The sequence below is a fragment of the Phoenix dactylifera genome, chromosome 1 (assembly GCF_009389715.1).
Source record: "Phoenix dactylifera cultivar Barhee BC4 chromosome 1, palm_55x_up_171113_PBpolish2nd_filt_p, whole genome shotgun sequence".
Taxonomy (NCBI): Eukaryota; Viridiplantae; Streptophyta; class Magnoliopsida; order Arecales; family Arecaceae; genus Phoenix; species Phoenix dactylifera.
This window is the reverse complement of record NC_052392.1, coordinates 6,403,097-6,474,771: the sequence shown is the minus strand read 5'-3', so window position 1 is coordinate 6,474,771 and position 71,675 is coordinate 6,403,097. Positions and strand designations below refer to the sequence as shown.

The 71,675-nt window shown below is 37.4% G+C and overlaps 5 protein-coding genes and 1 long non-coding RNA gene across 13 annotated transcripts in view; 4 read left to right on the top strand and 2 right to left on the bottom strand.

The window, feature by feature from the left end:
• LOC103724025 (DNA (cytosine-5)-methyltransferase DRM2-like) overlaps positions 1-3,691 on the bottom strand; it is a 16,634-nt gene extending 12,943 nt beyond the window's left edge. Inside the window, exons 1-6 of one of the 2 annotated variants that reach the window (XM_039124997.1) lie at positions 3,440-3,691; positions 3,189-3,347; positions 2,902-3,054; positions 2,313-2,409; positions 2,177-2,223; positions 1,908-2,021 (exon numbers count right to left, since the gene is read on the bottom strand). In XM_039124997.1, coding sequence (XP_038980925.1) covers positions 1,908-2,021; positions 2,177-2,223; positions 2,313-2,409; positions 2,902-3,054; positions 3,189-3,191 — 414 coding nt within the window. In that variant the 5' untranslated portion in view covers positions 3,192-3,347; positions 3,440-3,691. The remainder of the gene's footprint in view (positions 1-1,907; positions 2,022-2,176; positions 2,224-2,312; positions 2,410-2,901; positions 3,055-3,188; positions 3,348-3,439) is intronic. The other variant, XM_039125000.1, reaches the window with a different exon arrangement.
• Positions 3,692-9,850: 6,159 nt separating this feature from the next.
• On the top strand, positions 9,851-15,877 carry LOC103724022 (pentatricopeptide repeat-containing protein At5g12100, mitochondrial-like). 3 transcript variants are annotated; one of them, XM_039124994.1, is made up of 2 exons: positions 9,851-12,508; positions 15,521-15,877. In XM_039124994.1, the coding sequence occupies exon 1, from the start codon at positions 9,944-9,946 to the stop codon at positions 12,092-12,094; it is 2,151 nt and encodes a 716-aa protein (XP_038980922.1). In that variant the 5' UTR covers positions 9,851-9,943; the 3' UTR covers positions 12,095-12,508; positions 15,521-15,877. The 3 variants fall into 3 exon arrangements, with proteins under 3 accessions (XP_038980922.1, XP_008813367.1, XP_026656129.1); XM_008815145.4 differs by having other exon boundaries at positions 15,351-15,877; XM_026800328.2 differs by having other exon boundaries at positions 14,799-15,877.
• Positions 15,878-20,057: 4,180 nt separating this feature from the next.
• On the top strand, positions 20,058-22,687 carry LOC103699462 (pentatricopeptide repeat-containing protein At5g12100, mitochondrial-like). Its single transcript, XM_008781479.4, has one exon. It carries the CDS (start codon positions 20,066-20,068, stop codon positions 22,238-22,240), a length of 2,175 nt encoding a protein of 724 aa, XP_008779701.2. The 5' UTR covers positions 20,058-20,065; the 3' UTR covers positions 22,241-22,687.
• Positions 22,688-27,353: 4,666 nt separating this feature from the next.
• Positions 27,354-46,888, bottom strand: LOC103724023 (sucrose nonfermenting 4-like protein). 3 transcript variants are annotated; one of them, XM_008815146.3, is made up of 14 exons: positions 46,636-46,888; positions 45,882-46,532; positions 40,276-40,363; positions 39,641-39,826; positions 35,886-36,020; positions 35,720-35,779; positions 34,045-34,134; positions 33,362-33,496; positions 32,208-32,352; positions 31,915-32,088; positions 29,465-29,528; positions 29,300-29,369; positions 27,775-27,892; positions 27,354-27,700 (listed from the first exon to the last, which is right to left on the bottom strand). In XM_008815146.3, exons 2-14 carry the CDS (start codon positions 46,004-46,006, stop codon positions 27,609-27,611), a joined length of 1,482 nt encoding a protein of 493 aa, XP_008813368.1. In that variant the 5' UTR covers positions 46,007-46,532; positions 46,636-46,888; the 3' UTR covers positions 27,354-27,608. The 3 variants fall into 3 exon arrangements, with proteins under 3 accessions (XP_008813368.1, XP_008813370.1, XP_008813369.1); XM_008815148.3 differs by having other exon boundaries at positions 35,886-35,993; XM_008815147.4 differs by having other exon boundaries at positions 46,729-46,886.
• Positions 40,370-45,492, top strand: LOC120110308. The gene is made up of 2 exons (XR_005511230.1): positions 40,370-40,586; positions 40,748-45,492. It is a non-coding gene; the product is annotated as an uncharacterized LOC120110308 (long non-coding RNA).
• A 6,059-nt stretch (positions 46,889-52,947) lies between the features above and the next one.
• Positions 52,948-69,414, top strand: LOC120103740. Of its 3 annotated transcripts, XR_005511218.1 has the most exons (5): positions 52,948-53,077; positions 53,230-53,336; positions 59,174-60,122; positions 65,927-68,032; positions 69,182-69,414. XR_005511218.1 is itself a non-coding variant. In XM_017846861.3 (4 exons), the coding sequence occupies exons 3-4, from the start codon at positions 59,229-59,231 to the stop codon at positions 67,781-67,783; spliced, it is 2,751 nt and encodes a 916-aa protein (XP_017702350.1). In that variant the 5' UTR covers positions 52,948-53,077; positions 53,230-53,332; positions 59,174-59,228; the 3' UTR covers positions 67,784-68,687. The 3 variants fall into 3 exon arrangements, 2 of the variants coding, with proteins under 2 accessions (XP_017702350.1, XP_038980896.1); XM_017846861.3 differs by lacking the exon at positions 69,182-69,414 and having other exon boundaries at positions 53,230-53,332; positions 65,927-68,687; XM_039124968.1 differs by lacking the exon at positions 69,182-69,414 and having other exon boundaries at positions 65,927-68,687.
• Positions 69,415-71,675: the final 2,261 nt, after the last annotated feature.

Sequence of the window (71,675 nt, the reverse complement as noted above, 5' to 3'; positions counted from 1 at the left end):
ACTCTATGATTGGCCACCTAGGGTAATGTACGTTGTTTTTTTGTGGATAAAAAAAAAAGAAAAGGCTAGTGAAGATGGCTCTCTCTCTCTCTCTCTGCGTATGTGTCTCACACTTCTTCCTCCCTATCTTTATTATCCTCTCTTTTTTCTCTACTAGTTTTGTGCTTTATACCTCCTATTCTACATAGTGTTTGCTGCTTGCAATACCTGATTATCAGCAGATATCAGTTGCTATAAATAGTTCTATCAATATTTATTTGCAATGCTAGTCTACTGCTTTTATCTGTTAAGTTCTTTCTTACATAAATCATCAGGTCTGACATTCCTTCTCTATTTTGCTTGTGAAAATTCAAATCATTGCTGTCTATATAGTTTATTTGCATTATTTGATAAAATTTATAGGTTCATATTGGATTCTTCAATTAAGACCTAAGAAACCCTAGATTTTGATTCCACTCATCCTTCCCCATATAAGGAACCTTAAAAAAGATTTTTCTTGAACAGTAACTGCCTCGAATTTGAAGCTCTGTTGTTGGCTGTCCTGTTTTCAATTCTGGAAATCAAGCAAGAAAAGTTTTTATAATTCCAAGCCAACCCTTTTTGGGGGGTCATCATATACATTGTAGAGAATCCCTAAATTGTCCTACATCAAATGATAGTGCTGGATACCGGGGAGGTGCTTGCACAAATTCCTGGTGCTCCATCCCAGATGCTCGCCAGGCATCGCCTCAGTAAACCTGCCTATCCTAGTAGTCATTGAGGCGGGCTCAAGGGTTCCCCCGCTTTGCTTGAGTGCCTATATCTCCTTAAATGATAGTTCTACTCAAATCCCCTCAGAAAAAAGACTTAAAACTTGATAGAAAAATTATGTGAAAATAAGGTGCAACTTTCTATCTAGGATAGATTAGAAATGTTCCAAGAAAATCAGGGTTGAAATTTGGATAGATTTTTATTGCTTGCTATGTGGGATCCCATAGAACTCCAAATTTAATACATTTAGAAAGTAAATAGTTTCTATTTGAGTAAGTTTTATGTTGACCTAGAGTCCTCTTTTGAGTAAAACTACTTAAGTTAGAGTCCTAGATTTATCATAGGATACTGGAGAGTCCTTCTATGAAGAAGAAACATTATTTTAGGGATGTTTAACGGTCCATAACTATGGGTCAATACACAATGATGAATCATGTATGTATATGGATATAGTTATAATACATAAAGGTGTAAAGAAAGTAATATACACCCACCAAATTTAGTGTTGATGGTCGAAAAACAAAAGTATAAACCATTGGATGTGATTAAGAAGGCCTAAAATGCCTGTTTACAAAAAATCATATATTTTGTAGATACCTAACCTACACATCAAAATATTCTAGAAGCGACACTCTATGTCACCCTATTAGAGCTATATATTTAGGGCAACTTAATGCATAATTTAGGAGTCTCCAAAACATATGACTTTTTGCATATAGATATTTACACCTTTCATTTTATTTTTATTTTTGCACACATTCAACAAGTTATATCTTTATTTCTGACCACTAACATTGAATTTGGTGGGGGCGTAAACTCTTTTCTTCACATCCCATGTGTATTATAACCATGCCTTATATAATTATGTGCCTGCAAATTATTTGTGACCCTGGCACTAACCGGCTTGATCAACCACCTTGCATAACATGGATTGAACTACCTCAAGTTGTCAATAACTAGAAAACTCATTGTGAAGTTATTCTAATGTTAATGATTACCCACAAGGAAAAATAACACAGAGTAAACAAGGACAGCATAGATTCTCAATCATATTCTTATATATCAAAATTGATCATTTTATACCTGTATATGCATTTTCCAAATAAATCCATTCTACAGCCACCAAACTTCTAAAAGAGGCCAGCTAAGTTAATTACCTCATCCTCAAAGTCATCCATGTCACAAAGATCTTCATCTGTATTCTCTCTGTCACTTGATAAAGAGCAATCATTTGGGGAGTTTTCATGGTCTGAAGGAGCTTTTTCAATAGCCTGCAAAGTACAAAATAAAGTAAACTACGAGAAATGCAACCCTAACTCCTGCATATGAACCAAACACTTGTTATATGTGCAATTTTAAGTTTCCTGAGGCCAATAAAGCATTGAGTATATATTGGTTACTCCAGATAAGCAATGCAAATGCTTACCTTATAGGTAAGAAGTGTCTCTAGTATAGCTTCTGTATCACCTTCCCCTGCAAGCCACAAAACAATTGTTGATATATGCTATCAGACAGTTGCTAATTTTTTTTACAATCGGATGATTGTAACATAGAGCACCTACCATTTTCCTGAATTGCTTTAACCACCATGTCTTCTTTAAATCCCATCACTATAAATTCACGGACCAAACTAGGACGAGAAGGACCCTCCTCACAAGCCTTGGATAAATACAGAATGCAATCAGTCAGTACACCCAGTTGCATTTCCATCATCCATCATTCAAAGAGTAAAATGCATCCAATACAACTTTGCATCAAAAGTAAATGTGTCCAAACTGAAAGACGGTTCACAATCCAAGCCTACTAGATATCAGCTAACATAGTGCATTTTCCCATCAAAAGTAAAGGTATCTAGCATTTGCTTATATTATTAGTATACTGGCCGAGATTTTCCCAATACTCTTTTCACTATCTTATATGGGTTTTCCAATCACTAAATGGCAAAAATCAATGCATAAAACTAAATTTTCATTTCAATTTTTATATCGACGAACATTATGTTAGTCCTCTTAAAAATCTCTCAGCCTGCCAACAATAAACCTATATCTCGGTTCAGCCTTGTATCACTCACCTACCAAGACAGCTAAGACGCAGGGGTGTAAAAAACCTCAACTTTTTTTTCTTATCTCCAGGAAAAATAGTTTTAATTACCTTATTAGATTGGCCTGCAATGGCTTCATGGGAAGAAACCGGCGGCTGGCTTGGGCCAGAAGGCGGCACAGAGCTGTGCCTTGTGCCCTCATCCACGACTTCATCATCACTACCCCATTCAAGATCCTGATCACTATCACTGGTCCAAGTTTCCTAAACAAATAAAGAGAAGGGAAAGTCCAAAACAAAAAAAAAAAAAAAATTGAAAGAAAGAGAAAAAAGGGGGATCAAAGCATGGAACTGAAAGAGATGACATAATGATCACAGCAGTAGCAGAGAAAACTCACCATTGGAAGAGAAAACCTCTCAAGAAACCCTTCAAATTAGCCCAGGAGACACCAAATTGAGAACCCAAACAGCCTTCCGAACGGCTTGCAGAGGCAAGAACGCTCAGAGGCGACAATGCTGGTGAAGAAAACCCTTCTGTGGCGCGTTCTTGGTGGAGCCTGCGATCAAGGGCTCCATCAAACGATGGAGAAAGAAAAAAGAAGACAACGGCGAAATGACCTGCAAGATTTTAGGGTTTTACGGCGGGAACCTCAATAGGGGCGGAGAGATGGAGCTCCGTGAACGATCGCGAAGAAAGAAATGGTTTACAGTAATCCTCTGGATCGCTCCGGCATCCTCACCTCGGAGATCTCTAGGCGAATTGCTTGCTTTCTGGGCAAGAAAGAAGAAACCGAGAAAGGAAATAGGGAGCGCCGAGGAACGAGAGAAATATGAGAAGAGATGGAGGGAGAGGCGGGCAAGAAGGGCGTCGCCTTGTCGCTTGTGCTACTTGTCGAGTGCAGGCCCTCACCGGTCCTTGAAGGAGAAATTCTAGTCCATCAATCACCGTTTATTAAGAATGGCTCTGATTTGACTTCTCTCAACGGAAAAATTATTCAGGTGGCTATAGATAATCACACGCACTTATTATTAAAACAAAACGCCAAAATAAGCATTTGATGAATAAGGTTATAAAAACGAACGGCTGTGCATGCAAGACCCCATCCTGCGTGCAATGTAACATCTAATTTCTACTACGATACATGTCCTGCCCTATTGGATTATCGATTGATTTGTCAGACTTGATACAAATTAAATATTTGTTCTCTTTTCTTTTTTGGATCTCGAAACATCACATCTTTTCTAGTGTGGCCTCGAAATGCTGAGATTTTGCCGTATCCCCATCATCTCAAAGCATTGCGTAAAAAAATTCTTTTATTGTCTTGAATTTTTAATATATTTAAATTCTATTATTTATTATGTTTTATCAAATATCCATTAGTAAGAATATATTTGCTAGATGAAAAGATTACAACCATTAGTACTTTTTCTCGCATAAACTCAACCAGTCATGCTTACTTCATGATGTTCACATACACCGTGTGTGTGTGTGTGTACGCGTGTGTGTGTTTGGGGGCTCCTCCCTCGCTTCTAAGTCAGATTCTAGTCTCTGATTCTGTTGGCATGTCCTACAATAGAGTAGGATGAGGTGCCATTATACCAAAAAATAAAAAAAAACTCAGTTGGAGATGGTTAGTCGATCGATGTGGTCAATGATCTCTGAGTGTCGGATATTCCTATTCGAATATAGCCTACCATAGTTGATGTGAAAAGCTCGGGTCTTAGAGTGTGTGACCTATTCAGGCCAGACGAGATAATATGAGATATGATACATGTCCGGCTTTTTTTTTGGGATCAATTAGCGAAGCGAATCCTAGCCATTCGGTGCCTCGGAGGGGAGGACCCGACAATAGGACCTAGAGCTCAACCTGTAGATCTAGAGTGAGAGCTAATAACCTTAGGAAGTTATACAGAGTTGAGGCACCTCGGTCGCAGGATAGTGGCTGGTTTTGGAGGCTCAATGTTCACCCCGAATCGCTTTATTCCTTTGGAAGGTGGTGCGAGGTTGCATTCCAACGAGAAGAGAGCAGATGGGGTGGAAGCATCCACCCCACTAGTCACAAGTGTAGGGGAGAACAGGAGACTATTGAGCATGTGCTATTCAATTGCTTGAGAGCGGCTTGTGTGATGGGGTGGCAGGTGGCAACTAGGATTTTTTACGGTCTCCGATCTCGAATTTATCTTTCCTTGATTACCAGAGGGATCCACCAATAGACTGATCATAGGGTATGGGGGTGTCATTGCTGCCTATATTGCATATCACACATGGCTGGACATGAATGCCAAAACCTTTGAGAGACAATGGTAGAGCTTGCAGACTGTGGCTGCTAGGAGAGGAGTTTACGTAGACTCAGGCTTGCAGAGTATCTAGGACAGCTAGGGACATCTAGAGCCCCTACTTAGCTTTTGGAGCGACTTAGACGATTCTCGTCTTCTGGGAGCCCCCATCCTCGAGCTTTCTCAAGGTGAACTTCGACGAGAGTGTGCTTGAGGAGGAAGATCGAGGAGGTGCTAGATTTGTGATTAGAGTCGCCAATTCCAAACTAATCATTGCAGGAGGACCCAACTCTATGATATTTCTATTTCTAGAGCTGAGCTCAGAGCTGCTCGGAAAAAGATCACTTATACGCAGGTTAGATTGGGGGTGGAGTGCATCCACCTAGAAGGAGACTCAGCTACTGTGATCAGGTGGATCCACGACTATATGAGAGCAGGGGACAAGCACCTACTGCTACAGGACATCAGATATCTCGTGAAGGACTGTGTGGTTGTCCAAGTTACTCATACTTATCGTGAGGCGAATAGTACGGCTGATTGAATCGCCATTTTTGTTGTACAGCACTCTAGCGGCTAGCTTTATGAGAACTACAAGCCTGCTCTGGTTATTCTAGCATCACCTATACCTAGATGGGATCCACCAATTAACCGTTGTATCAAGAGAGTGGAGCCTAGCAGCAATGTATGTTCTAATTTGCTAGTCTTCATTTCATTTAAAGACAAGGGTACATGCTTTCTTTAGTCATCCACCATTTTTGTGCTTTTTGTAGGATCAACATAGGTTTTATTGTATTAGTAGGAATGACGGTTGCCCTTCTCCTAAATTAAAAAAAAGAAGTGGTGTCTATATGCGTGCCTGCCTTTATGATTTTAAACTCTTGCCCTCCCTAGTTAATGCAGGAAAGCATGGTGAGAAACGTCAAAGACTGCTATAATTTTTCTCTCGCTCTCTCCCTCTCATACGCGCTCGAAGGCTACACTCTTGTTTAATTAGCTTCTAGCTCTCCTTACGTCTTCTTGGTTCCTGCCTTTTCCTATTCCATCTTCCCCTTGTGATCATTAATTACAAGGGCTCTAATATTTTTGCTGGTAGTTTCATACATTCGCCATCCTATCCAACTTTAATTACTCTTTCACAAATTTATTCCAGCATTAGTGACTTACTGAATTAAAAAAAGTAGGATCTGTGACTAGGGCCGTTGCAACCAAAAAAATAAAAGGAAAAAAAAATCAAATCCCAGTCCTTTTCGGGATGGGACATGGGTGTGTCATGTTAATCTGAGGGTTAACAAGAGTCCCAATCCTACAGCAGGATTTAGATGTTAAGCATAAAAATCATCTGTGGCCTATTTGAAGTTGGATTTAATACTTATTTTAGAGCCGATATAATATCGAGTTCTTTCAAAACTAAAGGTTCAAATCTATTCAAGTTTAATCATAAGCACCATGCAGCCTGTGATCGATATACTACAGTGTTCTATGTTCCACATGGATCGTTGACCGAACTCACTCTTATATCATTTGTCACAATTCAAGATCTTGTCCAAAAAAGCTAGCAAAAAATATTTTTCGAATTTTATAAATATTCAAAATCTTTTCAGCAAATAACTAATATGGGGCTAAATACAAGCCTGTACTTTTTTAGATGGATGGATAGACCATCTGATGTGCTTCTCTCTTCGACATTATTCCTCATCTCTCTTTCAATGGAGAGGATGTTAAACTGTTAATAGAGCATTGGACTAGTTAGTTAGCACCGAACAGCTTAGGTATCTGGCCGAACAAAGAAAAACCACCAATCTTGCTGAGATGCTAGACTCGGTGGATGGCTTTAGTTGCTTGGTAACATTTAGAATTGAAAACACTGGATGGCATTCTTCGCTAAAATTCTATTATAAGTTTCTCATCAACTCCAGCACCCGTGATCTTATTGCTAACCATCTATGGGAAGTTCCAATACCCATGGAAGTTATCTTCTTTGCGTGGCTTGCTCTTCAGAACTAGATCCTAACAGGGGACAATCTTCTTAAGTGGGAGTGATGGTTCTGTGGAGATTTATTAGTTTTCGCAGATTGTGAATACCAACATATCATGCCGACACTAGATAGAGGCATCGATAATTTTGGCTCCGATGCCAAAATTTGCCGACGCTTCTAAGCAGCGTCGGCAGGCATGAAAATATGAGTCCGATAACAACACCTTTAATAGAGACTGTTTACGAGCGCCTCTTTGGTCTGCAATTCTCTCTCTCCTTTTTCTCTCTTCTCCTACTCTCTAACCAACCACTAAGAAACGATACATAAGCATCTGTCCAATTAGATGCTGACTTGCACTTAACCAGAAAATGTAGGTTAAGTCTTGTTGGTTGAACCAAAAAGCATGTTAGGTAAACTACTTTATTAATATAAGGATAGTAAATCCACATCGACATCCATCTTCTGCCTGGAATTATGAGCTTGTTATGTCTAGATAATAGTATAAAAAAATGGGACAAACTTGTCCTACAAAAAGAAAACTTTTTTTTTTTTTTTGAGTAACTAGCTAATTCCCATAAATCGATTCATGAATATGTGCCCTAAAAGATAAATTTAGAAACTTTTATGAAGGGTGGTCTTTAATATCCCATTTCTAGTATATCATGCCGTGATTCACCGCTTATTCGACAGGTAATGCCGTATGCTCCTGGTAAAATCGAACCACGCTAATTCAATCCAATGAGCCTACCCTCCCCCAAGCTACTTTGAGAGCCGAGAAAGAAAAATTCCAGCCACATTTGTTTCAGAAAACAGAAGATCGGAGTCATGATTCATATATATGGTTTGAGGCTGCAAAGGATGCTATAATCGATCTTGAAAAAATTCCTTTGAGATAGATGGTGGGTTTTAAAAGATATAAAAAGAATATAGTTTAGATTGTCTTTTGGAGTCCATATCTAGAGGGTATTATTCGGGGGTGATGCTACATACAGTTAATCTTCACCTAAATTGCATGTAGATTTAATTATAATACCTTTTGATAGAAATAGTGGACTGGCTGGACTTAGAAGAGCCTATGGTATCATCTGTGGTAAATTATAAGATGGCATGTCACCAAGTAAATATAACTTCATATTTTCATCCATTGTAACTAATGTATTTATTGCCTTATGAGGGAGCATATGTTCACCATGTGCTCATAAGGTTATGCTCATGAAATAGCAGCAAGCATTTTTGTATTGCCACGATGATTCATAAAATGAACAACGTAATTTTGGTGCATTGGCATGCAATGAGAAAATGAATAACGTGTGCACTATCACACTGTATGCAATCCGAGATGTGTGCAGAGCCGGTCCAACTCTTAGGCAACTGAGACGATCGCTTAAGGCCCTGGCCTAAAGAACACCTACCGCAGGAAAGATCTTAAAAACAAAATAGAAAAGAAAAAAGGCCCATCTGTAAGTTCGTCTTAGGCCGGCTCACTGTAGAAAAAGCTGCAAAGACAAAACGGCCTTAGGCCTCCAAATATAATGGGCCGCTTCTAGATGTGTAATGTATTCCAACCAACTATTAACAAAACGACGCATAAACATCTGTGGAAGGAGAGTTGCTGGCCGCATTTGAATAGAAAGGATAGGTCAAGTTCAATCAAAAAGTATATTAGGTGGAGTACTTTAGTAATAAAAGAATAGAAAAACCAATTAGGCATCCATCTCGCAGCTGCAAAGATCAAGAATTTTAATATACTTTCACAAGCTTGTGATCTGTAGTTAATGAACTATATAATAGTAGGAATGCTTGTGCCTTATAGAAGAAAAAATTCTTTGTTATTTGAAGTAGCAAGCTTCCATAAATTGTTCATCAGAAAACTTGTTCATGAATATGTGCTTTAAAAGGATTAGAAACTTCTATGGATGGTAGTCCTGAAGTCTTCCATATTAACTAATCTTTTGATAAGAGTAGATGATATTTATATGCATACATTGAGGCAGCAAGGGATGCACACACCTTGGAGGAATGTGGATTTTAGTAGGTGAAAAAGAGTGGTCCGAGGTCAGGAAGATGCTGATGGAAAAAAGTTGCAGATCCATGACATCCGCGGTCTATTAGAAAAGTGTGATTCCTACCAGATTACGTATGTTTACAGAGAGACAAATGGTGTCACTAACTGGGTTGCTAGAGAATTTATCTAAACGGACTACATGTCTGTGTTGAAGCCTTTATGTAGCTTCTTGTTTTTCTGATTTTGTTGGCTCCATTCACACCCGTAGGATGTAAGCAGCCGTTGTACCAAAAAAAATTACAGATCATAGTTTAAATTCTCTTTCTATTTTTTTTTGGTGAATCGGCTACTCACACTACTCTAGCATAAGCACAGCCAGCTCCATCAAAATCTAGCAACCTACACAAAGCAAAGGATACTAAAGACTGCTGAGTCCAGAGAAACTCTTCCGAATGGTACGCAGCGAAAAAGGCGATCCAGTCAGCAGTCTGGTTCGTCTTCCGAAGGACATGTCTGATCTGGAAAGTCCGGTACTCTCGTAGCATCCGACGAATGTCGTCTAGAAGCGGATGCTCCACCTCCTTCTGCCCTTCCTTCCTAAGGCACATAATCAAGAGGCTGAGTCTCTCTCCCGAATGATATTCTCTTTCCATTTAAATCCAACCTCTTTGCTAAACTTGATATAATCTAAAAGGGAAATGTTTTGGGCACTCATCATGCATGAGCAAAAGAAATCATCAAGCCTATAATTGCTGATTTGACCACTTCATGCAATTGTTGATTTGGCACGTACAACGTGAACCGTTTCGCAAGCATAACTTGATCCAGTCCCCGTTGCGGGCACGTAACGAGAGCCCTGTAGAGCTCCTGCCACTGCGTACTGGGAGTCTGGGACATGGCGAAGATCCTTCGCCTTGCCGCCCACCGAGCCCGAAATCCCCCAACCACCCCTTTCCAGCGACCCCTCTCCTCCGATCCCACGAACCCCAAACAAGAGAAAGACATCGAAGGAGCCCAAGTCGGTGGCGGCGGCGGCGGCGGAGGAGGAGGAGGAGGACCGGAGAATCTCGTGAAGAAGCTCGGAGCTCTCATCCGCCGCGGCAGCTTCGAGTCCGCCCTACCCCTCGCCAAAACCTTAATCCTCTCCCACAGAGAGGAATTCCCTTCCCCCTTCCACCTCTTCCGAGCGCTCTCCAGCTCCCCCTCCGCTGCCACCCTCCTCGTCGCCGCCTGCGCCGACCTCAACCTCCCCGACGCAGGCCTCGACCTCCTTTCCGCCGTCCCTGAGGGCCGGCGCCGGTTCCCTTCCCTCTATTACGGCAAGCTTCTGCTCGAAACCCTGGTCTCCGCTCGGAGGTACTCCGATGCCCGGCATCTCTTTTCCTTGATCGTTACCTGCGGAATTTCCCCTGATACCCCGGCCTACAACAAAGCCATCCAATCTGCAGTGAAATCAGGCGATGTCGATGGAGCTCTGGAGCTATTGGACCGGATGGAGCGAATTGATCGAAGAAAGCCCGACGCTTTCACGTACAATGTTCTAATTTCTGGTTTGTGGAGGGAGCGGCGAGCTGGGGATGCCCATAAGCTGTTTGATGAAATGGTGCAGAGGGAAATCACACCGACTATTGTCACATATAACATGATGATTGATGGATTTTGTAAAGCTGGGGACTTGGATTCTGCTCTTGAGACCCGGGACAGGATACGGACTTCTGGTTTGAAGCCGAACCTCATCACGTACAATTCACTGCTTTCTGGGCTCTTTCATGCTCACCGCATGGACAAGACTAAACAGTTGTTGGAAGAGATGGAGGCTGATGGGCTTGTGCCTGATGGGTTCACGTACAGTATTCTATTTGATGGCCATTCAAGATGTGGGAGTGTGGAGTCATCGCTTACTTTGTTTGATGAATCGATGAAAAAGGGTGTCCAGATTAAAGCCTACACATGCAGTATTTTGCTGAATGGGCTTTGCAAGGACGGGAAGGTTTCGAAAGCCGAAGAGGTCTTAGCGAGGTTGACAGAAAAGGGTTTAGTTCCAACAAGTGTGATTTATAATACGATAGTTGATGGCTACTGCCGAGTTGGGGATATGGAATCGGCTTTCTCTGCCATGAGGCGGATGGAGTCACTTGGGCTGAAGTCTGACTTTATCACTTACAATTCACTGATAAATGGACAGTGCAAATTAGGGAGGATGGCTGAGGCAGAGGAGATGGTGAAGGAGATGGTGGAGAAGGGGGTGTTCCCAAGTGTGGAGACCTACAATTCTCTCATCGATGCCTATGGAAGAGCTGGCAAATTTGAAAGGTGTTCTGGAATTATTAATGAGATGCAAGAGATGGGGATCAAACCGAATGCTGTGTCCTATGGTTCTCTGGTTAATGGCTTGTGTAAGAAGCGCAAGCTCGCTGAAGCAGAAGCCCTCTTCCAAGACATGGTAGCCAGAGATATTCAACCCAATGTGCAAATCTACAATATGCTCATTGATGGAAATGGTAAACTGGGCAATCTCAAGCGTGCCAGTGAATTGTTTGAGGACATGAAGAGGAGAGGGATTTCTCTGAGCATCGTAACTTATAATTCTTTAATAAAATGTCTCTGTGGTGAAGGATTCCTATCTGAAGCTGAAGACTTGGCATTTCAATTAAGAGATGAAGGTCTGAATCCTGACGTGATTACATATGGTACTCTAATCTCAGCATATTGCAATGTTAGCAATACGAAGAAGGCAATGGAAATCTATCAAGAGATGGAGAAGTTAGGCATCAAACCAACCTTAGCTACATATCATTCACTAATAAGTCGTTTGGGCAAGGATGGAAGAATGTATGAACTTGATACTTTATATCAGAAGATGTTGCACAACAATCTGGCTCCTGATAGGGGTGTATACAGTTTACTAATTAATTTGTACATAAAACATGGAGATGAAAGAAAAGCACTTGCTTTGCAGCAAGAGATGGAAGAGAGGGGGCTATCCCTTTATGAGGTGACATGCACTAGTTCAGTGATCGACATGTGTACAGAAGGTCAGATATAAGGAGAAATCGTTGTCTTCCCGGTATTTGGGTTGAGGACTAGCCCCAGGCAGTGCTTGTAATATGGTAATCCAAGCTGATGAAGCACCTTTTTTCTTCTTGAGAATCTTATTGCAATGTCAAGAATAGAATGATATCGTGCTAGACAGACATGGACAGAAAATAGCTGATTCCACATATCCAGGAAAAAAGTATGCTTTATGCAGGGATATGGTGAAGAGTCTCTTTTGGCCCCTTATTTATCGCAGATGTTTGGTCAACAAAAGATTTGAGGTCTGAATGCAATAAGTGGAGCCACCTAATGATGAAATGAAAGGGAGAATATGACTGAAGAAATCTGAATTCTGGTGTATGAGCTGCCCAGTTTATGGAGGAGAGATATGCTTCGTGTACTCAGTGAATCTCCTGAGGAACAGGTATGACTCTGCAATTTAGATTTTCTAAAAATTGAAATGCTTTTTATTTTATTTACATGTGACAGGTCTCTTCTATATCCATGTTATATGTTTTTCGAACTCAATGGTTTGAGATGTTATGCAGGAGTAGTTTCCTTGTTTCATTCTTATTTTCTGTAAGTTAATTTATGCACCTGAATGACACTTTTCTTCTTCTACTATAACTAATTATTTGCTATTCTATTCGATCAGAATGAATATACAACTCCATCAAGGTTTACTTTTAACCATTAAGGAAACATGTAATTTGCTCCTACTTCTTTCATTATCATTTATAGGTAATTGAAGTGATAATTCTGTATATCTGTGTTGCTTTTAAAAGGTTCTTCAAGCATTATTGAATTGTTTCTTGTCATGCATTGTTATATATTAGCTGGTCTTGGAAGTACCGCACATATTTTGAACATTTCCTAGATAATTTATAGTTAAGTTTTTTGAGCATATACCTGTATAAGATGAAGGCAGGGGGAACAAAATGCTTTACCTGCCAACATGTTATTATAGGAAAGCAAAGTTAAAAAAACCTTATTCTAAGTAACAGATAATGTGCAGTTTCCTTTCTATATACAGAATTTAGTAATTGAAAAATGCTTGCTATAAATATATATGTTACTGCTAATTGAATACAACAATGAAATAAATCTATGGACCAAAGCTTTGCTTATAAATGTGTATTATGTTGGTATAAGCATGAAATGTTTCAACTTATGTTCCTACCAACTTGAAGCCTATCTAATTAGTGATTCTTAGATGTGAGGTAGACTAGTTGAATACTTCACATTAGGTGAAACTTCAAACCATTCGCAATATATATTAGGAATCAGGCCATCAAAAGAGTTATTAGATTTGATAGTAAAGCATTTTTTTCGAGGAATATAAAAATCATCAGGCCATCAAAAGAATCAAAAGAATCATTTTATTGCAAGTTTTAGGGAATCTATGGACTTCCTTTTGTCCACTATGTTTATATACAGATGATTTATAGTCCGCACCTATTTGGTTTATGGTAATAGACATTTAGATTTAGTCTTATCATTATATTTTTTTTATTTGTTACATTGAGAAATATATGAGCCCTAATTAATTGAAGGAAAACAATATGTATTCTCCTCATTTGCTTATCTGTTTTTGTGTTATATTTTCTATTATTTTTCCCTTAGTTTCTTGTTATTTTGTGGTTGATCTTGCCAAAATTGGCGCCACCAAAACTGTCAAAATGCTGAAACTGAAACTGATTTGGCTCCACCAGATGGTAAACTGAATCCAAGGGGTTTTTGTTTGTAAAAGCAATCAAATAAGCATTTAAATAAAACTCATAAAATTTATAATTTGTGCAGATCTATTTTAGTAGAACCTGACAGCCAAACAACCCCCCAATTTTTGAAACTTGACATTAAGAACAGTCAAAATTTAAAGCTGTAGTTCACCATTTATACGTATACTGTAGGTTACTACTTGAACTTCTATTTAGAAAGTGTCTCAAGTAGACAAAGGCCGTGTACCAACAAGAGAAAAAAGGTCGATAGTTCATAAATTGTTGTGGTTTTCCTTTTTTACTGGTTTTCTCGTAGCTTTATTTTTATTGTTTTCTTTTGACATGCCAGTTAACCTTCCCAATGTAATAATATATGATCAGTTAGATTGGTTTACTTTTAGTTCTTTCAGAGCTTTGTTGAATGAAGTTGAGATGCTTTCTTTTATGATGGCCATTAACCTTTAAGAAATATAATAAAATATGATTATTTGGATTGCTTTAGTTGAGTACTTTTTTCTGAGCATGGTTGAAAGAAGTTGCACGCAATCACATGATGCTGTTGTTTTGGGTAAGAACCATAGCAGTGATATGCAAGCCTTTTCACATTCACATGGTATATTCATTATGAGGAATTTTTAAGTACCAGATGCATTTGCAAATATATATGTGTGTGTGTGTGTGTGTGCGTGTGCGTGTATTAGAAAATTGTAGGTTGACACCGGTGCTCATGCAGAAAAAACAAGGACATACAATTACCAGGTAAACAGATAATCTTTGCCATTTTCAGAATTAAAACCAACCATTAGGCAAATTTATTCAATTTTCACTATTAGATGCATCAGATTGATAGGCATATGTGTTTCATCTCAGGATAGTTAAAATTCAAATTTCGCTAATAGAACACTTTTTTAAAAATAAGAATCATATAATGCAGGTATCTTTGTCTTTTTCCTCCAATCTTTTCTAGGAATCCGACAACATTGTATTGATTTATAGGATGATAAAGTAACCAACCACCAGTTGAAGATAAACTTTGAACTTACATCCTCTCTCTGGAGATTTTGAGACAGCTGTTCAGGTTTGTTGTCTTGAGGAATGACTGTTTAAGTTATGATTCTTCTTAAATTAGCTTCTGGGCGTTTTGTTTGAAAAGATTGAAATAGAAAAATCAATTTTATTGATTCTTTTAATAGTCCCACACTTTTTTTAAGGTACTAGCCATGCCCATAATGAGGTGCCACCGAGGCAAATAGTTGGGCTCTCTCTGATTGTTGTCATGCAGTTACACAGGAATATTCTTAAACATCCATGATTGAGATGTAAACTTGAGTCTCCAAGTTCTATGACAAACTAGGTCATGTTTATCCAAGGGTTGTTTAAGTTTGCCATCTAAGAATTAGTGACAGCTACTGTTGCAATGCACTGTTTCTCTGCAAGGACGGACAAGTTTAAGGAGAGTGAAACTTCAGACAAATCCTGAGTTAGTTAAATCATACAGGAAATTTCATGGTACGAAATTTTTGTTACTCGTGTTCTTTTTTGGTGCAGCCATGAAGCAGAAGGAACTGTTGGAGGAGGTGCTCAGTCGGTGCACCCAGCGTTTGACTGAATGATTGATATGCTATTCTGTTTTCCAGCAAAGTTCTGAGTCCTGGTATAATCAAATCCTAGGCTCTTCTCTAGCCTGCACTAATCTATATCTCTGAAAATGATTGCAGGAACCAATGGTGACTGGAATCTACTTATGAGCATTCTCTTCAACCAAAATTTCTTATGGCGACATCTAACAGGTTGGCAATATATATATATATATATATATATATATATATATATATATATATATATATATATATATATATATATATATATATTGTAGCATGGCTTGTAACATTTAATGCTGTAAATATAAATCAAACTTTTCAATTACTTTAAAGAAGGGCATGAAGCGGTCGTTTTAAACCGTAAACTTCATAGCTTTAGTAGAAATTCACTTTATTGATGTTATTGTTGGACAGGTCTGCATTATTTTTCAATTTATTTATACAAGTTCAAAGGAAAACAAACTTTTGATGCCATTTTTCTCTCTGTCAATGCAAACTTTCTATCTCTAAAATCTTATGTAAGAGTACTATTTGTAAACTAAGGATATTTTATTGGTAATTATCTTGTTCTGCAAACAGAATACATGTTACTCGCGTAATAGCTCTGGATGCCACCATCCTCTGCTAAATTGCTGCAATCTGCGCATGTATTTTCTTCAATCTCATGCATAGCAGCGAATAATTCAGAATGGACATGTCAACCGTACCTATCTAACCCCAAAATTGGTGCGGATCATGGAGGCAGCAGCATGATGGTGCTTGTCTAGGTGCATCAATCTGACTCTTTGTGAAGCTCTTATGTGAAAATATTGGAAGATTTAGATAGCAAGCAATATTGGACTGCCTTTGTTTTGGCCTTCTATCTTATAATTTATCAAAGACGAAAACATTTCTGCTTTGTTGATCCGAGGAGCGAGAGAAATACCAAAACGTTGCATAAGCTTAAATAGAGTAGTAATCTTAGAAACAATCAGGAGGTACCTCCTTCGCGGCATACCATTCAGGAGAATTTCTGTGAAAGAGTTTCGATTCTATTCCTTCCTCTCTGTCTTCTTTTTTATGACTCTTATGAGTGTACTCATGCGTGTAGAGCGTGAGGTACCGCTGTATCAAAAAAAAAAAAAAGAAACAATCAGGAGCTAAAATCAGATGAATTAATTTCATGCTCTCGGACTTTGACCTTTTAGGTCTGTTCTAACACGCTTCTTTCCTTTTAAGAATTTGATATTGAGCAATAGAGGGTAGGTTCCAGTTGAAAGCTATTTATATAAAAAGTTTTCTTACTCCAAGAAACCAGAATCATCCCTAGGAGAATGTTGGGATTTCTAGCTGTTGATATTGATGCATGCGTTTGAAATATAAGCTGATTGGGTCACTCTAGGATTCAGTATATGCCAAATTTCATCATTAGAGCCAAGCTGTCTATCTTCATGGGATATCAAGAAATTGTTTGTTCTGCCAAAAAAAAAAAGATCCGTCTTATTAAATTATTTTAGATAGATTTTATTGAGATTTATTTCTGGTTATTGGCAAACTAAATTATCTATGGGTCTATTTGACAGGGTGCAACTCAACCTACACTATAGGTCCCATTGTAGGGGTTGGCCAGCGCCCATATTTGGACGCCCATGGCTGGACAGCAACCTGCACGGAAGAGCCTAAATTGTTGCAGCTCGTCCTGCGCCCAGGTCCGTGGGATTAGCTGCATGACTTGAGCCAAGTCATCCACTTTTTTTTTGTAGGTAAACTAGTATCATTGCTCTTTACTGAAAGGGTTACACTGCAAGTGTCATTTTTGAAGCGTAGGGTTAACTCTTGATCCGCCTGTTTAATACCATTTGTAATAATTTAGGATCTTACCTAAAATGGCTAGTCGAAAGGTATTATTTCGATTTGTTGATCTTATATAAATATCTAAGATCTACTTGGCGAATAATCGATGTGGAACTAAACATACCTTTGCATGGGTCCTCACATTATATGGGTCCTCACATTATTTGAATGCACATATGCTTAATTTGTATGGGAGTAGCTTCAAGGAGTTTGGACCCAATGGTGTCCCTTTACTCAACAATGCATGGGAGGGATTTCTCACCTTCGACTGGTATAAGTGCTTCCTTAAAAAAAAAAAAAAATTTACGCTTTTTTTTTTGGTAAATCGGCGGCTCACACCTGACGAGTGTGAAGACGGCCAACAAAATCTAAAAACAAAATGCTACGCAAAGGCATAGCCACAACCCCATAGTCTATTCAGAAAAAGCCTTCTGAGTGATGAGCTGCGAAGAAAGCAACCTAATCTGTAGCATCGTTCGTCTCCCGATATACGTGCATGACCTGCTAGAAGTCAGCCTCCCCTAATGCCCTATGAATATCGTCGAGCAACGGTCGATCCTCAACTGAGCACCCCCCCTCACCGTGGTCGAGTCTCCCTTGAGGAGGATGCAACCCGCACCCATTACCCGCCTCGCATAGGAGACACCCTCCCAAGCCACCCGAAGCTCAGTGGTCACCACTGACGAGTCAAAAATCCTTCGCCTACCTGCCGCCACAAGTCTGGCGTTGTGATCCTTGATGACAAATCCCACATCTCTACAACTTCCGTCCACTGCTACACAGCCATCGAAGTTCACTTTGATAAAGCCAGGAGGTAGGGGTACCTAGGATACCAATATCGTCCTGAACTTTGTCCGAGGTCCAAGATAAAAGTTCACGCTTCACCTCTCGACTTTGTCCGAGGTCCTCTAGTTTAAAATTTGTTAACTTGGCCTTTATGTTACACGGTTTACCTAATGTGATTCTTTGTCCCATCAGAATTTATTTGTTTATTTTTTCATTTACTGATGAAAGGAGGCAGAGCCACCTATTTACTGAAAAAAAAAAAGAAGACCACGTACAGGAAGCAAATACAATACAAAGGGGGCAAGAAAAGATGGCAGCAAAATGAAAAACTCAAATCCAGGGTCAATAGCCTCCAAAGTCAAACGATCTCCTCCGAAGATTCCTCAACTTTGGAAAGTTTAGAAGCTCCCTCTCGTATTACGACCATCCAGTCTACCTGACCCAAAGAAGAGCACCTTCGTATCTGTACAAAGAGCTTGGATGGAAAAGAGTAGAAGAAACTTACCGGTTTAGAATATGTTTGGATGATTAGGCTCAAAATTCTATAAAATTTATGAATTGAGCTAAAAGATAACAACAAAGAAGAGGAGATCCGCAATATAGGAGAGAGGAGAGGGGAAACGAAGGTTAGCAGAAAGGAGGGATGAGAAGTAGAGTGGGGAGGGCTCGAACCACATTAGATGGAGAGAAGGGATGAAGAGAAAGGATGAGGATGATAACGAGATTGGAGAGAAGGAGGAGATGTTAGAAAAGATGATGGAAAAGGAGGAATGAGAATGGCAGCAGCATTTAGAAAAGAGGAGAAGAAGGCATTATTTGATAAATAAATTATTGCAATGTTGTAAAATTGTTTTTTATGATAACATCTTAACAGCATTGAATTATTATTGTAGCTCAAGCAGGGGCGGCCCAATACATTTGGGGGCCTAAGGCGAATCCAATGAATGAGACCTTTTTTTTAATAATAAATTTTTTTAATAAATATAAAATATTAAAAAAATGATATGAAAATGGATAGCTATCAAGTACACTATTTCAACAAAGGTACATGAATCTAATAAAGATAGGCCAGAAATCTTTTTAATTTAATATTATTTTTGAATGGAAATGCAGAAAAGTAATTATCCTAAAAGAAGGGCCATAAAACTGATTAAATAACTGAGATAATGCTTGGCAATTTTGTTTATCATGTCAAGCAAGAGCGGAATAGGAAAAGGTCATCCCATGGCACTTCATGGTCAAGGTAAAGAAAAGAATTTCTCCAGGAGCTTCTCTATAAGAGAAAGTAAGGGCATTATGGGAAATTGACTCACAGCACAGCAGCCATTCAACCCCCTCCCTCCTTCTCTCTCTACCACCCAAGTGGGGAGAAGAAACCAAGAGGAGAAAATTAAAAGAATCTCCACCCTCCAAGAAGTCCATTTCCAATCCCCCTTTCTTCCTGATGGCCCAGCTGGATCAGGAGTAATGTGAGGGAAGGAAAACCAAGACCAAAACCAAACAAGAGAAGGGATGAAAGGTAAGAGTGGCTTCAGGCGTGTATCAAGCCAACCAAATCCCTCCTCTCTCTCTCTCTCTCTCCATCCAAAACAAAACTACAGTCCCCAACTTCCTAAATTTCCCCTCTGCAGGCCAAGAAACTCTCCACCTCCCTTCCATCAAGGGGGAAGACTCGTAGCCAGCTCATCCCATTTTATATGGGGCCTTTGCTTCCTTTTGGTCACGGTCCCTCCCTCTCTCTCTCTCTCTCTCTCTCTCTCTCTCTCTTCACCTTCCGGGGGCCTTCCGTTGGCCCGGGGCCTTAGGCAACCGCCTCAGTCGCCTAAGGCTCGGGCCGGCCCTGAGCTCAAGACCATATCGAACCATTTTAAAACTTTTTTAAATTAGAGGGTGCTAATTGAAACTAATCTAAACTGAGAAGGCATCTTCGTAGTATTTTTTTAATATTTTTAAATAAGAGGGTCTGACTGTATTTTGATTATTTTTTTTTAATAAAAAAATGTAGACCTCTCTAAAACCCCTGCTCCCGCGTAAAGCAAGGATATGGCGAAGCGCGTTCGCCTCGCCGTCGACGGGATCCGAACTCCCCCATCCTCCCCTTTCCGAAGACCTCTGTCCTCCGTTTCCACGAACATCGAAGAAGGAAAAGACACCGAACGAGCAGAAGACGTCGACGGCAGCGGTGGCGGAGGACCGGAGAATCTCGTGAAGAAGCTCCGAGCGCTCATCCGCCGCGGCCGCTTCGAGTCCGCCCTACCCCTCGCTAAAACCCTAATCCTCTCCCACAAAGATGTATTCCCTTCCCCCTTCCACCTCTTCCGAGCCCTCTCCCCCTCCCCTTCCGTCGCAAGCGTCCTTGTCGCTGCCTGCGCCGACCTCAAACTCCCCGACGCCGCCATCGACCTCCTCTCCGCCATCCCCGAGGGCCGGCGACGGTTTCCCTCCGTCTACTACGGCAAGCTACTGCTCGAAGCCCTAGTCTCCGCTCGGAGGTACTCGGATGCCCGGCATCTCTTCTCCTTGATCGTTTCCTGCGGAATTTCCCCTGATACCCCGGCCTACAACAAAGCCATCCAGTCTGCTGTAAAATCCGGCGATGTCGATGGAGCTCTGGAGCTATTGGACCGGATGGAGCGAGTTGATCGAAGAAAGCCCGACGCTTTCACGTACAATGTTCTCATCTCTGGTTTGTGGAGGGAGCGGCGAACTGGAGATGCACAGAAGCTGTTTGATGAAATGGTGGAGAGGGAAATCTCGCCAACTATTGTCACATATAACATGATGATTGATGGGTATTGTAAAGCTGGGGACTTGGATTCTGCTTTTGAGATCCGGGACAGGATACGGGCTTCTGGTTTGAAGCCAAACCTCATCACGTACAATTCCCTGCTTGCTGGGCTCTGTGGTGCTCGCCGCATGGACGAAACCAGACAGTTGTTGGAAGAGATGGAGGCCGATGGGCTTGTGCCTGATGGGTTCAGTTACAGTGTTCTATTTGATGGGCATTCAAGATGTGGGAATGTGGAGTCATCGCTTGCTTTGCTCGATGAATCGATGAAAAAGGGTGTGCAGATTGAAGCCTACACGTGCAGTATTTTGTTGAATGGGCTTTGCAAGGACGGGAAGGTTTCCAAGGCCGAAGAGATCTTGGAGAGGTTGACAGAAAAGGGTTTAATTCCAGCAAGTGTGATGTATACTACGATAGTTGATGGCTACTGCCGGGTTGGGGACTTGGAGGGGGCCTTCTCTGCACTGAGACGGATGGAGTCACTTGGGTTGAAGTCCGATTTCATCACTTACAGTTCGCTGATAAATGGATTGTGCAAATTAGGGAGGATGGCCGAGGCAGAGGAGGTGGTGAACGAGATGGTGGAGAAGGGAGTGTTCCCAACTGTAGAGATATACAATTCTCTCATCGATGCCTATGGGCGAGCTGGCCAATTTGAAAGGTGCTCTGGAATTATTAAGGAGATGCAAGAGAAGATGGGGATCAAACCAAATGTTGTGTCTTATGGTTCTCTGTTGAATGGCTTGTGTAAGAAGCACAAAATTGCTGAAGCAGAAGCCCTCTTCCAAGACTTGGTAGCCGGAGATATTCAACCCAGTGTGCAAATCTACAATATGCTCATCGATGCAAATGGTAGAGTGGGCAACTTCCAACGTGCCAGCGAATTGATTGGGGACATGAAGAGGAGAGGGATTTCTCTGAGTATTGTAACTTATAATTCTCTAATAAAAGGCCTCTGTTGCGAAGGATTCCTATCTGAAGCTGAAGACTTGGCGTCGCAATTAAGAAATGAAGGTCTGAGCCCTGATGTGATAACATATGGTACTCTAATCTCCGCATTTTGCAAAGTTAGCAGTACGGAGAAGGCAATGGAACTCTATGAAAAGATGGAGAAGTTAGGCCTCAAACCCACCTTAGCTACATATCATGCATTAATAAGTCGTTTGGGCAAGGATGGAAGAATGTATGAACTTGATACTTTATATCAGAAGATGTTGCAAAACAATCTGGCTCCTGATAGGGGTGTGTACAGTGTACTGATTGATTCCTACAAAAAATTTGGATATAAAAGAAAGGCACTTGCTTTGCAGCAAGAGATGGAAGAGAGGGGGATGTCACTTTGTGAAGTGACTTGCACAAGTTCAGTGATCGACACAGGATCAGATATAAGAAGAAATTGTTGTGTTCCTGGCACTGAGATTAAGGATTAGCTCCAAGCAGTCTTCTAATGCCTTTTTTATTGTAATCCAAGCTGATGAGTCACCATTCTTTTTGAGAATCTTCTTGCAATTTCAGGAATAGAATGATATAATGCTTGACAGATGGAGAAAAAATAGCTGATTCCACATATCCAGGAAAAAGTATGCTCTGTGCAGAGAAATGGTGAAGAGTTTCTTTTTGGCCTCTTATTTATCGCAGATGTTTGGTCACCAACAGTTTTGAACGCTGAATGCAATAAGTGGAGCTACCTATTGATAAAATGTGAGGGAGACTATGACTGAAGAGAGCTGAAATCTGGTGTATGAGCTGCCCAGGTTATGTAGGAGAGATATGCTTCGAGTACTTGGGAATCTCCCGAGGAACTAGGAATTGATTTGCTTTTTATTTTATTTTACATGTGATAGGCCTCTTCTAAATACATGTCATATTTCTTTCTAGTACTGTTGTTTGAGATGTTATGCAGGAGTAGCTGCCCTCTCTCTCTCTCTCTCTCTCTCTCTCTCTTCTTTTTTTCTTTTTTTCTTTTTTTTTTTTCGCGCGCGCGCTAAGACGGGTGAATCATATCTGACGAGTAAGGATGCACCCAATAAAGTCAAAAACAGAATGCCTCGGAGTGCCAAGGACAACTTTCCATTACCAACCCATAGGGTGCTACCGGAATGGTGGGCTACATAAGAAACCATCCAATCCGCAGCTCCATTAGCTTCACGGAACACATACTTAGCTTAAAAGTCCCCGCCATCCCTCACCATAACCCAGATGTCTTGCAGCAACGAGTGGGCGTAACCGCTGCCCCTAGGGCCCTTTCAGATCCAACTGATGACAGTGGCCGAATCCTCCTTCAGGATAATGGAACTAGTCCGTAAAACACACTGGGTGTGACGAAGGCCCGCCCAAGCGGCCCGCAGCTTTGCATCCGAAACGATATGTCGAAAAGTTGACTGCTCCCAACAACCACAACTCTGGCAGATGAGTTCCGAATGACAAAATCCGCGCCACCCCACGTACCTCCATCCAAGACAGACCCGTTGCATTCTTATTTCTGAAGTTAATTTTTGCACAAGAATAACACATTCTTCTTTTGCTATAACTAATTATTTGCTATTCTACTCAAGTCAGAGTGAGCATATAACTCCATCAACTTTTACTTTTAACCACCAAGGAAACATGTAACTTGCTCCTACTTCTTTCATTTTCATTTACAGGTAATTGAGCTGATAATTTTGTATTTTATCGGTGTTGCTTCTAAAAAGTTCTTCCAGTATAATTGAATTATTTCTTGTCATGCATTATGATATATTAGCTGGCCCTGGGAGTACTGCAAATTTTTTGAACATTTCCTGGGTCATTTATGGTTATGCCTTTTTAGCATGCACCGGTATAAGTTGAAGGTGGGGCGAACAAAATGCTTTACTTGCAAATGTGTTATTAGTACATAGGAAAAAGAAAAAAAATAAATTAAAAAACAAAAAACTTACTTTAAGTAACAGAGTATGTGCAGTTTCTTTTCTATATATATCTAATTTAGTAATTAAAAAAATGCTTGCTATATATATTTTTTTGTTGCTGCTGGTTGAATGCAACAATTAGGGCTCGTTTGGTTCACAGGAAGTATTTTTTTTTTTAGGAATATGATTTCTGGGAAGCAGATTTTTAGAAAGAGGATGCCTGGAAAAATACTTTTGGCATGTTTGGTTGACCATGGGAAAGTGACAGATTTTCAGATTGCTTATGTTTGGTTGACATCTACTTTTCTGAAAAAGTTATGTATAATTTCTATTATACCCTTAATAAAAATTGGATCTTTAATACCTATTTAATGCTGAAGGACCTTTTTGAGAAAAAATAATGGCCCCCTCTAGATCCACCAACCCGTTTACCAACCATGTCAGGTTGGCTTGGGTTTGCAGAAACTTTTTAGAGAACACCAAGCTAGCTGGATGTGTTGTTTAAGTGATCCATTCATTTTTTGTATAGCAACGAGAAGGTGAAATATGTTATATAATATATGAATTTTATTGAAATTGATTCTCATAAAGTAACCTAACCTGTACTGATGTGTCGCGTTTATGTGATTTGGTTAAGCCGCATTATATAATTTAGTTTGATTTTATTTTACAAAATGGATTTGTTACTTATTGAGCCATAAAGCTCGTAATCTTCATATATATATTTTTTAGGTCCGTCATCAAATTTTAGGACGAGAATTGGCATTCTCGTCAAGTATATAGAGGCACGGCCGATTTGTAGTTGGTAGATATAGATCTTTAGATCAGTTGGTGTATGTGGGTTGCATGACGATTATGTATAAATATTTTAAATACTAAAGTTTTGAGATGTAAGTATAATAGTTGGCTATTTCGGATAAACACCACTAATGTGCACGCAATCTGTTATTTTTCAAATTATGCCGGGTTAATTGACATGTGCCATTATTTACGGACACGATCACCGCCACCCGCTTCTGCTACGTCCCAGTCTGCCACCGGACCTAGCAGGCCATCATATATACGTTCCGCGATGCCCTCCTAAAGTTTTTATCTTTTTAATTTCTTTAGAAAAGAAAATCGTGGAAGCGAGCAGCTTCCCTCCATTAAAGAAGATAATTATGTGCAAGTTTTGAGAAGAACAAAAAAGCAAGAGATTAGGAAAGAAGGTAATTAAATACAACGCAAATAGTCTACTTTAGAGAGGAGGTTGATGCACCAAAGATCCAAAGGTACTCCGTAATTTAGCATAGACCCTCATCAAGTCATATGATTGATCTAGATTGACTCATGCCATTGACAATCAAACCCAAACCCCGATTAAACCCAGAATGGACTCTCTCTCTCTCTCTATTCTCTCCAGAGATGATTGACCAATAAAATACTTCTCTTCATAATTCTCGATCAATCCTAATGAAAAGTCCTAATCCATTGTCATCAGTCCGCATGCCAACTCTTGCCAAATATAATTAGATTTCATCATCTCAATCTTTGTTGAACCATTTATGCCCTACTTCGAGCACAATTCTATAAATTTTACTTTGAACGGACCGGCAAGGATGTCTGATGCATCTAAAAGTTAAATTTTTTTTATCATTGCCGGTGGCAAACCATGGATTCTAGTATAAAAGAACATAGAATGAATGTTTTTTATTTGAACGTGAACAAAGAACGTAAAGACAGCTTCAGAGAATATTTTTCCAGATACGGATGCATGCTTACGCTAGATGACCTCATAAAGTAACCTTACCTGTACTGATGTGTTGCGTTTATGTGATTTGGTTAAGCCGCATTATATAATTTAGTTTGATTTTATTTTACAAAATAAATTTGTTACTTATTGAGCCATAAAGCTCATAACTTTCATATACATTTTTTTAGATCCGTCATTAAATTTTAGGACGAGAATCGGCATTCTCACGGCCGACTTGTAGTTAGCAGATATAGATCTTTAGATCAGTTGGTGTATGTCAATGGGTTGCATGTCGATTATGTATAAATATTTTAAATACTAATGTTTTGATATGTAAGTATAATAGTTGGCTATTTCCGATAAACACTACTAATGTGCACACAATATGTTATTTTTCAAATTATACCGGGTTAATTGATAAGAAGAATGCCTTGTATGCTTATAGGGTCGATCCTTATCAATATGCGGCGGCTCTTCGGGCTCTCGTAGCATGAATTTTGGGTGGGGGACATGACATGTGCCATTATTTACGGACACGATCACCGCCACCCGCTTCTGCTACGTCCCAGTCTGCCACCGGACCTAGGCCATCATACATACGTTCCGCGGTGCCCTCCTAAAGTTTTTATCTTTTTAATTTCTGTAGAAAAGAAAATCGCGGAAGTGAGCAGCTTCCCTCTATTTATTATAGAAGATAATTATGTACAAGTTTTGAGAAGAACAAAAAAAGCAAGAGGTTAGGAAAGAAGGTAATTAAATACAACGCAAATAGTCTACTTTAGAGTGGAGGTTGATGCACCAAAGATCCAAAGGTACTCCGTAATTTAGCATAGACCCTCATCAAGTCATATGATTGATCTAGATTAACTCGTGCCATTGACAATCAAACCCAGACCCCGATTAAACCCAGAGTGTACTCTCTCTCTCTATTCTCTCTAGAGATGATAGATCAATAAAATACTTCTCTTCATAATTCTCGATCAATCCTGATGAAAAGTCCTCATCCACTGTCATCAGTCGGCATGCCAACTCTAGCCAAACTCTTGCCAAATATAATTAGATTTAATCATCTCAATTTTTGTTGAACCATTTATGCCCTACTCCGAGCACAATTCTATAAATTTTACTTTGAACGGACCGGCAAGGATTCCTGATGCATCCAAAAGTTAAATTTTTTTTGTCATTGCCGGTGGCAAACCATGGATTCTAGCATAAAAGAACATAGAATGAATGTTTTTTATTTGAACGCGAACAAAGAACGTAAAGACAGCTTCAGAGAATATTTTTCCAGATACGGATGCATGCTTACGCTAGATGACCTCATACCTACCCACCAATACCGCCAAACATTAAATTTTTATTTTCTCAAAAGAAGACTTTTTATCAGTTGCTACACCTAGCGATCTTTCGTTCCAACCTAAACGGGCTGCATAGACACCTTACTTAAAGAGAACTATTTTAGAAGCTGTTTCCTGCCCATCATAGCATGCAGAAGACATCCATTCAATCTAAAAACTATTCAAGAATAAAAAATAAAGAATAAAAACTGCAATCTGCAAGCAATTCAATCACAAATATTACTTTACATGCATAGCCAATTTTACGTATCTTGGTTTTAAACCTGTTTCAGCACTTGTCCACATGCAGTTAAAAATATTTGTTCCAAATCCAGAATGAATAAATAATTTTATTTTCAAATCCTCTCCTACAGGATTGTATTGAGGCTCACATCCTGCCCCACCACAAATAATGGCGTCGGATGAAACCAGCATCATCTCTCGCAGGGCTAAAACCAAATTTCCTAGCATCCCTTCAATTCTTTTCTATTTATGCCTATCTGTTGGTGGCTTTGGCTTGCAATGTACTAAGAGGTTCATGCTCTGATAGAACACGAAAAACCCTTCGAAACCATGGCACCACATGTCAGGACAATCTCAATAATAACAATCAGGAGATCAGGGTATTAAATGGGACAAAAAGAATTAAAAAGAAAAAAAATCCTAAAATTTACATACCCCTGGTGGGCATTCGATCTTAGAAAAGAACAGGCTATTGATGAAAAACATCACATATGACACCTTCAGCCAAAGAAGGTAGGCTGACAACCTGTTCACAGAAAAAGTGAAACGGTTCTGCCAGTAGCCTAAATTGCATACAAGCAGGTGTTGATGCTTCAGGCTAACCCAGCAGAAACCTGAATACATCACTTAATGAAATTATGCCTTCAACACGCTTGCTTCCAGCCTCGACAATAACGACACGCCGCACTCCTGAAATCAAGTAATATGTGGAACTAACACATGATACCTCAAATAAGAAAACTAGTATGAGAACTGATCATTACCAGGATTTGCCAATCGCTCCATCACTTTCTGCAGAGGATCGGAGCGGAGACACATCTGGCATCTCTGCCCATTGAAAATTCCGTATGGAGAATTTGCATCTTGCCCAAGTTGCAGTGCCTAAATTTAGCAGAGCATAAGATGGTCTCAAGAAAAAAGAAGACAGGTACCAAGTAACTGAGATGAAATTCACTAGAATATGCAGCATGCTCCAAATCACATGCTGTGGCCATACTCAATCCACATCAGATACTGAAGCATCAGATACATCAAGGATACATGTCAGAGACTTATTCTATATCCTTCTAAAAAATTAGAATAAAAACAAAAAAGGCTTCGGATACAGGAAACATCTCGGACGTGCCAGGGATGAGGGCAGTTTTTTTTTCCTTCTGTTGACTGTTAACCTTAAGAGACATGATATGTATCAGACATCTGATGTTTATGTTATTCTATGAAGATTGCTTTATATAGTACAAGCTGAGAATGAAGACCAAATGGTGCATGGATGTCCATGTTATGTTGGTGTGTGAGCAATATTGCTGTAATAACAATTTCTTTGTTGTCATGTCTCAGATGCATAGAATACTAAGCTATCAAAATTGTCATATCAATAAACCTGTATCATGTCATATCTATAATCTTTATCTCCTAAGTGGACATTGTAAGGTTTTCAACATGAATGATTTTTTTATCTGATAACTTTATCCTCTTCCAGAGCAACTTCTGAGCTCCCTGGAATAATCTCTTTCCTGACAATACTAGTTACAGCACCCAACAGAATGAAAGATGCAGTCTCCAGACTGTCCTACTTAAGTGATGAGGATATCTATGCCCAAAATAGCCTTGACAACAAAAATATCATTGAGTGATTAGATATATCTAGAGGCCACTACCAATAATTAACCACTGAAATATCTGACTATAATACCTCGGCATATTTGATGGCTAGATATGTTCTGAGGTAGTTTACCCTGCCTGATACAAGCTTATCCATAGAATACCAAGCCAAAAATAAATAGCCATCGTAAGGAAATGTAGTTTATGCTGATGTTCCAGCACTTTGTTTTCCACAAGCATCCACAGCTCCAAGACAACACTGCAGCCTGATTTTGCAGTCTTACACAATCAGCTTTCAAATTTCACCTGTCTGTGGCAATCACAGTTTCAATTTTCCAAGCAAAATCCCTTCATGAAACCCACTCTACAATGTTTTCAGCCATCTTCCAATTTTCTGAACAATATAGATCAAGGATGTTTTGAGCCACTCCTGACTTCTTTCCACAGATATTCCCACTAAATTCGTATTCCATGGATTATTTTTTCATTCTATATTCTCCTAAGCTTCCTCTATATTCTGGTTTAAATTTCACCCGTATCCTAACAAAATCCACATGCAAGCATGTATGGACATTTAATGAAAATGTGCTGTCCACAAAATTAGATCGTATAAAAAAATGCCCTTCAAGCAACTAATGCCCTGTATGCATCTTCATAGAGTTAATACAAAGAGAGCTTTACTTTTACCTGATGAACACTCATTTCTTCAAGGCGAATATATGCATAAGCTCTGTCTTTAGCCAAAGCCGTGATGTCACTATAGACCGAAGCAACAGAACCTTACTTAGAAACCACATATAAGGAACATCTGAATCAGTTTAAAGCATATAAAAAGACGGAAATATAACATACCTTCTCGAATATGTGTCCAGCAATGAGTCATTGTCATCAACTATAGGTATTGAACTAACTCGGGCTGAAGGCAATTGATACAAGAACAGGCGTAAGACACTTCATAGAAGAATTGATTAATTTCACAGAAAGCACAAAATACTAAAGCCAATTAATATATGCATCATTAAATTCTCAATTGCTTCTTGGAAGCATAAAGAGAGAGAATCTCTACATGCTTCAATTAAATATGTAATATCAAAATCAATCAACATAGTTGCAGAAAAATATGCATTTACCCAGTAGTGAAAAGATAATATCTTCATTAATCAAGAAGGGATAACATAATAAAAAGCTCCATTCCTTTGTCATCATCACTCCATCTAGGAGCTGTCAATAGCAACTATCCAGCACAGCGCAAAGCCCAACATGCTAACTACTACTCACTTTAGCCTCTGACTTTAGTCTAGGGCCAAATGAAACATTAAGGTCTGCTTGGTTTCCATAAGAATGAAATTTTAAAAAAAAGAGAAATTAGTGGAAGAAGATAAAATGCAGGAAAAAAAATTAGGTATTTTCTCATGTTTTGTTGAAGTAATAAAATTGCATAGAAAATTGTGGAAAAGTGGATAAGATATTATCATATCTGCCTACTTGTCATTTTCGTGTCACTTAATACTTTTCGAGAATGAAAACTATAAAAGGTTTGGTAGAGAAAATTTTGGCATTTATTTTCTTACTGAATTTTCTTTTTAGCATCAAATAATGGAAAAGAAATCCCTCAAAAACAAACTTTCTCTCCTTTCACTTTCTCAACAAACAGAGCCTTAGGTTTAGAACTTAAATTTTTATTCTTACTGAATTTTCTTTTTAGCATCAAATAATGCAAAAGAAATCCCTCAAAAACAAACTTTCTCAACAAACAGAGGCTTAGGTTTAGAACTTAAATTTATATTCCTTTTCCATATCTAATGATTGTTAAACGTTAAAATGGTCAGTTTGAGATCAAGCTGTATCAGTGTCCTAGCAAATGATGGTTAAATGACTAGGACAAACACATCTTTTGAATGTATTAGAAGCTACTCACTGACAATTTTGGAGCAAGTTTAATGGTTTAAAGGTGTCGTGACAGAATTAAGGACATAAATATCTATTTGGCTTTATTTCGTAATAGGTGATGTTGTTATCTTATACATGGTTTATATTCCCTCAAAATATAAGTCACCGTAGCCCATATATTAGCAGAAATGTCATCTGCAAGCGACTGGAGAAGAATGATATAAAATATTCCCTTTTTTTCCTTCAAGTATGGTGGATCTAGATCTCCATATTCGTTAGAAAAGTAAAATTTATGGCTTGAGAATTCAACCCTACCTAAATTATAAAAAAAACAACCAAATCATGAGGCCATAATTTTCTTTAGAATTGAGCAACAAATCAGGTCCAACCATTTGTGGTTTGTCCATAAATTTGTTGTCATAGGAAGAGATCTCGGCACAAAAACATGGTGATGATATCAACACACTAGGACCCAATACAATATGCTGGCTTGCAGAATCATTTAGTGCACGTGTCATGGGATGTAGTAAGTAAGATCCACATCAACCCCATGCCTCATTGAAAGCAACCGAAAACTATAGAATCAAGAATAAGACTTGAATCTGGGATTAACGTCTGCATCTCTAAAAATCAAACACAAAATACAATGAACCAAGAAGGGGTAGAGAACAATAGGCCGGCCTGGATATTTTGTCGGATAAGCGACCCTTACGAGTCTTGAGCATGCCTGGTGATAACCCTGCTAAATTTGATGCTACAGAAAAGCGGGGCCACTGATGCTCTTTTCATCTCATCCCCCAAAACTAATCCTAAACAAGTCAAGAAATGAGTATATCCTCTTTTCTTATGCATCTACTTCGAAAAAATAAACTTGTATCTAGGACACACAAAGACACACACAAAAAGAAAAGGTAAAAGCAACAGTAAGAAGTGAATAGTTCTCATTACAATCTCGCAACTGTCTGATAATATTTTACAAAAACTTATAATATTTCACACATAAAAAGAATTTAAGATTAGAATTATAATTGAGCATTCGACACTAAAAAGGTCGTAGAGAGGGCAAAATTGAGTTATGATCACGTAGGTTTACGATGCAATGGACATGACAAAAAATTTTCAGCAAATATTACTTCAAACCATGAGAAACACAAACAGATTGAAGGTCAAAGATGCCATGATAGAACCAAATAGAACCTACAATCCATCTCAGCATAATAACATGTATAATGTCAACAGGTCATGAAATTTCTTTTCGCTGCAATTGGTAATAATACTGCAAACATACAAAAGCATAATTATATCCAAGCACAAAATTACACAAATAAAACAGACGGAACCCATAATCTATTGCAATACTGGATCCTAATATAAGTTTACAACAAGCAGTAGGTAAGGAACTGTGAGTCCACCTTTAACCAACAAAGAGAGGGCAGAGCTTAGCGATGCATTCGGTCTCAACATTTCTAGTGGACGGCCATTTGGATCGCCAATTTTTGGAACCCACGTACCCAAGGGAATTGTGCAAACTGGTAGTTGTAGAACAGGCAAAGAACTAGAAGAGTATTTAAAGTGCCTGCAGATGCCTGGAAATGTAAAAGTGAACTACTAAGCACACTCAAATGGCTAAAAATATATATAGTAAAATAGTGTTGCAGGAATGCCAAGTGGTCATGACCATGGGAAAGTAAAGTACACAGCTTACATTTTAGAATTCCAGAAAGAGAAGCCAGATGCAACAATTGTGGAAATGATCCATCCTGTGATGATGAATGGATGATTGGAACGGTAGCTACTTCATTTTGCAAAATCTTTAACGCTACATCTTTCAAGGAGTCGTAAGGACCAGCCTACACATGCCAAACCTCCCTGATAAGTTTTCAAAATGGCATTTTACCATATATAATGACAATGGCAACAAACTAAGATACTAATAAAATCAAAAATCCAAAGTAGATATTCACTAGCAGCAAAATGAAACATTCAGAGGAAAAAGGAAAAAAAATGCAGGAAACAGCACTATGAATCATCCTAATTCACATGTTACACTGACAAAAGATTCATAGTTTTGGAACATGGTATTCTGCACAAGAACAAGGATCCTCCTCATCGTACATGTATATGAGTTTAATTTTTCAGAAATAATGCCACTAATTATTTCAGCTACTGTTGTCCTACAGTTTCTCCCAGAAGTTATTTTATGTATACTTCATTGTTATTTTATGTATACCTCATCTAAACAATCTAGTTCAGATTCACGAGTCTATCGCCTTTTTTGACTGAAAAAGGGTATATATCTGAATGTTTTTCAGACCTAAAAAGAGACCCCAATGAAGAATTTTACAGCGGAATGGGCAACAAATCTATGTGGAGGATAATCTAATCCCTTCATTCAAAATGTATCACAAGTGGTTCTTTAAAGTTTTATTCATATTTCAACAGAGTAACTCCATGTTTCTTCAAGTCATTACAGCAATAAAAAAAAAAATGTAAGCTAAGGTCATCCACCAAGATACCAAAATGATTTGATTAAGTTACAATTTATTTAATTTCTCCCTTCTTCCTCCTGCATGGAAGATTCTAAAGTCAAATCCAAGCTGTCTCAAGTTTGATTTTCCCCCATGACCATGAATTTTTGATCAAACATATATTCTCTCTTTTGATTTTATAAATTTAAAAAAAAAAAATTCAATCTCCATATGCTAGTTGGGCTATCAAGGGTCCACTTGTACCATTATGTTACCCAAATTTGTTTACCTCCTTAACATGCACATCAAATTGCAATGCAACAATATTAATTAAAAATCGAGAAGCTAAAGAGGCAGAACCACATTAAGTAAGAAGCGTGTAAAAAAATACATGTATCAGATGCCGTTCACATGGTCTCGCATGTCCATCCATTTGCCTATCAAGTAGTTGTTTTCCCTCTTTCCAAGCAGATATTGTATGAGTTTCTAGCTCTTCCTCTGTTAGATTTGAACCATGACTTCCAAGCTGCAATCAGCAACACATTAACGCACACTAGGTACAGAATAGGAAAGAAGAAACAAACAATAAAAAAAACAAAAACTTGCTTTGTCTGTTTGTTCAAACAAACTGTACAGTATAAACTGGGCATTGCTTCAATTGTAATTGAACAATATATTTCCCCTTTAGGGAAGCAAATGTTCATCCAATGAGAACAAATCCAGGGTTAGAATGTAAAACTACTTAATAAAAGAAAGGAGAACTATTCCCACATTTGCAATTTAAACCCATCTAACTAGTAACCACCAACTCCATGATTTGTTCATCTGTAGCCAAACATAAGATACAAATTTGATGCCTTCATCAAGAGGGCAAGCATCATCTGCTAACCAGTAAATTGCTAGGTAAAAGTACGATCTCTCTCACGGACTAAACAACCTCCTCGATGTCACATGTTAAACACAATTAACAAGAAAAGGACACCAGTATTCCAGACCTACTCCATTCATGCACATTCAGAATATACTGGGTATATGATGTGAACATATAAAGTTGGCAAACTGTTGCATACAAACCTCTCTTAGAATTAATATGAAATCCAATGCACTGAGTACGCCAACAAATTGACCCCGGTAGAAGTCCCACAGAGGAGCCACAGGAATTCCCTGAAAATATCTTTATTTCAGAAAAAAAATATAACCAATAATCAACATATAAATACTGGCTTGAAAGGGAAAGAAAAATGCATATATATAATTTCAGATTTCTAGTTAGAGAATTAAAGGAATCTCGCTTGACATCAAAGATTATTGTCAAAGGCGTGCCTAGGAACAAGGTGCATGCAAAGCCCAGCTCCTGCACCTCACCTACCCCAAGGCAAGGCCCCTTCGCTTAGATGCTACAAAAGCAGGCCTTTTTTTAGCGCCTTGAACAAAAGCCCGTCCGATCACTTTTAAATCTCAGCCTTTAATTATATCAAAATTTGGGGACTTATGGCCAAAAGAAGAGAAAAGATATGAATGCAGAATCAAGAGAAAGGTGGATTAGGTTCAACCAAGGGTTCTTCTCCTCTTATTCTTATTCTTCTTCTTCTTTAGTTGTTGCTGCTGTTGCTCCTTCTCTTCTTCTTTAGCTACAGATGAAGATGAAGCCGATGTTGCACTTCTTGTTGATTTGGATGATTTTTAGGGAGTAGGACTTTTATGATGCCTTATAGTTTAAGATCACATTTCATGATCAATACCTTAGTCTCTTTGCATTTGCATCTTGGAGTCTCGGACAATCGGATTTACATGTTTGCTTTCATGTTTTGACTTTTGAGTTTAGAAAATTGATCTCTGATCACTTGAACTTTCTCGTGGTTTATATTTTTATGTAGTTCAGTGGTTTACACTTGTTAGTAGTACCATCATCGTTGTTTTCATATCGTGATTATTGTCTGAAGTTTTGATATTTGACATGCCATGTCTAATGCTTCGTTTATTTGTATTTGTTTCATCAAATGGTAATTCATTGTTAAATGTGTTTAGAATCGTGTATTCACTATTATTGATATTGATATTGATATTTTTGCACCTCACTTTGTCAAGGCGCACACTTTGCATTGCCCATTATGCCTAGGCTCCAAGAGACCCTGTTGCCTTAGTATGCCTTGGGTCTTTGACAACTTTGGCTTCAAAATGGATCTCTAGAAACATAAAAACCTCAAAGTTAACAAACACTGTCACACCATCAACATGGAACCATGCTTTGGAAAAATTGGGGATATGAAAAAGTTGTTCATGATGGATGGAAGTAATTATGTATACAAGAAGCATGAAACATCATCTACGGGCTCATAGAAAATCATGACATGTCAACTTTGCTGATATATAAGAAGGCCAAAACAGGTATAGTTTGTTTCAAAACTTCTCATTCTCTGGTGATACCCCAGGTCATAAAATGAACGCCCACCGAATAGCAACAGTCGAGAAATGTGTTCATATGTTCAGTAGAAGTTGAATCAAGTCAATCAACAGATCATTGCATCATGCAGATCAAGGTATGTTCCATTCAATTGGAAGTGTGGAAACCATCACAGACTTCAAATTTTACTCTATCCTAGAATCAGCCTTGCCAGAACTCTTCCCTTTCAAAACCCCACAGCGATCATAAGCAAAGAGACGGGGCATGTAAGGAAGCTGACACAGATTGCCAACCTTTCAAGAAGGAAAAAAAATATGGTACCGAAAACTTTTGGAGTGAAAATACCTGTTCATAGAGGATATGAAAAGCTTGCTTCACAGGCAAATTAACATCAAGAGCAATGACCTAAAATTATACATTCATGTTTAGTCAGTGGAAAAAATGCCACCAGAACAAAAATATATTCTCCAATAATTGTTCAGGCTACTTAGAAAAGGTAAAGCATCCATACCTTGCCTGACTCCGGAAGCAAATCATAAGCAGTATGCGTAGACAAGAATAAAGAAATGCGATGGCGCGAAATCTGTATATCAGTCTCTGAAATCCTATGAGTTGCCTCCTGCAGGGCACCATCTGACAATGTCACCTGCTTGGTACAGCAAACATGAAAATGCTACAGAGAGGAAACATCCAGTAACATCAAGTGCACCATAATCAACCATTATATATCTTTAACAAAACTTCTACTCCAGTTAAGCAGAAAAGTTTTTACCATGAATAGAAAAAAAAAGGTTAAACAGATTCAAGGAATACATTGGGTTCCCTCCGACAATGAGTATTTACTGAAAAATGAAATCAACGAAAATTTTGACTTTCCCATTCAAAAAGAATCAATTGATAGGGCCCCATATTTTCATGGCTATTAGTAATAAAAACTTTAGCTTACTTTATTGTATTTTTTTCTTTGTGTATATCTTTTAAGTATATCATTTCTCTTTTTTCCTTGGGTAATAGACTCTATTTTATTGTATATAGCAACAAATGTTTTATCTTACGACTAACTGTACTCCTGGATTGCCTTTTTTTGCTTTAGAAACATGGTGAACTATTTAGGCTACATGTTGAGGAAATTTATTTTTACTAAGCACAAGGGGCTTTGTCTTACAACTGGATACACAACAAAAAATTAGTATTAGGATCCTGCGATGGCAAGCATCTAATACGTGAATTCTAGGTAGAACAGTAAAATGATTGCCTTTTGATGCTTAAAATGCCATTACTCAATTCTAGCTAGCTAGAGTTCATTTCATTATCTTCATAATTTCCACCGGGATGGTTGAGAAGTCAAAAGTAATCAAAGGAGAATTCCATAAGACACAAATAGATGGGACAATAAGGGTAGAAATGGAATATTATCACACAATGAAATCAAGAATACTTTAGCGGATAGACCTAAAATTAACTCTCCAAGCATGTCCTAAACCAAGACAGAGTTGAAACGTCAAAACATTTCTTATCATCTTGAATCCAATAAATGGCCCAAAGAAGAAACACACTCTTGTGCATGTGATGACTGTCTGCAGTTTAATACAAGTAAAGTCATGTCCAAGTGCCCCTATTTAAACCCATGTGTTCAAGACAAAATCATCCAAAATCTCAAAAGCTAGTACTTATTGGCAAAAAGTTTCACATTTCAAAATGGAATGTTTCATTTAGGTGAAAATTGACTACTGATGAGCAACATAAACGATTCGCTTGGGAGGACTATATGTAAATGAACCACACATAAATCATTTGCTGGTTTTGGGCAACAGGGATTATAAATAAGGATTCAATGAATTTTTGGACTATAATGACAGCCAGGCCAAATTGAATAAATAGCTAATTCATATTATTTTTCCAAGCATAGAGGAAGAACATCAAATGTTACGAGCAACTTGGATAGATTAAAGTTGTCATAAATAGGTTGGAGATAGTGCCAGAGAGAGATGCATTAGAACTAGTTTTCCAAGATTTTCAAAATTGCCTTTACTCACAAGGCACCCGTTCAAAGCGATTTTATCACTAGTCAAGTAATATACAGATACATGCAGAGAGAAAAGAAACGGTTGGCAAGATAACATTGTTATGGAACATATATTGTCAAAAAGATGTTAAAATCAAACTACTACAAATTCAAATTTAGGTATGTGGATATGGTTTAGACTAACATAATTTACAAACTCTTATAATGAAAACACAGAAATATAAATTACCTACATAGTAATCACCTGATGCTCAAACTATAACCATTCTGCGAGCAAGAATTAACCTAAATATATGCCACAAAAAGCTACTTTTTAAGTGCATGCTAGGCTGCCCTAAAAGTGGCCAAAGTCACTTCCAGAAAGTGGCATTTGGTCACTTTCACATGTTTGGTTGCGAAAATGAAAATTTAAAGTCATTTTGGGCTTAGAAGTGACTTTGGGTGAAATAACTAAAAAGGATCAAAAGTGGTTGTGGCCCCATTAGGTTCCAGAATTACTTTCACAACAGGTGTGAGGCGCAATGAGGCCACTCCCACTTTTCCCCCACTCTCCCCTCACTTTACTCTCTACTCCACTACCATCACCGCCTTCAAGCCCTAGAGGACCCCTACAACCCTCCAGAGTAGTTCCACCCTCTCTAGGCCCAGATTGCATGTCTCCGACCTCATCACAACTCCCCAGCCCCCCGGCTCCGCCCCCCACCCCCCCGGGGGCTCCTCTATGGTTCACTTTGCCCCTCTCCAGTGGAGATTGGTCCTTGTCAGTCCCAATCATCTGCCTTGCTGCACCTTCTTCAAGCTCGACTGCATTATTGTCCTCCATCATCCAGTCCAGCTCCAGTAGATGGTGATGGGCTGTAGGGTAACCAGCATCATTTTTGCCCCAGCTCAACCTTTGTTTGTAACTTCCGTCCATCTTGGTCTTGTGATTTTTCTCCAAATCATGGTAAGAAGGTCCATGGATTTGTGGATCTGTGGTTTTCCCTTCCTGTTGATACTAGGATTTTTTTCTTATGGCTTTATGTCCTCTATGTGCTCAGAGAAATCCTTTGACTCCTCTCACCGAGCCTCAGATATGTTGGATTTCTTGCGTTTGATACCATCGATTATGGAATTTAGGGTTTTCCTTTCCCATTGATGATAGGGTTTATGCCTTATTCGAAGGGAAATCCCTTGATTCAGGCCACCCAACCATGGATTTGCTTGATTCCTCTTGTTTGAAACCATGGTATTCAAGGTGTAGGGTTTTCCCTTTGTTCATTTATGGTTCATTGATTTTCTGGTTTTTGTGCCAAGGGAAATCCCTGATTCCTATCACTGAGTCATGGTTTTGCTTGATTTCTTGTTGTTGAGTCCATGGTGTTCAGAATCTTGGGCTTTCCCTTTAAATTGATGTGTGGGTTTGTGGATTTTCCTATTTGTCCCCCAATATGCCCCGGTAACTCACTTCTTCATAGCATAGAAGTTCTTGATTTGCTTCTAATAATATGCTAGGGTTCCAAAAAGATTAAAAGATCATAAAGCTGGCTGCCATCTATTGACCAAAAGGTAATCTCACTGCATGGATTCAACCAAGGTTGGAGGTACCGTCCTGAACCACCCCGTTTGGGGCATACCAAGCCATACCGGAGGCTAGCCAGGACCGTTCCGGCCTTTAGATCGAGAAACCAGCAAGGGAGGGGGAGAGGGAGAAGAAAAGAGAGGAAAAAAAGAGAGAGGGAGGGAGGATGAGGAAGAGCGGGGAGAGGCTAACAGAGCGCGAGAGAGGCAGAGGGAGGGGGGAGAGAGGGCTTTCGAAGCTCTCTCTCCTCCGCGTTGCCGGAACAGGGGCAGAGCCCCTATCTTGTTTCGCCGCCCTCTCTCCCTCTCCCTCTCCCTCTCCCTCTCTCTATTCACCTCCCTCTCCCACTCCCTCCCTCTCTTTTCCTCTCTCTCCTTCTCCCTCTCCCACTCCCTTGCTGGTTTCCCTGTCAGTACATACCTTAAAAGTTAAATATCACTAGATTCTGATATTTTACATAAAAAATATTTGGTGCACTGCAGTTTAGATTAAACAAAGAAGAAGACAAAAGAAATATGTCAGATCCTCTTGCAATCTAAGTATTCTTTGTGCTGCAACCAGACCTAGGCTGTAATCTTACAACAAGACCTAGGCTGTAATCTTGCAACAAGCCTTTCTTTCGTCATACAAGTTTTACTTGTGTGTGTATAACCATAAGCAAAAATTACTGTGTCCTTACCACATGCTGAAAGGCCTCATTGTCTACATCCATGTTCATTCTGCTGCCAGGTGTTCCTGGGCTCAATATTGCAGGTACAGGATCAGGCGCCCTGGTCAAGAACAAAGTGTTCACTATCCCATAGCTCCCTGTCGCACAAGGTTGCCTTTCATCATGCCGCCATTCTCCATCAACATAGAATTTGTACTTCATGTCACAGAATATAGTGAAAATTAGATTCTGATATTATAGATAGCACAATACTATTTATTGCAGAATGAGCAGCAAAAACATGAATTGCACAGAAATATTATATGCAAATACTATAAATGCTTATAAGAATATGGGCCCTGAATTTGTACCTAACAACAATGTGGTTCAAATATTTACAGAGAGGATGTGTGCATAGTCTACATGAATGCTACAACAGAATTACTAGGGTTGCCTACATAAACAACCAAGAATAAAACTAGGATATCGAGCAAATAATCAGCCCAAGTTACACAGCTCAAGACAAGTCTATTATTTGTGATATAAAACTCAAAAATGGAGTAATTCTAGGGAAAGAAACGTTATTTACTATTGATAATGATAATCACACGTTCACAACAGTAACAAACAACAACAATAATAATGGAAATGAATTGTAGGATTACCTCATGCAAACCAGGTGTCAAACTGCAAATAGCCTGAAATACCGTAGGACAGCCCTCTACTGGGGACATTGGTAAATGTTCAGACCACCTGAGGCATACATTCGAACAGAATTATCAGATAAAAATTAATACTAATACAGAAGCAACCAACCTAGGAAGTGCCGTAATAGCATTAAACCATCTTAGTTACTAGCAAGATAAGCGGGCATTGTCTCCTTGGCTGAATGCTTGTATCAATCATGAGATGGACACCTTCTCACTAACAAAGACTAGGTCATTAATGTGCATGCAAAGCACGTGCCATTAGGCAGGTTCCATCTAAGCATAATAGCATTAAAGCATCTCAGTTACTAGCAAGATAAGTGGGCATTGTCTCATTGGCTGAATGTTTGTATCAATCATGAGATGGCCACCTTCTCACTAACAAAGACTAGGTCATTAATGTGCATGCAAAGCACGTGCCATTAGGCAGGTTCCATCTAAGAGCTGAGCCATAACTCATTAACAACTATTATTACGAGTTGTAAAGAAAATTATGAACATAAGAGAAAGTTAATCGTCTCATCTGACAACAAATCAATTACCAAATATAAACATTCGTTCCAGCCAAGAAGATTTAAAGTTGACAATTATTTTATATAGATGAATAGTGAAACTGACAAATGATCACTGTCATTTCCATCAATAATTGCTGGTACAGACTTATGACAGCTAAACAACAATCTTTAAGAGTCTGCTATTTGTATGAAATAATGTAATGGGAGGCCTTCAAAGTTGTTGACTTGTTGTAATGCCAAAACCTCAGGACAGGCATTCTTATGTTAAACCTAGATCATTGCTAAATATAATTCATATACTGTTTACTAAAACTTATTTTTAAGAATATAGTCTTGCTTTAGGTAGATATTTGGCTTGAATGGTGATGGCAGTATATTTGGTCATTGGGAAACACTGCTATTTTTGACATTTTCATTTTCTACCTTACTAAAAAAATCAGTCAAATGTTCATTCTAATTGTAGAAATACTTAAAATTATCGGCCTTAGATTACTCAAAAAAAAAAAAGAACATATACTTTAGTAAATAATGAGATGTTGTTGTTGCTTCTTTACTATTCTTCATTATTTTTCATTTTAACCATAGCAACACCCACTACTATAGTTACAATTTTATTTTTAAAAACATATATTGTTTTGGATAAGCAACAATTATTGTTCTTATCAAGGCTCGCAATTTTAGTTCAGACCCCATATCGGTACTATCCTATTACAGTATCAGTACGTGGTTCAGTATGGTACAGCTCAGTGTGCCAAGTAACGATATCATACGGTACAACATATAGTTCTGTACCAGTATGGTACGCTTGGTACGGTATGGTACCGACCGGTACAGCAAACCTTAATTTTTATTGAAAGAAAAACTAATGATTTTAAGGACTTTGGTTGTTTCAGGAAAGCCAGAGACATAAGAAACAATCATGGAGGAGGTTGGAGGGGATGGATGAGAGAATTGGTGCAAGAAAATACGAGATATTATATATATAGACAAAGAGAGGATTAGAAGTGTAGGATTGTCCATTGCCTTTGTTAAAAACAAGGTTTGGAGTACCACAATATGGTGCTGTATTGATCATGTTTCGGTACAATAGATAGCATGGTCACCCCCATGTCTACTCATGATTCAACCAAGGTTTGAAATACTTTGGTATAGCATAGCACATGCTCGATACACCTCAGTTCAAAGAGTATCCTACCACAATACGGTCAGTTTTTCGAACCTCGATTAAAATCTTTATCACACCTTCATGGATGAAGTTTTGATGTTTGGCTGGTCATGCATGCAGGTGTATCACAACCTTGTGCACGATGGAGCTAGAGAAGCTGGCAGCATATGTAGAAGAGTATGCAAAGAGAAAGGTGAAGCTCCTCGACTTGTCCTACAATGACATCTACTTTCACGACAAGAGGATCAAAGACATTGAGGCCTATAAAATTCTTCTCATGCCTATGAAATTAAGTTCTAAAGTTAAAAATTACCTGCTAACATTAATTAGCTTGTCTAATGTGAGAATAATATACACCACATGCCATGCAAGATATGCAGTAGTAGCTGACCCTAACAAAAAAGGAGAACCCAGTGCAGTTCTCTATCAATTACCTACCCCATTTTATTTTAAATTTTTTGTCTCAATAAGTCTAGCTATTTGGTGCCCTGCATATACAAGAAATGATAATGCTAGAGCATAGTCTTATCCTTCTAGGACAAAAGTCTATTTCACTATTATATCCCAAAGAAAGGATACCTAGCTTTTTCTTACCATTCATAAACTACCCATCCTTAACTCTCTCTTTTTGTATATCTATATTTATGTATGCGTAAATGTACACATATAAATATTTTTTTCTTATAATATCTCTTGCCTTGGTCCTTCCCACCCTAAGCCAAAATCAGTGGTGGCATATTCGGAAAGAAGGATAGTGGTAATGGCGAAGAGAATGGTGATGATGACAAAGTTGGAGACAAAAGCATGGTTCGTGGTGATAGAAAAATTGATGAAGGCAGCTGTCTGTAGGGGTTGGAAATCAGCAATGTGGTTGATGGTAGTGGCGACTTTCAAAAGGATTAGGCGACAGCAATGGGGAGTTAGGCACATAGTTACCATGAGAGGAAATTATTGCGAGAAACATTAATTGAGTGGCAAAAAGCTAATGATTAAGAAATTCCCAATTTAGGAAATATGAAACAAAATTCTTAAACAGGAAAAATTAAAAATATACCTATACTACTATATAACATGAACTCCTACGATGTATCCGTGTATGAGGCATGTTTGACCATTTGTGTTTCCTCATTGCACTATTTCCTATAACCATTTCCTATATAACACATTTCCTCCCCCTCCCCTACTTTACATTTTTACCCACAAGATCAAAGATTCAAGTCCTTCTTCTAGAAATCAAAAAACTTTTAGCATTTATTTATTGTTTATTTATATAAATTTTATTCTTAAATAAAAATAAGATGTGCATCGCACATACCACATTCTAGTGCAAAAAATATAAAAGTTCTCAAGAAAAATCACTAAATGAACTTGTTTTCATTGAATTCTCATTAGCTTCTCAAACATGGGGTGATTTAATAGTAACAACGAACTTAATACATAGAAACCACTCTTTTCAATTTTTCTATTTGCTATATTTCATTCTTATATAAGAAAAAGACAAAAAAAGACATGGCATACCATAATAAGAGTGATTTTATCACATCCATCAAAGAAATTATTTAAACTCCTTATCCACTCAGAGTCCTAGTTCTGGTGATTTTTCCTCTGTGTTATTCTCACAACGTTTCCTTGGACACTTGATACGCACTTTGGAGTATGTATACCAACACACCAAATCTGTTTCCAGATTCAATTTCTTGGAAAACTATCATGGAAGTGCGAAATCCATTTCTCGTAAATATTGTTTGGAGAGGACAGGGACAGTGGGAAGTTTGAAGACAACAATGTTGTCGGCAGCATTGAAGAAGTTCAAGAGGGCAAAGATGATGGTGAGTTTGGAGAGGGCAACCAACAAGGCAAGATTGGAGGTGGCAACAACATCAACAGTAATTAGGGATGGCAATGGGGCAGTCATGGATTGAATAAACCATTACCCATACCCGCCCCATAATTGAGAACCACGTGCTATTACCTGCCCCATCCCTGCCTCAAGGTGGGGTGGGCAAGTAGACTTAGATAGTGCAAGCTGGGACAGGCTAGGGCGAGTAAAGCTGCAAAAATCATTATTTTGCATACAAATCAAACAAATAAAAAAGAATATAAAAGTAAATCTTAGTACTTCACATAACATTAAACAAAGTAAGAATTGAAGACATAAAAAATAAGAAACCAAATTTTAACAATAATAGAAACAACAAACAGAAATATTATCCTTTACAAAGTATAACATCCCTTAAATTAAGAAAATCAATCAACTAAATAAAAAACTAACAACTAAACATGTATGTTGTAGCCTTTCACATGATTGATCTTTCTCATGATCAAGCCAAAATTTTCTTCTCCATTATCATCATAATCAAGCAACTAAGCATGTATGTTATAGCCTTTCATATGATTAATCTTTCTCATGATCAATCAAAATACTTTCTTCTCCATTACCATCATAATCATCAAGGCTTATATATGATCAAGTCGGGTGAAAACATGTCCCATTGAAGTCGGGCCGGATCGAAACCCAATGAGATGGAGTAAATTACTGCCTCTAACAGTGATGGAGGTTGAGTGCGCATCGGAGGAAGATAAAAAGCCATGAAACAAGGGAACACCACTCACACTGATGTGGTCTTTGTCGACAACAAGATCAACAAGGGGGTATGTGGCCTTGACAACATTGAAAATAGGGCAGGCCGCAAACTAGATAATCCATCTGAGGTTGATGACGATGCCACCATTCTTGTTGGCAATGGTGGCGTCAATGGGTCCATGGCAATAGAGAGGCAGAATAAGAAGGGCGAGAGAGATTAAAGAAACTTATGAGTAATGGGCAATTTAGAAATTAATGGAAAGTTTTGGATGCTTTGTTTTCCCTTAAAGGTATAAGAGTTCATACATCTGAATTGAATATGCTTTCTCGAGAACTAACAAAAGCTAATGACAACTTGTGATAAAACTATAGGTGCACAGCTCATGGGGAGAGGGGGGGAGGGAGAGAGAATGCATTAATAGCTATGAACAACTTATCCATAATACAGATGTAATAACCAATATATCTTTGGAGGCCATGGAAGTTAAAATAGGCACCTAAAGTCAGCATAAGATTATGAAAATGTCGTCCATCTTTAAACAATTTAATCGAGATAGGAGCTTCAAGAACGACCCACATTCCATGGAGTAGAAAATTCTTTTAGCTGAAAAAAAAATCTACTAATGTTTATGATCAATTTGCCCCTGGAGGAGTGAGACAAATGCTACTACTGGAACTACGATGGTTGTCCCATCAAAGCAATGAATTATGAATGTCAGCGAATCATAAATTTCCTTATGCAGCCTATTCAAATAGTTGCCTGCAATTCATATGTCTATCAATCATCAATATCAAGCCTCTGGTCAGACACTTGACGAATGAACAAATTTTTTGAATTGCATATGCAAAAGATGGATAATAGTTGCAGTACCTCCCGGAGATGTTTATTATAGGTTTTCTCGTATATTGTGGTTTTATTAGTGAGAGAGCATTAAAAATGCACGTCTCTTATGTTAATCAGTTGTTTGTCGTGTACATGTACAGTAGTTAAGTTCTAGCTTAGTATTATTTCACATTATAACATTCACCTCATAACAACTTTCAAGTGATTTCAGAAAATGCACGTAGAAATGGTATCACATTTTTAAAGCATGACTCTTACCTAAATTAAAGCTACAGCAATATGCAACTGAAAGATACACATAAGATACACATGATAAGAGGGAAGACAACCAACAACCATTAAATGAAAACAGTAGCTGAAATATGTAAAACAAAACAAAGAGCAGTGTCATGGATAAAGGAATAAAACATGGATAAAGGAAAATGTAGTTAAAGAAAAAGAAACTACAGAATATACCTTGTGAAAGACCCAGTTAGGAAAACCCTTTTCCCACCATACGGCCACACAAACCGTGTCGGAACTAGCGTAATACCTGCAAGTCCACTGGGCTCTTGCGGTGGATCCATCCCCGAAGAAAACATTTTTCTTCAAATCCTTCCAGAGAACTACCCCAAAAAAGATTCCTAATAACTTTCTTAGGTTACTTCCAACTCCAACCCAAGAGTGCAATCTCTAGCCTTCACTTAAATAACGACCTTCAATATTTCCCTTCGCCACAAAATCTCATGGAAGTCGTGGGAAGAGGAGAGCATGTCCCACTGCACCAAGAACACAACACCAACAAAAAAGAAAAAAAGAAACCCTAACCTTAATTTAAGCTTCTTCCTGCAACGGGATCCTCCACAGCATACGCAGAGGACCCCTCAGTGATCACACGTTCCGAGCCAGGAGATGGTAAACGGCCCAACGAAGCATGAAATCACCACAAGCTCCGGTCAAAAAGATTTTTTCCACTAAAATCTCACTCCTCCGACCAGTTTACAAGAAAAGAAATCTCAAATTCTACAATCCCACCAGAATCACCACCTCCAGATCTTCAAATTTCCACGTCCTCACCCCTCCTCAGATCCCAAACCAACGCTAATCCAAAATCCCCGTCAGCAGACCCTGCAATTCGCGCCCCAATCAATCCCAAAACAAGAAAACAAACAATCAAAAGAAAGTTCAACCCAGAGCGAAGGAAAAGAACAAGGAGAAGAATCTCAGAAACCTAATTTCTGGCAGTACAGGAGATTCCGGGAGCCGTCAGAGACCAAATCCAGAACCCTAACCCTAGGGAAGAGGGCAAGAAGAGAAATCTTACTGCATATTCTTCGTTCCTCACGGATACGAGCTCGAAAATCCAAAGGAAACGAGAACGACAGAGATGAAGAGATTGGAATCCAGACGAAAAGGGAGAATTAAAAGAGGTTGGGGAGGAGAGAGAAAGAGAGAATAATAAAAAGAAAAATTCCAACGAAACAATATTCCCGGCTCTTTCTGTGGGTTTTTTTTTCTTTCGTTGATGGAAACGGGCAGTACAGGGAACAGCGGTCGCGGCGAGGAGATCAGTGCCGCGGATATCGAATCGTACGGTGGATGTACCGTTTTCTCTGTGGGCCCCGCGGATATGAGCTCCCGGGCAGGTGACCGGACGTAGCTGACCGAGATTCCCGGGCACATGGGCCCCTTTCCATGAACCCGGCTAGCCCGGCCCATTCACGGCCCAACTGGTATGTGTAATTAAAATTTATATAATTAGATTTTGTTTGGGATTTAGGGTCATGTTAAAGGAGCAACCAGCCTTTTATCATTCAAAAAAAAAAAAAAAAAAAAGGAGCAAACAGCCTGCTAGGTTCTATACTTTAAGAAAATTTACATGCATAATTAGATTTTTGGCTTCCGCACTACGAAATTCTATACTATATCCGTATAATTCTTATTTTTGAATATAATCTATTATTAGCAATTTATATTTATGTTGTATGCCCGTGGCGACGGTATATCATGTTGAAGGAATTAGGTTATATCAAAGTATACTGCAATTCATTATTTCTTACTCAATCATAGATTTAATATTTTTAATCTTTTAGATAGGTTTTAAATAAAGAAGACAAAAAAAAGAAACTTGTTTGATGCGTTTAATTATGTTGTTATTTTAGATACTCAAATCTTTACATCTATTAAATAGATGGACAGGAGAAAATTTGACTCTCCTCAAAATTTAAGAAAAATAGAAGACAATTTATAGAAAATTTATCTGACATATCAAAAAAAAAAAAACTAAAACTTATCTAAATATATTAAAGCCATCTACTGGATGATCAAGAAAAAACTTAACCCCTCTCCAAAATTCAAGAAAAATAGAAAAAAATAGAAAAATCCTCTAAAATATTAAAAAAATATAAAATCAAAGTTTCTAAATATATCAGAATTATCTAAATATATTATATTTGTGAACCAAATAATTCTTTTATAATTCAATTAGCATGTAGGAAAGGAAATATTATTTTGTTTTAAGAAAGTACTCTTAAGATATTATTTTCTCACTAAAAAATATTTTTCTTTTAGAAAAGTAAGAATATAAACTTATTTTCTAAAAATTATTTTCCTTTTAAAGAAGTACGAATCTAAACAAATTATAGAAAAATTGAATATAACATATCATAAATTTACAATTAGCTCAACTCTTCTTAACATATTATGTTCCTATTGAAATTTATTTTTCTTTTAGAAAATTATTCTTAACATATTTTGTTTATATTAAAAATTATTTTCCACAAAGAATTAGAAGAAAATTCATAGAAATTGTTTTGAAATATCTAGAAAAATCAAAAAAAATCAAAAGATATCTAAATATGTCATTATCTGAAAACCAACCAAGCATGTTATAACTAAATCATCATATAGAAAAATTATTTCCCTTTTAAGAAAGTATTCTTAGGATATTATTTTTTATTAAAACATATTTTCCTTTTACAGACATATGAATTCAAAATTATTTTCTTTTAGATTAGCACAAATTCTTAAAAAATAATGGAAAAATCTAATATGCCATATCATAATATATTATGTTCCTATTAAAAATTATTTTTATTTTAGAAAAGTAATGTTGTTATATTATTTTCAATCAAAAAATATTTTTTTTAGGGAAATACAGGTTCATATAGGTGTTATCTAGCTGGCAGTGTGAGGATGATGACTCACCATATTAGAGTTCTTAGTTGATAAGCCATCAAAAAAAAAAAAAAAAAACATGAAAACCAACCAATAAAGTTATTTAAATATGTTATATTTGTGAACCAACCAAATCCGAAATAACTAAATCACGAGAAAAAAAAACATGAAAGGAAAAAATATTTTTCCTTGAAAAAAGTATTCTTCAGATATTATTTTTTTGGCAAAAAAAATATATTCATTTAGAAGAGTACGAATTTGAAATTCAGAAAAATTCTAAAAATCATAGAAAAATTGAATATACTATATCATAAATTTCAAATTAATTGGATTTCTTAGCATATTACTTTTATACTAAAACTATATTTTGGAGTCCATATAGGTGCTAGTTAGTAAGCGCAGGTGATGGTAAAGATGATGGCTCATTGTTTTAGAGTTCTTGGCTAAGAAACCATAAAAGAGAGAGAGAGGGGGAGGAGAGGGGAAAGCCATTAAAAGTCCATTAAGGCAAGCACTTCTACTTCTTCATCATAGGCTAGTTGATCAATATATGCTATAGGTTTAGCAAAATTTTCCATGGGTTTCATCAGGTGACTTATAGATAAGTTCCTCCAAATACAATAGTTCGAGCCACTGGTAGGGCATCTGTTTGTAAAGTAACCATACTTGTGACATATGAAACATCGAACTTGTTCCATTTCTTTCATAGAGAGTACTGCTTTGTATCTTTTTATTTTTTTTATTCTGTATGGAGCAAGCAATTGGACTGAGATGACCAATCCGACCCTTTGGCTCCAAGAGCTAGACGGCTAGCCAATGGGCCAATAGCTTTATCTGATTGCAGAGCTTGATGAAAGGCCTCATCAAAAGTCTCTAAGTGATGCAATGCTAGCTCAACTTTTTTGTTAACTCGTAGGCCATGCTGGGATCTTGATGTATGGTGTTCATCATAATAAATAATCCCATAACTTGTAATTAATTAATTAAACTGCTCAATGTATTCAACAATTGTTATATTTCCCAAGTTAAGTTGTATAAACCTCCTATAAATTTGATTGCGATATTTGCAAGTATGTACTTCTCTTTTAGCTTCTTGTGCATAGCATCTTAGATGTTAATAGGTTCATCATAAGCACAAGCATAATATTTGACAATCTTCCTCTAACTGTTAGCTTGGTTTTTGAGCTTGTTTTGATGACATGCTTCATGGGTTGATAAGCTTATATCAATCAAGATAATCTTTAATAGATATAAGTCAATCAATAAAAGCGTCTAAATCCAATGTGTCAACTTATCAAGCTAGTAAAATCCCTAGCACATGGACCAAATGATTTGGAATCAATCCCTCCTTTACTTTAAAGTTGGGGATTTCCTACAAGCCCTTTTATTAAAAAAGAACAAAAAAACTCATGCAAAAACTTACAAGAGCAAGGAAAGATGTTACTTCATATTATCTTCATGGGATCTATGAGATGGTTATGGAAGAGTTGCATTGACCAAAACCTTATGCAATTAAATACAAACACAAGATAGTATAAACCATCCCAAGTTGCAATAAGCACAATTAAGGGACTCAACTTGATGAGGAGATATGGTGCTAATGGTTTAGATAAGGATAACAACATATCAAATCTTGAGATATACTGAACTCAACCCCATGTTATGACAATACTTCTTGACTCATACCTACCCATGGGTGGGTTCCTTGATCCTAGCCATTCATTTGACCCTTATCGAATCTATTTTGCAAGATTCAATTCTCGATGGATCTAACTTGATATGTCAAATCCAATCCTTACTGGTTCTTGTCCATAAGGATTTAAACAAATGTTGCTAAAAAAAATATCAATGAAGAAAATTTTTATCCAAGATGACAACATAAGCCAACTTATATGGTTTTGATCCAAATAGAACTATACATTTTATGTCACTGATTGGATCAAAGCTGTAAGCTATACATGATTCATTTAAAGTTCAGGTCAGAATGTTTGACCCATATATATTTGACAAATATTGTCGACCCAAGCTGACCAAAACAAGGTGGAATTTGGCGAGCCCTCTTAGTTGCGGTAATTTTTGCCACCATAAAAAGGTTGATATATAAGGTTACTGCTTAGCACAATGATAAAAGCTTCGGTTGACAAGTACAACAATAGCATAGAGTCTTGAAAAAACCATTTAATGTAAAAAAAAAAGTGCCAAAGGTCAAGGCTGTCCTAGTTAGCCCCTCCCTAGAATCTAGATCGTTGGATACATAACTAGGTAATGGCCATAATAATTAAGAAAAAGCTATATCCTAAATATTATTTGTCACTTTTTCAAACAGAAAAGCCATTTTTTTGTTCAAACTATCAATATCTCTTAAATAAATAGTAGCAAAAATCGATTAGATTTTTACAAATTGGTCCTTAAATTCTATCATATTTATATATTAATCCTTATTATGTTATATATTTATATTTTAAGACTTGGAAACTTGTAATTTATTGTTCACACATCCATCAAGTTAAGTTAACAGGATGATAACAAAATAATCTGTTTATACTTAACATCATTAATCTCATATATGTTAAATATTTTACTTTTAGTATGTACACTTAATCGAGTCTCAAGTTATGTCCTCCTAGCATTGGTCCCCAAGGGAGAGGGTGAAGTAGAGATGAGGGCAAACAAGGGAGAAAAAGCAAACTCTCTAGCCATTAATTAACATTTGGTTAATGAAAACTAGCTAAAGGACTGATTTGTACAAATAAAAAAAATAAAATGATTTTTATATAAATATGTAAGGATAGGAATTAACATTCAAATATGAAATATTTCAGAAACTAATTTATATAAAATCCTTTCTTTTTTGAAACATTAAGTAAGACAGGACATTAGTTTTATTTTATCTTTCTTTTTTGTTTTGATCATTTCACTCATTTATGTATTGCCAATCACAAGCCAATTAGACCATTCAAGATCTATCAACATTTTTATTTCAAAGTTTTAATTGTTAGAGTAATTCAATTTAAAATTATCAATTATTTTATGGAAATATCATTTTATTTTATTTGGTGGTACATTATTTTTGTTTAAAAAACATTAATTTTATTAGGTAGTGAGGAAGTAAAATTCATGTTACCAAATAAATAATAATATAAGAAATAGAAATATAAAAATTCTAAAAGGTATTCCAGTGCACAAGACTCTCACCACTATGAAATTTGAAAAGGTCGGATAATATAACTGTTGCACGAAGGCTAAAGATACGAAAGAACTAAGTTATTATATTTTTCAATGTACAAGAATGGCTAAGTTTTGAATTTGTTTAAATATACTTATATCAAAATAAAATTATTTGATAAACATGAAAATTCGGTAGAACCTTGAATAGGATTCGCTCAAGATTTCCTCACTACTCGAGAATCATTTAATATATATGGAAAATAATTCAACACAATGATCTTATTAAAAGTATTAATATCTTACTGTAGAAGGATGAACATTTATGGTCAATATTTTGAGATATTTTTTTGAGTTAACTGGAGGATATTTTGACGGTAAAAATGAATAAGAGAATAATAGATTAGTATCACCGTGTATGGCGGCTATACACTGAAACCACGTGTATAGAGATTTCACACCTCTATCACGCCAAATTTTTGCCGCCCGCTGCGTGGACGCCAGGTGGTGTCCTTGAATTGTAGCTCTTAAGTGCCCATAGATTTCAAAATCCATCCAATGGCTAATAAACTACGTGCCGGCTTTACAAAGGTGGGTTCGTACACTGACTTCTGCTGTATTGTCCTCTGCCATCAGCACATGGACATCGGCGTCAACATTGATCCAACGGTCCGGATCAAACTACCAGTCGGTTTATTTGACCGAGACCCGACGGTCAACGTCAAACGAGTTTCCTAGTCTCGTCTCATCACATGCGCCGACTTCTCCACGAGACTTCTTCCATGTATCAGCCTCACAGGCTTCGTCCCGTTTTCCACACTTGCTAAAGAGGTGAATGGTATTTTAGTAATTTAACTTATATTTCCGCCTTATTTTTGATGAGATCGGAGAGAACTCATGCAGCGGATCGGTGAGAACTTATAACTCAATCGTTTCCCTAATCGTTTGACACGCAAATTATAAAAAAGTGGGATCAAATTAGCGTGTTACGTGTCACATAGTGGTGCAATCACTAAGGTTTTATTTGCAAGCAGCCTCATAGCGGATCTCTTCCGTACCGTCATTCACTCCTCCCTCCTTAAAAGCCCTCCCCTCTCTCTCTCTCTCTCTCTAAAACATTCATATAATAATAATAATTTTCTTTTTAATGACCTTTCTTTCCTTTTTCTTTGTTTTCTTCTTTATTTTCTTTATGTTTATTTTTAATTTTTCTACTTTTCGCTCTCTTTCTTTATCTTTATCTCTTATCTCCTTCTAATCGTTCCCAAGAATTCCCGACTTCTGAGGGCACGAAGGACGGAAGGAGAGAAACCATCGCTATATAAACCGAGGTAAAAACTCCCTCTCGCTTTCTGTCTTTAGAAATGATTATTTTTAATTTTTTATATATTATTATTACAAAATATATAAATGTGTGTGTATATATGTACAAGAGTTTGGCCTTTTGCCTTCACTTATATGTACCATTTTTTTTTTCGTGAAGTTTTCGTTAAAAGCTATGCTCGAGTTCGGCTCTTTCTCGTCTGAAAAGTTACAGCCATCGATTTCACTCTTGGCGTAACGATGGAAGATTGATACCCATTCACGTAGGTATTCTCTCTCTCCTCCATCTCTTTTCTTGTTCTTTTAGCAATCGAATATCTTGTCATCTATATGCTGTTAGTTCTCTGTAAGTGCTGCTGTCACAGTTTACTTTGTGGTTATGTGTTAGATTTAGTAGATCTTAACAAGGATCTTTAGTGTTGTTTGTATCAAATGTAGATTCTATGTTGTTTCATGTGTTCTTGTGGATTGAATTTTTTCCTTGATGCTGTGGTTCTTTTGGGTGAATCGATTGCTGGTTTTTGGATTTCTTGTCTCGCGTTATTGGTGCGTTGTTCTTGATGGTTGCAGTTTGGTCGATATATATATCTTTGCTCGTAGTATAGGTATTCTGGTGATCATCAAGGATTGTTTGCGATGATATGAATTTATGAGAATTCTGGTGCCCTTGCTTGCGTTGTTTCATTTTGCTGATTGAGAGGCCCTCAACTTATGATCATTTTATCATCGAAGGGAACTAGTTTCTTGTTAATATAAGGGATATCTAATGGGAATGGACGGGTTTTGTCCGGGTTCTTTGTGATTAGTAGCCTCTCTCTTTGGTTAATGTTAATCTCCATCAGCAGCTGCTTTTTGTTTGAATATGGATCTAACCTGATTGCCTTTTCTTTTCCAAGTTTGGTAATACTTGGATTTTCATTCAGCTTGGCGATCACTTGCATGAAGTCTGTTAGACTTTGATCTTCATAAGACTATTGCCAGCGACTACTTTCCCTATGATATATAGGGTTTATAATATAGATGAAATACCTGGTTTTGGTTTCATGAAAATTCTAATTCTCTTATTATGTCATTTCTGTTTTTCTAATTTTCAGATCCTGAATTCATAAGTTCATTTTTTCATTGATCTGAGTTAATTTCATGTTTATAACAAGTACATTTTCTGGATCCTTGTGATCTGTAGCCTTTTTCAATTTTTTGGATTAATGATGATTTATAACATTTTTTAAAAACATTTGAATAGCAGATCTTATTATGTTGTTTTAACTTACCTTATTTTGGAAATTTAATTTACTATTTTTTTTTTTGACCTCTAAGGTCTCATGCACGAACATTCTTTAACCTTGGGAGATAATCATTAGCAACAATTTTAATCTCAAAATATTTGAGTAGCTTTCATTCATGTGTTTACTATAAGCAACAAGTCAAATGGTCCCAGTCCTATCTGAGATACCTGACTGTTCATACTTCATAAAATATCATCTTTAGAGTGTGATCTTTATATTCCTATTTTCATATTGCCACCACTACTTTCAATGCTTACTATCACGCCTCTAGTGGATGTTAAACGTTCTGTCATGAGGGATTATGATCTACTCAGCAGTTGATGGTTATCCTTGAATCTGATCAAATGTATGGAACATTATTTTCTGGACTATCTATTGTGAAAAAGGAACACACTTGATATCTTAAAAGCCTATTAGTTCTGTGAGAATCATTCCTTATCATTTGAAATGTCAATGAGGTTTTAATCTGTAAGCACTTAGTAGCTTAACCATCTTCAGGGAACTCCTATATAACTGTTTGTAGCACCAAAATCTTGACCGTGGATCATCGATATATTAGCTTTAACCTCAATTTTCAATGTTTTATGTTGCATAGGATCTAATTGCAGATCTACCATAGTGCATAAATATTGTTTTTCATCAATAGTTTAGCATAAATTTTTGTGATTATGGAATCACAAAACAGAGTTCCAACTCATAGGCAAGTGGGCTTATTCCTCTATAAAGTTGCTACATTGTACTTGAGGCTCTCAGATAGAAGAAGCTATTTTTTTTCATCATGGCAGAGGTGATATGTTGAGATATCTTGAGCTTATGATACTTGAAGATGAAACATCTTTGTTAATAGCAAGAAAGTCAGAAAATATACTTTGGAAGCTAATGGTTATGTTAGTAGTGCACTAATGGAGGTGCTAGGCTGGAGTTGTCTCTAAGGTACACTACAGCAGCAATGGGAAGTCTAGTCAGATGAGTTGAGGCTATTAAAGTTGAGTATAACTCCTACAATACTGTTATATAGAAAAAATCCTTGTTAACGCGAACAAGTTTGTTGCTAGTTAGAGTTCTAGACTGCAACTTAGCCAAAAGGTTGGGGGTAGAGATTGCCTTCTTTTCTGACACATGAATAACTTTTTCTGTAGAAGGACGCAGTCAGTCTTCTTTACTTAATTCGATGCCTATCTAGGCTATGGTGCACATTTTGGTTGCAAGTATAGGCGTTGCAGGGCATTTACAGTGCTGCAGTTTCATGTGCTACTACCAGCTAGCTGTATGTAATTCTTTATTTGGCTTTGACATTTTCAACTTCTTTGTGTGCAAATACGTATGTACATTTTCCCTTATTAACTACTTGAGTTTGTTTAGTTTTGGTCAAGATGAAACTGACAGAAATATGGACAAGTTCTGCATTTTTCTAGTCAATATGCAACTGCCAATTCATTTTAGTTACCGTGGTAGTGACACAAATACTGGTCTATCAGAGTCACCTCCATTGGTTGGAACTTGGAAGGTTCAATGTTAGTAACATGGATATCTATAAGTCTTATGATTTAATTCTATTTCTTGTAGGAACAAATCTAAGTTTGATAACAGCTTACGAGAAGACGAGTTATGTTGATTGTTGACTCCTTTAGATGGAATACATGACAAGAGATTGCTTAGGCGAAGGATATGAATGTAGTAAGAAATAATGAAGCGTGTGATCAAGAAAGTTAAATCCAAATCAGGTGAAAATAAAGATGTCTTAAATTTCAATAGTTCTGGTGATACTTGGAAGGATGAAGTTATGATAATGGGAATCTTTGTTGGAGTGGTCTATGCTCAATCTCCTTTGATACAGATATGATAGGATCTCATTTTGAATTGTGGTTTTCTTCCAAATCAGTTATGTGGTATGACAAGACCGGGATTCAAGTATCAGTGTATACTGGCTGTACTGGATTGTATTGGTAAAGCATCTGTATCAGTACCATAGTGATATATGTTACTTCACTTCTCTTTTGCTGTGCCGGCACGAAGACACATACCATATGTCAGTATGGTACCATGCTGCACTGAACCATACGATACTAACAAGGGAAGTATACAGGTAGTTCTACCAATATTCAGCCCTTGATGTGAGATATTTGAAGGAAACAAAATTATTTGTTCTGGGTCAATTCTAGTGGGGGTTTGTGGTGTAATAGACAAATAACACTTGAAGCATATTAACTGCTTGCTAGTTTGGTGTCTCGGTAGGTTTGGCGATTGGTTAGATGTTGGAGTTAGGGTATTTAGAGGGGTACGCATGAAGGATGTCTAGTTTAAGGAATGTTTTAGGTATAGGGTGTAACATGGTTTTATATCTAATTCTAGTTTTGGGAATGTATTGTTTGGTTTATTCCCTTTAGATTGTTTGTGTTGCTAATCCTCTCCTTGAGATATACTTGAAAGGTTTCATTGGCCCATAAAATGCCCATTAGGATCATAAACTATTAAGAGTTTGCACGCGACTTGGTACCTATGGGTCTTCTAAGATTGTAATCATCTTTTTCATTGTTCTTTTGCTAGTGCTTTAAAAGATGGCCATAGTATGGGGCGGTTAAGGGGCCGCATACCGGACATGCGGTATGTGGGCTGCATTTGTGGGTGCATATAGGGTTAGAAGTTTTAAATTATATAAAATAAATAAACTATACCAAATATAATAATCAGTTTGAACATGTTCCATCTGCATAGGCCCATATAGGAGTGTGCCATATACTTGGCCTCAAATACTAAGTGGGAAACATCAGCTGTCATACTATGCTAATTGAGCCACATATGTGGCTGCATAGTGCTAAATGGACTGTTTTTTCAGCCTATATATGGTATGACCGCACATAGTAACTGCATATAGACAATGCGGTATGGTTAAGGCACCGCATATGCATATGCGGCCTCATGCACCACATTTTAAGACACTATCTTTTACTTGGATGCTTAAAGGCACATTAATTTAGTTTTTTAGGATCTATTTTGTGGATGATTTTATCAGTGACTTGTTTTCATCAACATACTTAACTGTTATTGTGCTTTGATGACAATGCATGCCTGCATCTTCCTCTTGAGTCATACTCATACAACAAATGAGCGAGCAAGAGAGAGGGATGCAAAACTGTGCCATGGAAACATGTGGGAATATCCTACTTTCTTCCTTAAGATATCGAAACGGAACACGGAATTCTGAAATTCTGTGTTCTAGAGGAGTGAAAGAGGTAACGGAGTTACCACTTTCACGTAGGAGTGTTATAAGGGACGAGGGATAAGAAACCCGAAGGGTTTCTTTTCCCGAAGCCGAAGATTAGAAACCCGAAGGGTTTCCGAGTTGATTTCCAAGCTCTCTTGCAGGACAACATATACACTTTAAAGAATTCTTGGTTTTTAGTTGTTGGCCAAAACATATATTTTCTGTTGTAGGAAGAATTAAGTCTCACATATTCTATAATACCTATACCCCAAGTAATGCATATACACTCCCAAGTAATGCATTATGCAACTATATGAATAAATCTAGTTGTTCTATGTTTATGTGAATGTTTGGCTTTGTCCATCCTGCATTGTAATTTGTTCCTATTACCTGTTCATCAACATTTTCCTTACATAATGCCTTAGAATTGGTAAATCTAATTTCATAATTTGAGCCTATTTTTTCCGGTGGTTGACTTCCATCCTGTCAAAATTGTCTGCTTTTTTATCTTGTTTATGGTCAATATCAACTGTCTTTGGGTTAACGCAGTCAATCTTATGACTGATTATAAAACCCTACTCCTATCTCTTTTCAACAAAACCATCTCTTTAAATATGACATTTACCCTTTGTTGCTTGAGGTAATGTAGGCTATATAGCATGCGAAAACATGAAATGTGAAACAAAGCCTTCACAAAACTTTTCAATGGTTTTACATAATATTCTTTAGGAGCATGTTTAGCATGCATGTGGCCTTCACCTTTTGTGCTGCCTTAAGACTTGGTTGCACCCCATGTTCATCAGTAAGGCTGCTGTCATAATACTTGGTAGCTTGTTGTGCACTACTTTATTTAAGAATGCTGCTTTGCTTATTGGCTGTTCAGGTACACTGCTTTTTTCATCATTTATCTGTAAGATAGAGAGTATTTGTTTCTTCCAAGTGCAAATTAATTGGGTAATATGCTTAGAGTTTGTAACTTCAAAGAGATTGTTGATCTAGTACATACCTTTAAACTTTCGTCTTCCTCTGCTGACTATCTTTTGTTGGGTTGCTTTTGTATCTTATATAGTCACATCCAGATAGTAAAGCTGTCAATCTGTTTGTGCTATCATTTGAGAATTCCTAAGATCATTAAGGTGAACTGAATATTGAAGGCCTTTGGCCATTTTCCTATAGGCACATCTCTATATCTTGATGTTGAATGCCCTGGCCTTCTGTTTTTATGAACTGCGATCTGATTAAATTCTAAATGGACCCAGATACCGAAGTATATCATATATTTATGCATGAAAATAGACCGGATTTATATTAAATATTATTCCTCCTAAATGGAATATTTGGCAAAAATCTACTCATTGAAGAAGTTGAATGACTCCAGCAGCTTAATTTTGTCAGTTAAAGTTTCAATGCATCCTATGAGCTTGTATTGTTAGTTTATCATAGTAGTTTAATGACCATTATTTTGGTTGATTTGGTGGCATTACCATTTGATTTTGAATCAGCCCTTCCAAATTTTATTGCATGGTATTCAGACTGTATTTTTTTTGGTGATCATGGTTTTTGGAGAAAAATAGTTGGTTTAACTTTATAGTTGATGTGTCATTGTAAAACAGCTTCCAAATTTGCCAAAGTGTGCGGAGACCTTATGCTTCCTGACTGACATTTTGGATGATGGACTCTGTTAAACTTATTCACAATGAAGAGTTACTAATTTGCAATAAAGAGTGTACTGCAGAGATATGCAATGATCAAATAACTTCTACAGGAGATCCACTAGTTCTTCCTCGTTTAGGAGATCAATATCAGGTTCGAATTCCATCCCTGATCACAGAATTTGAACATGATCAGCTGCAAGATAGGCCAATAAAAGGTGATGACATACTTGGTGTAGACTATTCCAGTCAAAACAGTTTACCCATCCCAATTATGTGGGTTAATTATGGAGGTGGTAATATCAAACATGAGCAGCAAGATTATCCTGGCACCACAAGTTGTAGTAAAAGAGCTGGGCCAGGGGACTTGATATGTAAAGTTGATAGTGGAATTAATCCCAAATGCAGCGTAACAAGTGGATTTCCACCTTACTGTTCAAACAGTTGCAGTACATTTTCTCAAGGTGCAAAACCTGAACATCCAAATAACTCCTTAGAACATGGTAAAGAACTTTTTAGATCCACAAGCCAGGAAGACATGAACCCATATAATCAGATGTATTTTGGTTTACGGTGGACTGGTGAAGGTTGCAATCCAGTGCCTGATTTACCATTTATCTCTTGGACTGATGCTGAAGTGCAGAGTTTTCTCCTTGGTCTCTACATTTTCGGGAAAAATCTTGTTCAGGTGACAAAATTTATGGAGAGCAGAAGTATGGGCGAGATATTATCATTCTATTATGGGAAATTTTATAGGTCTGACGCATACCGCAGATGGTCAGAGTGCCGAAAGATGAGAAGCAGGCGATATATATACGGGCAGCGAATTTTTACAGGCTGGAGACAGCAAGAACTATTATCACGTTTGGTGCCAGTCATATCTGTGGAAGTTCAACATAATTTGCTGGAGGTATTTAATTACTTAACATGCATTGCTGTTTGTTAGACTACTACTTGTGACATCTTTCAGATAATTTTGACAATTGTTAAAAATTTGAGCCTAGTTTATTCCTTTGTTAGCAATAAAAAGGCTTGATATTTGACATTCAGTTTTGCTTGAAATTCAGTTTACTTTGTTGATTATACACACATAACTGAAAAGTAACAGTGTCTAGGTGGGTGTGGTGAAACAACTAAATGCCTTACAGTAGTTTCAAGTGAAGTAAATGAGTAAGAGATGGAAGGGACATTTATACTGTTTCATATTAGTTTATAGAAGGTGGGAAAACAGATCAATCCTTGGAAAACAAATGATTAGACTCAACAATAAATGGGACCTTTGCAACTAAATACTTCTAGGCTGGCTATGGTATGTTTTTTCATAGTTCAGAGGGGCATCAACTTTGAGTCATATGCAGTCCAATCTATGGTTTCAGTCATAACTTTCAGATTCGTAGTTGTTTTACCATGGGTAAGATTTTGTAATTTTGAAGATATTCAGGAGATGGAAGTATTGAAGTTAAACATATAGTCTGATATAGACTTCCACAAACCCAAAAAATAATTCATCAAGTATTCACGTAAAAAAATATCTGTAAAAATAGCCAATACTTGGTAAAAATATTGCTTTTCTTCCTGTTCTGAAAATAAGTGGAGCATCTTTCCAATAATTTGGAGAATTTTGTCACTAAGATTGGCAGAATATATGCATATTTTTGGATGGTACCTGATGGGGGGATATGGTGAATTTGATTGCTGCCAAAATAAAACTCATCTGGGTCTCAAGCCTTTAATTAAGGGAATAATGTTCAACATAACCAGCTACCTTGTTTCACATTCTAACATGTAAACCAGATGAAATGTTGTAGACCTCATCTAGAATACTTGGTTGACTAGTAGGTTAGGTCTGAAATTTAATGCAGATCTGAGTTTCTTTTATAAATCTGAATTTCATTTCATTTTTATGCAAGATGTCAAATTAAACTTTGTTTAATTTGCACGCCAATATTCCATACAAACTACAAAGTGTATGCTCATATGTTGAAGCATGTAACTAGGAGCTTGCTTACTTTGGTTCAATATATTTGGTTTCTATTACTTTGTAAAGTTAAAGTGTACAACAAAAAATATCTGTGTTGCCAAATTTTGGCACTTTATCTGACAACTGATAATAGCATAGAAAGAGGGAAGAAATGCCTCTTTTTTTTTATTTTTCAACATGACTATTTCCATTGTTTCTTTATTTATCACTAGGTATATGATAGATAAAAGAAAAGAACAGAAGAATGTTTAAAATAAATGGGGCACCATCTTTACTTCAAAAATAAAAAGAAAACAGAAAAGAGAATAGAAAAGAATTATCTTTCACCCTTTCCTGTATATAGTAGCAAAAAGACAAAATAAATGCACTTCTCTTTCCTGCTCTTCCTACTCCATGGTCAATGATATGGGCTCTACATATTTTATCATGGTTGCTTGAAGCATTGGCAGGAAGAAGTTTCCTGAAGTGACTAATTGGTTCAAACGTTCCTGGGCCTTGTTTACTTTCTTTATTCCCCAATGCACTAACAGCTATATATTACATGTTTTGCTTCAATTAAAAATTTCACCATTACTGCATAAATCCCTTTGATATTAGCTACCTGGAATGCGTCAATTCAGAATAATTGGTATCATGTTTATTCTATTATCAAGAAATTTTCATTTCAGACCTGTGTGCGTGTTTGGAAGCCTGCCTACCTCTTCCATGAGTCTCAAAGTATATATTACTAAAACAAATAATTACAAACACTGATTGCATACAAGTTTCATAAAGATACAGGGTTGGGGACACTGATTGCTTTATTACAAGTTTCATAAAGATACAGGGTGGGGGCCTTTTTCCATTAAAAATCATTTTGTAGGTTTTATGGCCTTGTAATAGTTGGTTTTTCCAATATGTGATTCATCAAAGCAAAAAAATAAAGAAGACAGCATCGACATGAAAGTTATTGTAAAATTTGTTAATCCTTGTTAAGCTCGATATACATTGTACACTCTTTCCGTATAATCTTAAGCTCTTAGGGGGCGTTTGGTAACCCTAACAGGATCACCACGGTGATCTAAGATCCTCGGTGATCCGAATGCTGGGGTGATTTGATCCTCGGTAATCTAAGATCAATGTGTTTGGTAGGCCATGGTTCAGTGATTAAAAATCCCCGGATATCCATGAGTAACTTATTTGGTATGGTATGGGGATCCAAGATCACTGACTATATAATACCACAAATACCCTTGATATATCTTAGATGGATTTTTTTATGTATTTTTAATTCTCATGAATTAAAAATGTAAGTCAATATACTAATTCCTATAATAACTCCATAATTTTGTCACATATTCTACTTTTAATAGTCCTTATCATATATTTATTAATCATATAAAATATATTATAATAAAATATTAATATATTTATCAATATATTAATTATTAATATATTCTATAAAAATATATTTATTACTCCTATAAATTATTAATCTTATAAAAATATGTTATTTTTCATTATAGAATTAATATTTTTATTTATACTTATAACAGATTTTTTTAATAGTAATAATTATTTTGATTAGAAAAGTAAGGTAAATAGAAGTAATATAGTAATATATTAAATATTTTCATTATATAAATATAAAAAATAATAATATATTTCTACTAGAATTTAAAATTATCCTTCAATAATAATGGGATAATAATATGATTAGTAATATATTATAATATAATATATATCATTAATATAATATATAATATCAACATAATATATATATATTGACATAATATATTGATGGTATAGTGATATATCAATTTTTCTGCTAACTTGAGGGGTATTTTTGTCTTTAACTTTCAACCCAGGATCACTGCCTTGGGGTGATGTTGGATTTCCGACCTCAAGGACGGGTATCCTGTCACCGAGTTGGAGGGTGATTTGAGGAGTGGAGGTTATTTAAGATCACCGCCACGTAGGATCACCGTGATGCAACCAAACACGGTGATCTCATCACCTCCACCCACATCACCCTTGACGATCACCCCATACCAAATGCCCCCTTAGGGTCAATTGGAAAGTCAACATTGTATCAGATTTCAGCTTTGCTGGAGGTCACAACTTCCAATCCCCTACATGCTAATTATTTATTTAATTATTCCGATTATAGTCTTGTCTCATTTTAGTCATCGTTGTTCTTCCATGTGCATAATCCAGGATGCATGCGAAAGGAGGTGTTAAGCCTGATATACATTATTGACCCTTTTTCTATTAGCTTAAGCTTTTGGGGTCAATTTGTTAGTCAACAATCCCATTTTAGAAAAACTTCACAAGCAAACAGTCCCTAAGTGCTTCACTGTGAGCTGTGAGATGAAATGAACTTCAAACTTTTATTCTAAAAGAAGTTAAACTTTCTAAAAAAGTAGACAACATACATGCTAGCAGACCAGGATTTTGGATTGAAGCACTTGGTAGTGATAATAATTTTACAGAACAAGCACTTGTGCCTTGTGAAGGACCCAAAGCAAATCTGTCAAAAATAAATTCTTGGGATCAACATGAGTCTCTTTGTTCAATCAAAGATTAATAAGTTATCTCACCAAAACCACTTACAGATGTCATGCTTTACAAAGGAATTTGATTTTCTAGACATGATGAACAAACAATACCTGAATTATTGGGTCAATCCTTTGTCTTGGGAAAAGTTTATCATCAATTATTTATAAAGTAAACCTTGTAATAGACTTTGCTCGGAAAGGCATAACAATGTAGTAAACCTACAAGTTGCAGTCTTTCAGGAAACCTAAAAGATAAGTGTTTGTTTGTATCTGTTACGAAAGGGGATTTCTCATACATATTTAATGACCAAAAAGTTGATGATCCCCATTTGGGACTGGTTTATCTCTTGAGACTATAGGATGTATTTGTAGCTCAGGAGGTTTTAATGAAACACATGAACTGGTTACTGGACACTGGTGTTGGGGAATATCTAGTGAAATGGATGCTAGGAAAGGCATACTGGTTTGGACCTTGTTTTTCCTTTGTTAGTCATGTGATGCTTTCTGTGTGTTTTGCCTGAATGAATGTCCCCTTTCTCATTAGAGTGAGGTGTCTTCAGTATGCCATATCTTATTCTTCCTTCAGAATGTAGTAATTGAGTTTATTTCTGGCTATTTTAACTTGGTGATGTCTTTTGATTTTTAGTATATAATCTTCTCCTCAATTTCCTGTTTTCCTGTATTTTTTTAAGCCTATTATTGAAGCCAATGTTATTGTAATTAAGCACGAAGGAGTAGGGTACACAAAACTTCTCTTTGGCATAGTGCAACAGGACACAAGCTCAAAGTAGCATGTTTTGGTGGAGACTAAGGAATATTAAATTAAAGCCTTAGGAAATATCTTTCTCAAATTCTTACTTATAAGTTGCTTCCAATTATTGAACAGGAGTTTGAACACAAATAACATACTTCTTTTCTTTGGTTCTTTTATCTTAGTACTCATTTAGATGTTTCTCATTCATAGTTAGCTCTATACAACTCTCAGTCAGATTTCCAGCATACACTGCCTGATAAGGATTAAGAGACATGTTTTCTTGTACTGTATCTTGAAGAAATCACTTGCTGATTGCTGTCTCCTCTGGGAGTGTTCAAAACTTCACTTGCTGATTGCTGTCCCCTCTGGGAGTGTTCAAAACTTCGAACGCCATGGGAGAAAATTTATTCCTGTCTATCCTTCTTTCTTTTTCTTTCCCCTATCCTTGTTTTGTTTAGAAAAGGTTGATGAATACTTTAAATGGCTAACAGCCTATGTATCATGTAGTGAATTGGATATCTTTATGCTTGGCTTCAATATGCATTAGAATATCCTATGCAAGATAATGTTTTACAAAAGTTTTTTTTTATAAAAAAAATCTACCCAGTAATCTAATATAATTTTTTTATCATTCACTATGTAAAGGTGTGTCAAGACCCTTTGTTATATTTTATATGCTGAATCTACCTGTGCTTGCACAGCTGCTGGGCACTATCAACAAGGTTTTATCCACTGGACCATACCAGTCCAGGCCAGACATATTGTACCATAGCAGTAGGTTTCTTACTGGTAGCACACCGTACTAAAACATGGTATCGGTGTTGTTCCATAGCACTTTTGCTGTGTGTTGGTAGTTGGTACAGTGGCATACCGCACCATACCAGTAAGGTACTTGTATGGGGCATGGTATCAAGATGCAAAACCTTGCTATACACAACCGAAAAGCTTTTTGAGTTAAGTGGAGGCAGTATGAGCTTTCCTTTTTCAACAGAACTCAATTCTTGCTTCTATTTAGGATGAGTTTCAAGTTTTTATTTGGCGTCTGCTGTGAAAGCTTCTGCACTGCATCTTGTTGTACTTTACCCTTGGTTTTTCATGAAATGAGTAGCATCTTCCTTGCCTTTTCTTGTGACTTCAAACTGCATAACCAACAAAGTAGGATTCCTTCCTGCTAAATGCTCTTCCAGGTAACATGGTAAACCCTTCTCTTCCCTTAAGTTGCTTTAACCAGCACTTCAGTAGTCACAAAGGTTAGCATATAGTTAAAAGCTGCCTTACTTAGACTAGGGCAAGTTGTGCCTGGTTCCAAAAATCCAATATTCAGTGATGAGTTAAGGTTTGCTATTTGTGTGGCTATCCTGAGCTGATGTATATGATTGGATTATTTTCTTTTTTATTATAACAATGTCCCTCCTGTTCAATTACTGTATTTCCTCTGGCAGGTTATCAAGACCTTCAGTGAGGGAAGGGTTTCTTTGGAGGAATTTGTCTTAAATTTAAAGGCCTTGGTTGGTATGGAAGTTCTTGTAGAAGCTATAGGAATTGGTAAGGGAAAGCATGACCTGACTGGATTTGTATCAGATCCAGTTAGAGCAAATCCAGTTAACCCTATCCTACCAATTGGCAAAGCTTTCTCATCTCTTACAAATGAAGACATCATCAAGTTTCTAACAGGAGGTTTCAGGCTAAGCAAAGCAAGGTCCAATGACATTTTCTGGGAAGCTGTTTGGCCCCGTTTACTTGCAAGAGGGTGGCACTCTGAGCAGCCCAGGGGTCATAGTTCTGTTGGTTCCAAAAATGCTTTGGTATTTCTCGTCCCTGGTATCAACATGTTCTCAAGGAGAAAACTTGTGAAGGGAAACCACTATTTTGATTCTGTCACTGATGTCTTGAATAAAGTTGTAGCAGACCCAAGGCTTCTTGAGCTAGAGGCTGAAGGAGCTAAAGGAAGTGACAGCACTGAAGACAAATTTCAATGGGATGTAAACACCAAATTGGACCAAACTTGTATGTTTGATCATCAGCGTCAACGGTATCTGCATCCAAGACTTCCAGGTATTAATTCGGAACTTATGAAATTCACTGTTGTGGATACCAGTCTTATTGAAGGTGAGACACAATCCAAGGTTCGAGAACTGCGGAGCTTACCTGTGGATGCTGTTTGTAGCTATGGTCCTATTAATCAGACAGGAGAAACATATGGTAATAGCTCAGTGGAGCAGCCAGATTCATCTGATACATCATCTAATGATCAAGGGGGTTCCAATCAAGGCATCTCTAATGACAAGAATTCGGGGAATGGAAGGTGCAACTTTGAAAGGGGTATGCTGTCTGACCTATCGGATTGTTTGTTTACTGTCTCGGAGCTAAAAATTTCAGCAGATGGACATGATATCAATGAACAGTACCATGTTCCATTTAGTGATAAGAATCCAGTGAAGGATATAAAGTGTCAGTACAATCGCAGGGTAAAATCTAGCCAAAGAAGCTATATAGCCCCTGCTTCAAAGCGACAGAAGTCAACTTCCTGTGACCATGTAGAAACCGGTTTTGGCCTTGACGGTTTTCTAAAAAGCCATCGGTCAAAGGAGGAGGATCATTGTCAACTGAAATCACATGATGCAGGTGAAAGCAACCATGCTGAGACTGGCATATGTCAGGGGAAGATACCTGCTGGCCCAGAGGATAGCAGTGAGTGCATCTGCGGCAGAAACCGTGCTGGTTCTGGTGCTGTTAGCATGGCAGGCATCTTTCTGGAAGATCCTCAACCACGAACTTTCATCGACCTTAACCTCCCTCATTTCCCTCCATATTTTGAAACTGAGGCCTGCCGAGCAGAGGTTACATGCGGCCAGGGGGATTCAAATCCAAAGGAATCTTCATTGCCGCTAGAAGAAAGGCAGCAGGGTGATGATTCCTCCACACTGGAGATTAACAACAAGTCTAGCAAGCAGGATCCTACCTTGAGCTCCCGAAGGCAGAGCACTAGAAACCGACCACCTACTACAAAAGCACTAGAAGCTCTTGCTTGTGGATTCCTTAGCACAAAGCGCAAGGGGAGGGGTACAAAGGCCTCTGCATCAAGTAATTTGGCATCCAGATTGTCACGCCATGCGCAAAAATCTGTTGGAGCTCCTCGCTCTGCTCCTTATCCCGATACCATTACCCCTAACATTACAGCCTCTAATGATGGTAATGGTCAAGAGTATGACATTCACAAAAGCCACGCAAGCATTTTCAGGAGGACCTTTATTCAGCCTGAGAGGAAAGAGACTCGGGAGTTACTTGGCATACTTTGAGTCCATAAATGTCGTGGTGGAGGTTGAGGGGGTGGCGGGGGGAGGTGTTGTTAGAATGGTCCACCGCTTGCTTGAAAGTCTCAAGGCTCTTGTTATACATCATGGAATGCCTCTTGGACCTGCCGTTCTGATGTTATACGGCAAGTCATTGGTGAGGTTACAAGGATATTCTGTTCATAACTGCAGTTTTGAAGTAATCTGGTGTCTCAGCAGATTCACTGTTCCTAAGGTCTTCAGATCATCATTTGAGTAAGTCTTTCAATTTAAAAAGGACCACTGATTATCAAACAGTTCATCTGTTCACTTGACAGATTCTTCAGCTTCCTGTCAGCTAACTTAAAAGTGAAATTCATCTGTTCATGATCATGAGTCTTGATCAAATAAATTGCAAAGCAATAGTGGCAACCTTTTTGAGGAAACTCATGCACCACTGTGAAAGCAAGCTCCCTGAGAAGGGCTCTGACCACAAATCTGAAGAAACTTATCAACTTGTTGACTTAAATTGATTATATGACTGCAGAAATTTTATGGGAATATGCTCTACTTTATAAGTTAGCAATTGCATTTATATTCAACCATGTACGAATATTTAGTTAACGTAAGGTGGCAACATTCTTATCTGGATGACTCGATTATATTACCAGAGCTGGATCACCTCCTTTCAGCAGGGGGGCTAAATCTTCATATTTGTGTATGTTGAAGCCTCCAAACTTAAAGGGGTTGATTCTCTTTCTTTTACATCTTGCCTTTGATCAGTGCATGGTGGGATTGGTCAAAGGCTCCCTTGTGTGCTATATATCTCAGGTTTATGAATAACTCTTTACTATTCCTGTTTCTCAATTTATAGGATGCTTCTCTTTTCTGACCAAAATGACAAAATCTACATTAAGTAGGTTTATTTTCATGCACTATTATGTTTATTCCGGCAAGCTTGTTGACATCAAGAAACACTAATAGTTTCTGTATGTGGTCTTTAATAAATATTAGGCTACTTGCAACCACTGTCGACTACATTACAGGTCAATTTCATTCTATAGATCAGTTCTTTCTTCCTGATTTGATGTCTATGTTTTCATTTGATGCCATGTTCATGTGATTACAGAACTAAATAAGGACAAACTTAAAACAGCTCATAAGAGTTGTTTGTGGCACTCTCGAGATGTGCCATTAACTTGAAGGAGTTCTAGTACTTTCTGATTCTGTAACAGGTTTTTAGCCAGCAGCTAAACAAAATCATCATGCATGGTGTTGTATATTTAGAAAAGGGAAGAGTTATGAAAATGTAGAACATCGAATGATGTAAGATATAACACATATCAGTACATTTAAAATAATGTTCAAATTATTGGGTTTGAATATATTAATTGATGAATATTTTTTGTTTATTTCATTTTGCAGGATTGCATGATTGTTGAGCCAATAAAAGAAATCTTTAATAGGCGGAAGTCTTGATTCAGATCAAATATAAAACACTTTTTTCTCATCTTCACTGAAAATATTCTCAGTTCATCTTAAAAATAAATGATTTCAGTGAACATCACGTTGATTTGTGCCAATATAAAATTTATCTTCCCGCAGAAATTTTTATGCAGTTTCCAGAATTTCTTTGACGGTAGCTTTTTTCTTGATTGTTAATGCCCCAAGACAGAGACTGTAGTAACTAGGCTTCCCAAAATATTTAGATATTCTTCCTATATTTTCTTTCTTTTCGCAATAACCTCTAGCACAAGAAAATTTGAGATAAGTCTGGTAATATGTTATTAACATATAATTATGATCATTTTGATCTTTTAATTTCACCATATGATAGCTTTGGAATTATGAACAAAAATGAAGATATATAATTTTTAAAATGCTTGCCAATGTTTCCTTTTTTTTTGGGTCACAAAGGCAATGACTTGCCAAGCTGATAAATTTTTTTGACAGTTGTACGAAAAGGTATGTAGGCCTTTATGTAGGTATAAATATAGATGTGTGCACGTGCCTATATAAATATGCAGGTAGAAACATACGTAGCTATATACAAATGTGCGTACATATGTATGTATACATAAATTTATGAATGTATATATATACGTACGTACAAACATATGCATGTATACGCGTTTGTATATATGCATACATATATAGGTTAGAGATCTTCAAATCATATAATTTTTAGTATGTAAGTATTTTAGATGTAGTAGTTATGTCCAATGGCTCGGATTATTGATATCGGACTCTATCGTCCAGCGAAGACCTAACTGAATCTAAGTAGAAATTCGGAATCCTAGTGTGTGTGTGTGTGTGTTTGTGTTCCAAATTGAGTAATCTTGTTGGGTTAAGCCAAAATAGCTCGACGCTTCGATCTAGTTATGCTAACTTATACATGATAGGTTTACACTCATTAAACCTGACATAAGCCAAACCTAATCCATTATTCTAGTTTATCTCCAACCTAGTTCCACGCCATGAGTGAATGGATTCTACCCGACCCAACCTAGCACGACTCAAACGAAGTAATTATTAAGTTGAATTTTTATGTTCAGATTTAGAATTATCAAGTTTGGTCAAATTCAATCGTTTGTTGGTGTGTTGGTCTTGGCTTAAACCTCAACCCAGTCCACTCTGCTGAAACTGAAGCCATCTTTGTGCTTTGATTTAGACACTTAACACAATTATGGGATCTCATAGCAGAGCTTAAGACTGTTAGCCTGTGATTTAACTTGCCCACCAGTTAGGCCACGCTTAAACCAGTCATATTAGACCAAATTAGAAAACATCCTCTGTCTCAAATTAAGGTTATTTAGTGTAAATGGACACCTAACGTGTCCCCTGCGTGGGCCATGATATATAAACTAACAATTTATCACACTTATAACGTGGTTAGGTATGCTATTACTTAATCAGAACTTGCTTACCCTGAGACCTGAGTCCAGTTAAATTAACCCATAGGTGATATCGGAAATCGAGGGGGTTGACAAAAGATCATGTAGCAGAGATCTTGGGATCCACAAAGTTTAGGGGAAATTTTGAGTGGTCTACTTGTTGGAGTACAGCAAAAAAAATGTTGATTTGTAGACTCTAACCATGTTATTTCCTAGGGCGAGACTTTCTTTATATTAGCCATCATTCTTCCTGGTTTTAATTTTCTTCCCTGGTTCATAGGATCCATAGAACCCTGGTCTACTCAGCTACATGGGGGGTGACTTTAGGTCAACTTTCCCTTGCCAATTTGTATAAACCGGACAATTTTGGGCAGCTGTGATTTCGATCATCTTCGATGAAGGTCGGTTTGGATTAATACTTAACCTACCTAAGTTATAAACATGGTTAGAGGCTCCAGAGGCAACCAACCCTGCCTTCTATTTCTTTAGTACAATATTGGAGTCAATGAATCATATAATAAACATTATAATTGTTATAATGTTTATTGATTCATTAACCCAAGGCAACCCATCCTGTATTATATTGCATCAAAAACTGAGTTAGGGAGGGGTATGAGGTGCAGTTTTGGTTAGCGCAATCTAATCCAAACTATCCTGAGCTGATCTGCTGGTCTGATGGGCTTAATTACCTACCTCGATCTAGAAGATTATATCTGTCGAATCCAAATATGTTAATTATTGACATCAAAATCTGTTAATTCAGAGATTTGACAGATTGCAAGCCACATAGTCTACCAAATCCCCACCCAATTATTTATGTAGATCTTAAGAGTTTGAGAGTGGATATGAAATTAATAGTTATATCGTCGCGCATAAATTTGAAGTTTGTTAGTCAATTCGTTTATTAAAAAGATAAAGGCTTCAGCTAAATGAATCTTAGTTTGTTGTTGATTAAAACCCGAATTGAGTTTATTCATTGTCCCCTGAATCAAATCAGTGTATCAACTAGGAAAGTCTTGTAGATT

Bases quoted from the DNA above. Each gene is read 5' to 3' on its own strand.
- LOC120103740 (XM_017846861.3), top strand. From the start codon at position 59,229: ATGATGGACTCTGTTAAACTTATTCACAATGAAGAGTTACTAATTTGC. The intron at 60,123-65,926 runs GTATTTAATTAC...TTCCTCTGGCAG, and splicing joins TTCAACATAATTTGCTGGAG to GTTATCAAGACCTTCAGTGA.
- LOC103724022 (XM_039124994.1), top strand. From the start codon at position 9,944: ATGGCGAAGATCCTTCGCCTTGCCGCCCACCGAGCCCGAAATCCCCCA.
- LOC103699462 (XM_008781479.4), top strand. From the start codon at position 20,066: ATGGCGAAGCGCGTTCGCCTCGCCGTCGACGGGATCCGAACTCCCCCA.
- LOC103724023 (XM_008815146.3), bottom strand. From the start codon at position 46,006: ATGTTTTCTTCGGGGATGGATCCACCGCAAGAGCCCAGTGGACTTGCA. The intron at 39,827-40,275 runs GTAATCCTACAA...TGTGACATGAAG, and splicing joins TGACACCTGGTTTGCATGAG to TACAAATTCTATGTTGATGG. The intron at 29,529-31,914 runs GTGGACTCACAG...AATTGCCTTCAG, and splicing joins CCTCTCTTTGTTGGTTAAAG to CCCGAGTTAGTTCAATACCT.